At 26.7% G+C, this 72,089-nt stretch overlaps 3 protein-coding genes across 13 annotated transcripts in view; 2 read left to right on the top strand and 1 right to left on the bottom strand.

Moving 5' to 3' along the window:
• LOC126902972 (caspase-1-like) overlaps window positions 1-7,513 on the top strand; it is an 8,722-nt gene extending 1,209 nt beyond the window's left edge. For 3 of the 5 annotated variants that reach the window (XM_050680811.1, XM_050680809.1, XM_050680810.1), the window contains exons 2-6: window positions 5,785-6,287; window positions 6,361-6,632; window positions 6,802-6,980; window positions 7,038-7,170; window positions 7,238-7,513. In XM_050680811.1, the coding sequence (XP_050536768.1) occupies window positions 5,791-6,287; window positions 6,361-6,632; window positions 6,802-6,980; window positions 7,038-7,170; window positions 7,238-7,509 (1,353 nt within the window). In that variant the 5' untranslated portion in view covers window positions 5,785-5,790 and the 3' untranslated portion in view covers window positions 7,510-7,513. Of the gene's footprint in view, window positions 1-977; window positions 1,804-5,784; window positions 6,288-6,360; window positions 6,633-6,801; window positions 6,981-7,037; window positions 7,171-7,237 lie in introns of those variants that run through there. The other 2 variants (XM_050680812.1, XM_050680813.1) reach the window with 1 other exon arrangement.
• A 3,765-nt stretch (window positions 7,514-11,278) lies between these two features.
• LOC126902966 (bifunctional 3'-5' exonuclease/ATP-dependent helicase WRN-like) lies at window positions 11,279-16,666 on the top strand. Of its 4 annotated transcripts, none has more exons than XM_050680793.1 (14): window positions 11,280-11,620; window positions 11,684-11,827; window positions 11,907-12,142; window positions 12,255-12,362; window positions 13,349-13,542; window positions 13,605-13,742; window positions 14,284-14,611; window positions 14,778-14,998; window positions 15,064-15,187; window positions 15,260-15,334; window positions 15,393-15,519; window positions 15,605-15,746; window positions 16,046-16,125; window positions 16,323-16,478. In XM_050680793.1, the coding sequence occupies exons 1-14, from the start codon at window positions 11,513-11,515 to the stop codon at window positions 16,335-16,337; spliced, it is 2,040 nt and encodes a 679-aa protein (XP_050536750.1). In that variant the 5' UTR covers window positions 11,280-11,512; the 3' UTR covers window positions 16,338-16,478. The 4 variants fall into 4 exon arrangements, with proteins under 4 accessions (XP_050536751.1, XP_050536752.1, XP_050536750.1 ...); XM_050680792.1 differs by having other exon boundaries at window positions 11,281-11,620; window positions 16,046-16,166; window positions 16,323-16,666; XM_050680794.1 differs by lacking the exons at window positions 16,046-16,125; window positions 16,323-16,478 and adding an exon at window positions 15,841-16,039 and having other exon boundaries at window positions 11,279-11,620.
• A 1,793-nt stretch (window positions 16,667-18,459) lies between these two features.
• Window positions 18,460-67,809, bottom strand: LOC126902959 (spectrin beta chain, non-erythrocytic 5). 4 transcript variants are annotated; one of them, XM_050680769.1, is made up of 60 exons: window positions 67,224-67,809; window positions 44,434-44,591; window positions 44,202-44,369; window positions 43,974-44,090; window positions 43,805-43,913; window positions 43,565-43,729; window positions 43,376-43,488; window positions 43,114-43,301; window positions 42,818-43,043; window positions 42,396-42,740; window positions 42,097-42,314; window positions 41,856-42,033; window positions 41,469-41,660; window positions 41,189-41,401; window positions 39,586-39,789; window positions 39,300-39,525; window positions 38,968-39,218; window positions 38,719-38,909; window positions 38,417-38,637; window positions 38,135-38,358; window positions 37,804-38,079; window positions 37,603-37,742; window positions 37,259-37,529; window positions 36,803-37,197; window positions 36,452-36,737; window positions 35,822-36,040; window positions 35,560-35,753; window positions 35,392-35,494; window positions 34,950-35,327; window positions 34,691-34,864; window positions 34,425-34,625; window positions 34,187-34,364; window positions 33,687-34,115; window positions 33,422-33,609; window positions 33,168-33,364; window positions 32,044-32,803; window positions 31,699-31,962; window positions 31,352-31,636; window positions 31,032-31,288; window positions 30,782-30,968; window positions 30,204-30,404; window positions 29,904-30,134; window positions 29,634-29,828; window positions 29,385-29,564; window positions 29,137-29,319; window positions 28,880-29,070; window positions 28,635-28,803; window positions 28,447-28,566; window positions 28,185-28,367; window positions 27,998-28,120; window positions 27,848-27,936; window positions 27,498-27,605; window positions 27,203-27,279; window positions 26,916-27,140; window positions 26,479-26,617; window positions 20,289-20,427; window positions 19,964-20,162; window positions 19,775-19,894; window positions 19,615-19,704; window positions 18,460-18,818 (listed from the first exon to the last, which is right to left on the bottom strand). In XM_050680769.1, exons 2-60 carry the CDS (start codon window positions 44,551-44,553, stop codon window positions 18,622-18,624), a joined length of 12,210 nt encoding a protein of 4,069 aa, XP_050536726.1. In that variant the 5' UTR covers window positions 44,554-44,591; window positions 67,224-67,809; the 3' UTR covers window positions 18,460-18,621. The 4 variants fall into 4 exon arrangements, with proteins under 4 accessions (XP_050536726.1, XP_050536728.1, XP_050536727.1 ...); XM_050680771.1 differs by having other exon boundaries at window positions 44,434-44,560; XM_050680770.1 differs by lacking the exon at window positions 67,224-67,809 and adding an exon at window positions 54,956-55,053.
• Between the last annotated feature and the right edge of the window lie 4,280 nt (window positions 67,810-72,089).

Genomic DNA, 72,089 nt, shown 5'->3' with positions numbered 1-72,089 from the left:
ACTAGAGTGCCAGCAAGATTTTACTTGAGATTTTCACATTGGTCTCTGGTGCAAGCTGGCCATAATACTCGTTCTATTTATTTATATATATAAATTTAAAAAATTATATAATATTTATTAATAATATAAATATTTATATTTTTGGCCAAGCCAAGTAACCATCTTTGACTCTATAACATGTAAAAGAGAGCTACCACCCTTTGTAGCATTTTAAGTTCAGGAAATAGAAAGATGTAAAACTGATCATTATTACTTTATTTGAATAATACAAGTTAACTTAATATTCAATTTAAATTATATAAAAAAAAATTCATTAATTTGTGTAATTATATGTCAATAATAGTTAGCTTTGTTTAAATAAAATATTACAGTTTCAAAATTGTAACATTATTTTTATTGAAGTCATTAGTTACTTATATATATAAATTTAAATAACACTACTAATACTTCAATGATTTTTATTTTCCAAAAAAAATTCTTATTAGACATTTTTTGAAACTTGGAATTATATTATACTTTCTAAGTTAAAAATTCTACTCGTATGTATTTTTTTACATACATTATTATCCTTTTTTTTTTTTAGATATTAGATGGATTTACTGTAGGTTTATTAAATTGAATTATATAAATAATATTATAATTTTTGCTATTTAATCATTGACACTATGTAGTATGATCTACTATATGTGCTGTATTAAATTAATACTATCTTTTGAGTACTTGAAACTAAATTGCTCAGTTTCTGAGAATATTAATTAATTTTACTCCAAAAAATGTTTTGGACCTTATTTTTATGTTACCATTATTTTATAAAAAGTTTGTTTTGTAAATATTTATATTTTATGTTATCTTGTTTTGACTTAATTGATGTTAATACATTTATTAGTGAACTCTTTCAGTTAATATTTAATAAAGTGTCAGTAATCAAGTAGTAATCTATTCAACTAAGTAAAAGTGAATTTTTTTTTTTATTTCAGTGGTTTTGTACTGTGTTCTTATTATTAAAAATGAGTGATTTAGACTTAGATTCAGTGGTTGATGTAAAACCTGATCTAAAGAAACTATCGTTAGAGGAACTTCGTAAATTAAAAGAGACAATTGGAAATGAGATTTTTTTTAATACTTCTAATAAAGTACCGAAATTAAATTCTAAAACTCAATCTGTTAAGCGAAAAAATAAAAACAGACCATCTGAAATATCATCTAAGATAGAGCCATCCACAATTGTTGTTAAAAAAGTTAAACCTAAACAGAAAAAAGAATTTGTAAAACAGCCAATTGATCCTAGATTTGATTCTTTATATGGTGAATTTGATAGACGAATTTTTGATAAAAACTATAGTTTCCTCCAAAAAATACAATCTAAAGAAAAGAAAAAGCTTGAAAAAAAATTGAGATCTAAGAATTGTCCAGCAGAAAAGAAAGAAAGTGCTAAGTTCTTATTGCAAAGAATGGAAAATCAAGAAAGAGAAAAACATAAGCTAACAGCCAAGGACAATTTACAAATAGAACAGAAAAAGAAAAGATTACAAGATTTAAAAGAAGGAAAGAAACCACAATTCTTAAAGAAGAGTGAATCTAAAATATTACAGTTGGTCGGTCAATATGAAGAGCTAAAATCTAAAGGAAAATTGAATAAGCATATTAAGAAAAAAAGAATCAGAACATTGGGAAATGAAAAAAAAAATATGTTTGGAAATAATACAGAATAATGTATTACTTTATGACTAGTTTTGTGTTTAAATAACAGCTATTCTTTACAGCTAGATTACTTTTGAAAATAAATGTGCTTGATTTCTATAATATTTTTTTTATTTTTGTTAAAAAAATCCTAGATTGTAATATACTAATTAAATTTAGATAAATTCAATTTATATAATCCTTAGGGTGTTAGATTAAAACTTACTAGTTATTTCCCGAGAAAACAACTAATATATACACTACTCCATACCTCTCAATAGAATTTCTGAGAATGTTTGTCGATCAACAATGTTTATATGAACATTCTTGTCACATTTTAATATATAGAGTGAAATATTTGTTTATTTTTTTTTACTATTAATTAATATAAAAAATATATAGTAGTGTTATTAATTGCACAATTTAAGCCTATAAATATGAAAAAAATTGTTTACAATTAATCAATCATCTTGTATTTTGCATTTGAATGTGTTTGCAATATATTTTTTATATTGTACTTTTGTAATATTAAGAATATTATATTTTATCAATCATTTAAACAATGAATATCAAAATGTATGTTATTTACTTATGAGAAAATTGATACCTATTTTTCTAGAATTTAATTTTTAATTTTTTTTTATATAAAATTTTATTTTCAAGTAACTAATCATCACTTAATCAAAAATCTTGGTGAATTTAAAAAAAATTTCTTTTATTAAATCTATGTTGCCTTAGGACTAATATATTTTTATGATTATATGCACCTCGTCTATAGTAATTATTTTCAGATTAGATTAGAAATTGAGTATTTTTCCATTCTTTGGTGACAATAAATTAATGATTTTATTAGGTATTGTAGCTAAATTGTATTAGCGAGTTTTCTTTTTTGTGTTTAACTGTGACGTTTTACTTGTAGTCTTATAATATCACAACCATTTATATTGAATAGAAACAGGCATATGATAAAAATTTCACACGTTTCATGTGATGTGTTCGTACGAAAACAAAGGTTATTTTTATTTCACAATTTGACGTAGAATGTGGATGCATTGATTAAGTGTTGTAATTGTCGATAAAAAATAAAAACTGGACAGTATTAATTAACGATAATAGTTTAATAATTTAAAGGGAACGTTTACTATTTCGATGATGTCATCGAGTAGTGATCTAACTGTATTAACATCGTATCGCTGACGTCATTCATAAATTTTATAAAATGTTAAATCTATTCAAACCATGGCGTGACCATTGCTATTTATTTACCAGTTATTATTCTAAACGTCATATTACAGGATATAATATATCCTGGTGCCATATTATAGCCCCTGATTCATGCACTTTTTTAGCGAACGTCTTAAAGTAATAATCGTTTAACGACAACCGGCCTGTGATGTGTTGACCTGTGATGATAATGGGTGTATAAATGAGAACATTTGGAAATGTTAGAAACCTTGCACCAGTCGATGGAAAGAGCAGCCCTTTGTAATCTTGACAGATGTTGTTTAGTACTAAACATCGGTTGTAAGGCCGAAGGGACATGAAGCCGCTGATCGTGTGAGAAATCGACAAAATTCAAAAACTCTACTCCGATTAATATGCGAGCGGTTTCCTACAAAATCTTTCGATTCAGTCGGTCTGCGAAGAATTACGACGTATTAAATGCGATTGAACGCGCTAATACGCGTTGTATTGTTCAATCGTGTCTTAGTCGTTTTCCTTGGCGCCCTGCTGAACCGCTAGGTGGACGTTTGGTGAACGCGCGCTAATTTCTCGTGAGTTCGGTCCTCGTGTTTCGAGTCGACACCACGACCAACGTACACAATTTTTTTTAACTCAATTGCCTTCCATCGGCTTAGGTTTCGTCCAATGAAAATTTCTTTAGTAATCTGAGGTCAATCCCGTTTTTTACGCTTACAAGTTATCGTGTTATCTTATTTTGAGTTTTACTCGAATATAAACATTTATCGTTGTCATTTGTTGTTTATCTACACTTTTTCTATAATTTATGAAAATATAAATAAGTAACACGTTTAGAAACGAGATAACGTTTATTGTTGCTATATATATGTATATACATTTATGTGATCCTAATATAACTTGTGTTGGTTTTGTACACTCGATCTGTATATTATCGATAAATATTACAACACGTATTATATTATGCGTTTTAATTTAATAGGTTTTTATCTGTTGTACGCGCGCGCGCGCGTACACGCAGTGCACATACACAACAGCCTCAGGGTTCCCCACCCACCACAACACCGCCTACTCGTCAGCTACCGCTTGGCCGTGCACCTGCATCTGACGCTGTTGCTGCAGCGGTCCCCTACCCTCCCTCTCTAATTGGTCGGTCACACTTGTACGTATACTATAATACTATACTTCTATAGGCACGACACGGTCGTCGTCGTCGTCGTTGTCTTAAGTACGTATTCAGTTGGCGGCCCTCATTTTACACTATACACATATTACTGAGCAACTTAAAAGTATGGTAATAATGGTACTATATAGATGTAGTAGTAGATGGGGTATAGTTTCAGTTTCGTAAACCGTAGTTTGTAACTGTATTATAAAAAAAACCTTAGACGTGTTTCGTCATAGTTATTGCTGCCGTAGCACATGTGGTCGAGAGTCTATCGACGAAGAGGAGGAGAACACTAATCTTGACCGTTTTATACCGTAAATCAATTTTTATAAATGTTCCGATGCACACTGTCCTTGTACTTCTCCTGTTTATTGTGTCAACGGTTAAGGTTCTCGCGCGTTCAATTCTCATGTTAATATAAACGTTAACGCGATTAAATTAATGTTTCTTTCGCATTGCGCTGAATGCTTCCAAGTAAAGAGTTTATTCCCTTGGCTTATTAAACACAAGTGGACTGCGCTCCGTATAAAATTAGTATTGCCGACTGTATTTTATATGCGCGGGGACAGCGATTCGCAGTCCTTTTGTTAATACGTTTATTCTAATTTCATCTGAAAATGGAAACTCCTATCCGAGAAATAAAATCACAATTATGTTGTACACAATCTTGGTTGTTTCACCATCTTGGCGTGGCGATGTAAACCGAGAATACGTGTGTAGTAACGCACTGTGTGCACGGAGTACATTTTAAGGTACACAACGTTGCACTGCCACTTCTACTCCTCGACGTGTATCCATTGAAAAGCTAAACTCCCTATGATCGTTTACATTTCTGTTATTACTTTTCATCGTTCGGTTTTGTTTCCCTGGGCGGCTGGTTTGACTACTGGTTTTTACTACTCTGTGTATTCAACACCAACTAGTCTAGTAGGCAGGCATGTGTAGTAAACCCGTCTTTTGTGGCAGTGTGTTGTTATTAGCTGAAGTGAAGTATATTATTATTTTAACCGGATAGGTCATATCTGACGTTATTGCAGTAATGATGATCGTTAAGATTTATTTACAACGTATTAGTGACAAAACTCTAAAAGATATATTTAAACATTTTAAATTCTAAAATTTTAATGTAACTATTATTTTAAAATAATAAATAAAATATTTGTCAAAAGAAACTAGTTATTAAGATTAATTCAATATTTTATTTCATGATGGCTTACTAAAAAAATGTAATTTATCTTTGTTTATTTAGTACAAGAATTCATAATAGCCAAAGGAGTGTTAGTATTAGAGACATTTGTTATATTTAAACTATTTTCAATTTTGAATTATTAAAATGTTAATTTTGACGTCTTGAATGTAATGTAATTTGCCTTAAAATCCGATAACGTAATTAAATGCGCAATAAATTGTTGCGCTTTTATTATGACATAGTAAAATATATGAGTATTTACAAATCGTTTTTCATAATTATACCAGAGAGTTAAACAAAATTTGTTATGATAAATTTTGAAACTTGGCGCTTCTGTAATGCTTAAGAAATTTATCCAGATACTAAGATGATATATTAATCGAATTTTTATTAAATAAAGAGTTGTTGTATAACAATATACACGTGTAAAACAATGAATATTAATTTATTTTTTTATGAATACATTACTATAATATGTCTATGTGATATTGTGTGCATTATTTTTAAACACGTGTAATTTTTTTTTTTTTTTTTACATCTTTTATAGAACAATATGGAGTTTACTGGCGAAGGAGAAATATTGAACATTTGCTCATCTTCTAAAGAAGAAGAAAATCTATTGACTGTATCTACTGCATTTTATGAATACGAATTTGAAGACGACGAAGTTTTTTTAGACGATTCTCAGAGTGCTGAAATGGAAACATCAGAAATTACTACTGCGCGCGTTCGAAGAACATCTGATGTTATAGACTGTGTTGGTGGTTCAATGTCTCCCGCTCAAATAAAACGACATAGTTTTCCATCAACAACCAGTGAATCTGTGTATTCTGCAACTTCTAAAGCTACTAACATAAAGGAACTGAATAAATCTAGACATAGCGAGATCACAACAGAATCTCTTGATCTGGGTTATAGTAGCCCTGGTGCTCAGTCATTGGGTCGATCTTGGTTTAGATATAGTACAAGCAATGATGCAGATTCAATTGATGCTAAACCAACTAATGCCACTATTGAACAGCAAACACCAAATCCTTCATGTGCTGCTAAGTGAGTTTCACTGTTAGGTATTACATATTTAATGTACCATTTTTTAAATATTTTTATTTTGCTTAATTTTTAGTAAATTAAATTTTGGTTATAAAAAGCCCAATGATGTTACCAAAATGCCTGTAGCTAAAGATGCTACAAATTATAACATGGATCATGAATTTAGAGGAGTTGCAGTTATTATCAATAATGATATTTTTGAGGGCCCTGCCCAAAGTTTGCCAGAACGCAGTGGATCATGGAAAGATGTGGAGGAGCTTAAAATAATGTTTTATCGTTTATATTTTCGTGTTATAATTTGGAATAATTTAAGCCATGAGGATATTGAATACCGCATAAATAAATGTAACTATTATTTTTTTTATTTATTAATTTTTTAAAATTAAATTTGCCTTATTACAAACGTGGGATTTTTGTATATAGTATTGTAATGGTTAAGATTTTTGTTATATTGATATTTTAAATTTGATTATTATTACTTATTTTATTATGTGTATAATATTTATTTTTATAGTGTCCTCAGCTGACCATTCAGATAATGATTGTCTATGTGTGGTTGTGTTAACACATGGGATAAATTCTTCATTTATTTATGCTAAAGACAATCCATACCCAGTTGAGTCTTTGTGGAGCAGTTTTACTGCAGATAGATGCTCTACATTAGCTGGGAAACCAAAAATATTTTTTATTCAGGTGATTATATTAAAAATTTGATTTAAAATCTATTCTTAGTATCTGTTTATTTTTTAGGCATGCCGTGGAGAAAAACTTGATTCTGGTATAACCCTCAGAAGAGAGACAAAAACTGAAGTTGATTCATCAACTGCTGCCTACAAAATTCCAAAACATGCAGATTTTTTAATTGCATTCAGTACTTATGATGGTAAGTTGTTTATATCAATTTATGTAAACAATTTTTATGTAGTCTATTGAGAATTGTGTAATTTCAGGTTATTACTCGTTCAGGCATCCAGAGAATGGCACTTGGTTTATTCAAAGTCTTTGCACTGAACTCAATAAACATGAACCAGGCTCAATTGATTTGTTAGCAATAATGACTCGTGTATCTAGAAGAGTTGCTTTGGACCATGAGTCCTATAATCCAGAATATCCTTGGCTGCATAAGCAAAAACAAATACCTACTATACATTCCATGCTTATCAGAGACGTGTTTTTTAAACCCAAAAAAAAACCACCTCCTGAACCTGAAGTTGTTATGTAACAAAGTAAGAGTTTTCATAGAACAAATGACCCATATTTTTTTGCAAAATAAATTTGTGTACTATTAACAAACTGTTTTAAGTACAAGAAATTTTTGCTAAATAAACCTCTTCGATATCCAAAGACATTTCTATTGTATTTTCAGATTTTGTCTATTTCACCTTAGATACACATTGTTTATCCAAATACATTAAATATATATAATATGCAAAATACATTTGTGTACTATTAACAAACTGTTTTAAGTACAAGAAATTTTTGCTAAATAAACCTCTTCGATATCCAAAGACATTTCTATTATATTTTCAGATTTTGTCTATTTCACCTTAGATACACATTGTTTATCCAAATACATTAAATATATATAATATGCAAAATAAATTTGTGTACTATTAACAAACTGTTTTAAGTACAAGAAATTTTTGCTAAATAAACCTCTTCGATATCCAAAGACATTTCTATTGTATTTTCAGATTTTGTCTATTTCACCTTAGATACACATTGTTTATCCAAATACATTAAATATATATAATATGCAAAATACATTTGTGTACTATTAACAAACTGTTTTAAGTACAAGAAATTTTTGCTAAATAAACCTCTTCGATATCCAAAGACATTTCTATTATATTTTCAGATTTTGTCTATTTCACCTTAGATACACATTGTTTATCCAAATACATTAAATATATATAATATGCAAAATACATTTGTGTACTATTAACAAACTGTTTTAAGTACAAGAAATTTTTGCTAAATAAACCTCTTCGATATCCAAAGACATTTCTATTATATTTTCAGATTTTGTCTATTTCACCTTAGATACACATTGTTTATCCAAATACATTAAATATATATAATATGCAAAATAAATTTGTGTACTATTAACAAACTGTTTTAAGTACAAGAAATTTTTGCTAAATAAACCTCTTCGATATCCAAAGACATTTCTATTATATTTTCAGATTTTGTCTATTTCACCTTAGATACACATTGTTTATCCAAATACATTAAATATATATAATATGCAAAATACATTTGTGTACTATTAACAAACTGTTTTAAGTACAAGAAATTTTTGCTAAATAAACCTCTTCGATATCCAAAGACATTTCTATTATATTTTCAGATTTTGTCTATTTCACCTTAGATACACATTGTTTATTCAAATACATAAAAAAAATATTTTTGTGTTCTCTACCCAGTGTTATAGACACAAGAAATTTTTGCATAGTAAAATTTTGATTTCCTTTGGTCTATTTCAATTTAGATGCAAAATTTTCATTTGAGTATAGTTTTTTTGAATGAAATAATTCTGATAAATATTTGTGGAATTAATTTAAGTTATTATTGTTAGAGAGTCATTTTGATTGAATTTTATCTAAACACATCTTTAATAATTAAGAATGTTGAAATGGATTGTGTCTTAGTGTGCACAATTAATTGACTTAGAATTTGTTTAGGGGAATAGAAAATCTTTAACCCCCTAAAAGTAGCATTTATAGTAGTATGTGATTAATAAAGTATTTAGAGTAATTAGGATCATCGTGGTAAAAAGTTAATTATGTGATAGTTACATTCAGCTGTCTTTCTAGGTATTATTTAGTTTTAATTTTGTATCATTATTTTTAAAATTATACTTTAATTCTCATCCTAAAAGCCTCAAATGTTAACTTAAAATCTATATAAATAATTTATTTTCAGGATTAACAGAAACAAACATTTGAATTAAATTATACTTTGAATCCAAGATGCTGAAAACAAAAATTTATCACCAGTATTTTTTACAGAACTCTACTGCAACAGAAGTACAGCTGTTACATTAACATTTTTATTTAAGGCCTCACAGTGTTCATCAAGAAGATTTTTAATTAGTTTTATAAATTGTTATTGTGATCAAAATATTGTATTGGAATTATTTTTCAAGACTGATAAACTATTTTAACTTAACATTATAGTTAATTTTAAAATTGATTTATCTATTTTCTGATAAATACTTCAAAAACTTCAGTCAGTTGTATTTATCTCTTATAATCTATCTTTGTACTGCTATTAATTTTTATTTTTTATGTAGTTATGAACAAATATATAATTTTCTTAACTTAATATTTTTGCAATCTATTAAAAATATCAACATATTTCTATAGCTTTATTTTTCTTAAAATAAAATATAACTCTTGGTAAATATTTATGATATTTGCGGCATCGTCCGACATGTATATTTATTTTTTATACATATATTGCATATACATTGCATTATTCTGTCTTAATTTTAAAGTATATATTTTTCTTGTGTTTTAATATAACTGTTATAATTTAGGTATTTTAACGCTACTGCATATGTCTTTCATAATATTAATGTTATAAATATTTAATTTTAATGTGTATTAATAATAATAAGTTCAATTTATAAAAAAGTGATATGTTGCATTTATTACAATTATCAGTGATATTTAAAAATTGTTACTTCAAGATTTCCTTAATGAAGATTAATCTGCATTTTTCTCTTTGCCTTAAAAAGCTCATAGTATATATATATATTTTAAAATATAAACTAGTTTGTAAGATCATGTTATATTAAGTTAGGTATTTTTTTAAATTCTGTATTGTTATTTTAGTTTTTCTTACATTATCATTTTATTTTCTCTTTAATTTGTTGTTTGTCTCAACATATTGATATTTAATTGAAATTGTGAATCAATTATTTTTTTATAAATTTATTTATGAATTAATTTGGGAACTGAAAGTTGTATCTGCCTTCTTTTTTAGGCTAATACTTCTATGTTATTAATTGATCTCTCCCATCTAGTTCAAGAACCTATTTTACATAAATTATTTTTAATTATATTTTTACTGTGCTTGCACTAAAAGGAATTTTAATCAAATGATAAGTAAAAATTCATGAGTTCATAACATTTAATCATGTTGCTTTTATTTTTTATTTTATAAATTGTCATCCAAGATAAATTTATTATAGATACATCATGATATTTTATTCCACCAACACATTGATAAATAAGTATTATTACAAATCATAAATTTAAATTAGTTTATAGTAAATATAGTAAAATTTCATTATTTTTATATTAATTGTGTTGAATATATTTTATGATGCTGATGTAACTGTTTGAACGCAAAGGTATTAATTTCTTATTTTATATAAAGAATAATTTTTATTTAAAGCAAATATATTTTATACTAATAAGTTAAAAACAATTTTTTGACCTTTATCTTGATTATCACTTTGTGTAACACAACCCGAGAATGAACACTACTAATAATTGAGAAATATTTAGTTTTTTTAATTATAAAAAATATAGTAGTAGATGATAATTATTGGTGCTAATAGACGTGATTTAAAAAAGTGTATCGGAGTAAAACACATTTTCAGTTATAATTCTTGTGGGGAGAATAACACATTTAGCTTTTTAAATGTTCTTTAGTTTTACAATTCATTAGGATAGATATAAGAAACTACTTAATTAAATAACAATTAAGTAGAAATTATTTAATCGTAAAATATTTTCACGTCTACATTTTTAACTTTGGGGATGGCCTTGGTATTTTGTAGACAAAAAATATGCTTGTTTTTATTTTAAAAACAATTTGTTACATTTAATGTAAACATTAATTTTTAAAAAAAGGAGGTATTAATATTTTAATTAAATAGAGTAACGTCAATTTTTATAATATTCAAGACAATAATTTAAGTGTTCATTTATATAAAATTAAAAATTGTAAAATAACGTCCTTAATCTAAAGATGTTATGAAATCGCTTATAGATAAGTGCTGCTGATAACAGTAACAGTGGAAAAACGACGTTTGAATTTTGAAATTTTAACCATGTACACAATATGCTGTATGTTGATATTATTCTTCTTCTAAAGAATATTTCCTTTATAACTATTAATTTCCAATAATATTATATTGCATCATAAATTTTTTGAATAATTTTATCGCAAACTTAATTCAGTTAAGATTGATGCTTACATTCTACTAAAAAATGACTCATAAACTACCCAGTCCTCAACATTTATCTGTTTTACGGAAGTATTTTGGTCATTCAACATTCCGTTCTATGCAATGGGATATTATTTATTCAGTATTAGAGGTAAAATGTTAAAGACGTAAAAAATATTTGGACTCCTTTTTTAATTATCGTGATAAATTTTAGGAAAAAAGAGATTCTTGTGTTGTGATGTCTACTGGTTATGGTAAAAGTCTTTGTTATCAATATCCAGCGGTTTATTCAAACGGCTTAACTATAGTTGTTTCTCCATTAATTTCTTTGATGAAAGATCAAGTACTTTCACTAGAGGTTAGTAAAAATTTCAACATTTAATTTTTATTGTAATTATTGTTCATGTTATTGAATGCTATACTATTTAACTAAACAGATGGCTAATATTAAAGCATGTCTCCTGGGCTCTGCGCAGTCTTCTAAAACTACTGCTTTGAACGATTTATTTTCTGGTATTGTAAGAGTGTTATATGTCACACCAGAATGGACAGCTACAGAATCTGCGAAAGGCATAATAGAAGATTTAAAAAATAAGATTAAAATAATAACTGTAGCTATTGATGAAGCCCATTGTGTTAGTCAATGGGGTTTTGATTTTCGATCTTCTTATAGGTTAGTAAATTTGAGTTTAATTTACTTTAACGTAATTTACTTTTTTTTTTACTAAAATTTTTTAATTTTAGAAAATATAAAATATATATATTTACAATTTTTTTATTATTAGAAATCTAGGAAACTTACGTAAAATGTTACCAGATGTTCCTTTTTTAGCATTAACTGCAACTGCAACACCTATGGTTCGACAAGATATATGCAATTCATTGAACTTGAAGTATTTGTTTTTTTCTTAATTATACATATTTACTTTTAACCAAACTTGAAACAATGATATAGTGTTAAAAAGTTTGTTTTGAGTTTTTCATATTTTTTTTTAATCTATGAGCACATTTATCTTTGGTACAAAATACATTTTTGATTTCAAGTCTTGAACTGTAGATGAATTTATTTAAAGCAAAGCATTTTTGTTAATTGTACCACTCTATTACTTGCGAAATTAATACAATATTGAAAAAAAACATTTTATTTATTTTAGTTACATATATTTCTTGATTTATCACCTAATAATTACTTTTTAGAATTAACTCTTATAATTAACTTAATTTTTTTAAATGGCAACATATATTGATAAGCCAATTATACATGTTCGTTACTATTAAATAATCTCAGTTGATAAAATTTGAAAGGGGAAAAAGATGGGATATAGTTATTATTTATCTTGTTAATTAATGTATTTAGAATAATAATAACTTCTAAAAAGAAAAAATTATTTTTTTCTTACATTTTTTGAAGATTTTGCGTAAGATTTAGTTAACAAATCGCCTTGTCATTTTCTTCTAATTTTTTCTATGTTTTTTTCTTTCAGTTACTGTCAATATTTGTGGATTAGTTCTTCGGGAATATTAATCATATCTTTTTTCTTTCTATGATTATTTTTATACTTTATTATATTAGCAAAAATTATAGATATACGTTTGATAAAAATGGTCAGTAATATATTAATTTAAATTAATTCATTGACAGAAGTTAAACAAAAACGATAAGTGTAGTACTCCTACTCTTAAAAATGTTTTTATAACAAATTATTATTTATTAATTTTAATGGGACTTAAATCCATTATGCTCCTCACAAATTTCTGCATATGTTTATCTTTACTTTTATCAGTATATTTTTTGGGTTTTAAAATGTCCACGCTAATTTCTGCTAAAATTATAGTAATCATAAGTTTATAATATTATTCTTTATTTGTTAATTTATAGAAATCCTAAATATGTTTGCACTGGATTTGACCGTAAAAACTTATACTTTGAAGTTTTTTTAAAAACTAAAAGTATTTTTTCGGATCTTAGTAAACTTTTAAAAAAAGATGGATTAAAAATATACTTTGATGGTGCAACTATCATATATTGCCCTACAAAAAAACAAGCAGAAGCTGTTGCTACAGAATTAACTAGTATACTTAATCTTTTTTTCCTTAAATATGTATAAGTGATTATTTTGTATAACTTATTGCAGGCAACAGAATTCAATGTGATGTTTATCATGCTGATATTTCATTAAGCAAAAGAAATTTAGTACATGAAAATTTTGTTAAAGACAAGTTACAAGTAGTTGTCGCTACAATAGCATTTGGAATGGGAATTGATAAACCAGGTAATTAAAATTTATAGTTTTTCTTTTACATTGTTAATATACTATATGAATAAAAGAAGGATTTCATTCTGATGATTTGTCTTCTATGAATAATAAGCCTTTAAAATTAAAAATTATGTAATTTTTGAATGACATGTTTAATTATTTTTAAAAATTTGTTTCAATTACAAATCAAAGTGTTATACAATAGTGATTTTAATCACTTTCGGATATCAGTTAATATTAATTTTAAAAATTGCTTTAACTCCATTTCGCGGGATTTCCTATTGTACTATACTTTGTTTTTCCTAAAAGTATCACATAAAAAATGTTTGATGACTAAAAAAATAAAAGATTGTGTCAAAAGTGTGCTAAAAATGTGTATTTTATGTATTATGTTTTAAGTTTTTGAAAAAGTAATTGAAAACTTTCAAATGTGAATTTTTTATTTTAAATTTAAAAGTGTAGATTTAATAATAATCACAGTAAAATTATTTTAATAAATAATAAATATTATTTTTGTTTTAAGAGTTAAGAAAAATGATTTTTATTTTTATTTTAGATGTACGTCGAGTAATTCACTATGGAGCTCCTAAAGATATTGAATCTTACTATCAAGAAGTTGGGCGAGCTGGCCGTGATGGTCTACCAGCCTCTTGTCATATATTTTTTAATGAAGCAGATATTGTACTTAATAGACACATTATTCTTTCAAACTTAACAAACAATACTTATCGAAAACATAGAGAAAAAATGGCCAAAGTAATTGAACAATATATGGAAACAAGGCTTTGCAGAAGAAAATTGTTACTTTCCTATTTTGAAGATGCTTCCTCTTCATCAAATTATGAAGAATTTAGTGAAAATTGTTGTGATAACTGTACTCTCAGGTATGATTCATTTATATATTGAAAATACATAAATAGTATTAATTTATTATAATATTACAAATTTTTAAATATATATGTATATTACTTAAATTAATACATTTAAGAGTTATATTTATATTTTTAACATTTTTTATATTTATTTATATATATATATTTTTCTCTGTAGACAATTTAACTGTGATAAAAAACCCAAGAGCTCTTTTGATCTTACTGAAGATATTCAGTTAGTATTAAAATCTGTTAATGCTTTAGATGGCCGTTTAGGAATTATTGCTTCTGTCTGTTTTATTTGTGGTAAAAAAAGTGATAAATTATATCAACGACATACATCTCACTCTTTATATGGAAAAGGAAAATACAATACCGAGTCATATTGGAAAGCCTTAGGTATCTAAATTATTTTAATTGTATTGTTTTTATATTTATAATACTTTAAAAATCATTATTTCTAGCAAAATTATGTTTACGAGAAAGTTTACTTGTACAGAACCCTTGTAACTTTGGACAAGGAAGTAATTTTTCATTTCCTATTAATACTATTGCAGTTTCTAAAAAAGGAGAGGAATTTATAAAATTGTAAGTATTTATTTGTCAAACAACAAATTATGTTTTTAAAACATTTAACATTAAATTTTGTGTATTTCGAAGTGGCAAAAATACTAACATTGAAATAGATCCATCTGATGAGGTGATAAAGTTATACAAGTCAAAATATATGAACAAGTATAAAATAATAAATAATAATTTTATGTCAAAGTTTTCATTATATTTCATTTATTAGACCTAATAATTTAACAAAAAATCAATGGGTTGGAACTTTAGAAAAACGTTTGCAAGAGCCTGTTAGAAAATTTTCGCATGATAGTTTAACAAATAATAAAAATAAAGGAAAATACAGTGAATTAGAAGTAATTATTTGTTAAATTTTTTTATCAAAATTAGGAAATTCATTAAATTTAATATACTATTTTATATATTATTAATTTATTGTAGAACAGTTTATACTCTTCATTGGTCATGTTTAGAACAACATTAGCTCAACAATCAGATTGTATGCCATACATGATAGCTAGTAATACAATGCTTATAGATGTGGCCAAAATTAAGCCCAAAAATGTTGCTGAATTAAAAAAAAGTACAAAATAATTTTATTACTTAATTTTTGTTGTTTTTAATACTTTTACAGTCAATAAAGTATCATTGCAGTTTCTGAATCTTATATACTCTAGGAAGGATGGTTAGTCTGTTGCCAAAGAGACAAAAAAAAATGGGTTGGTGACCCCAATTACTAGAATGACTATTGCTGAGCAAACGGAGTCCCCCGATTGCCAACTGTGCATTAGACACTGTTGCATTAATCATTCAGCCATAGTGTCCCTCTTTTACAACTTATTACTAATTAATATTAAAGTAGTTTTTTATTTATTTTTCTAGTTGATGGATTTAATGAGGCTAAAATTGAACGATTTGGTCCTGCTATAATTAAAAAAGTTGTTGATATCTGCAGCAAACATGTAAATATATTATCTGATGAATCTAATCAATGTTCTACTAGGTAATTTTCTTATATCACTAAATAATAATAGACTTATTACTAATACTAAGTCTGTTTTTATAAATACATTGAATAATGTACCAATTAGTATATTATTGAAAATAACTGAAATATTGTAAAATTTCAAATATTAACACAAAATTTTTTTCTAAATAGTTCAAATTTGAGTGAAGATACCAATGTGTGTGACAGTCTATGGGATGATTGTAATGATGATTTTCTTAATGATATAACAGAATTAAATGAATCTATAGCAATAGATACAGATAATAAAATAGAAACTAGTGAAATTATAACTAATAATATAACAACTGAAACCATAAATACTCCAAAAAGAAAATATTGTTCAATAGAGCCAGAAAATTCTATGAAAAGTATTGATGAAATTGAGAAGAAGAAAAAAGATATGATAAAAAAACTAAAGAAAAATTCACTTTTTAAATAAAATAATTTATCTTCAAATTTTTTTAAATAAGGATCATTATTATGTAAATATTTAAGTACAAGTCAATTATAATTTTATCAGATAAATTTATTATTTTGTGATACTTATGTAGAAAAATGTTTTGTTGATTTATTGAAAATAATGTTTATAAATTTATTTATGTATATTTTTTTAGTGTAATTTATTATGAATAATAATTTTTTTTTCAATTCTGTTTTAAATATGTATTTTAGACTGTTATTCAATTTTTTTCATACTTCTAAGTTTTAAAATTTTATTTTCTAAATGATACATTTGAGATAAATAAAGAGGAATTTATTTGAATTGAATCATAACCAAAAAATATTTTTAGAAACTTAAATATTTTAACTTTTGTAAAGAGAAAATTTATTTAGATTAAAAAACTACTATTTGATGTAGACAAATCATTTTTTGTTCATTCCTTTAAGGATAAAAAATTTAAATTTTGATTTCCCTAGAATGGGAACTACTGTTAATAACTTGATATGATAAAAAAAAAAATACTAACAATTTTGTTTTTATATTTTTTTTTATTGAATCAACAGTTTGCATTATAAAATTGTTTTAAAAATTAGGATTTAGAGTAAAAAATTATTATTAATTTTGTTTTCTTAATACTGGAGTCAATAATCTATTTCGATCCATCATAAATTATTTTTTATGATTTATAAATTTTCCACACCGATGACTAATTATGTGCTATAGTATAAAAAACTTTTGTTATTCTTAACAATAAAATATTAAAAAATTGACCTCAAGTTACTAAACTTAAACATGCTATATCAGATGAACAATTTATTGGATAAATTTAACTATAAAAATAAAATGAAAAAATAATTTGACTATATAATACTTTAGTTTTTTTTAAACCAAATAATTTTTCTCTTAAAAAAATTACATAATTCCTTAGTTTTTAGAAAATAAGACTTATTTTAGACATTTAGTGTCTTACTTAAATTCGATCAATTTGTATTGTCATTTTATTTAATTTATACACAATATTCAACATTTTTCTTTTATATTATTATATTCTAATTAAAATTAACAACCAAAAATAAACCAATGATTTAAATAAAATATTTTCTAAATTAAAAATATTTATAAAATAAACATTAATATAAGTTATATTTATGGACAATACATTCATAGAGTATAATATAGAACATATAACATATAAACTAAAATTTGTTTTATTGTTATCAGTAACAAAAAAGTTTTTAACATTCTTATATACTAATATAATATTTTACAAATGGAAATTAGGAAAAACATAATGTATGTATATGAAATAAATAATCGTTCAATTTCATTTAAATAATTTTATAATACTTCAATACATAGTAATAATGTTTTGAAATATAGGTCATATTTATTACCAGAGTGAATATATTACAAAAAAAAAAAAAATGATAATAATAATAAAATAAAATCAATTTTAAAAATTAGGAGTTTTTGATAAATAATTTTACACTAAATTATTATTTTTATAACATAAATCAAACATAACGCAAACTTTAAATAAATATTAATTAAGACATTAGTTAATAAACATTTCAATACTCTATTCTTATTATAAAACACACTATTAACATTTTTGTACGCATTTTTAATAAAATAAATAATATTTTTAACAAATGAACAGTAGATTTATAATACTGAGTACATTATACAAATAGTTTTACATTAACAATTTTACTTTTTATGTCCTATTAACATTAAAATAAAAAAATTATCATAATTTTTTGATAAAAATAAGTCAGTAGTTATTAATTGACTTATATAAATTAACACAATGAATGTAAATTAATGAAATAAAAAATTTAAAAATATGTTATCTAAAATAAAATTTGTTCTTGACCAGACTTTAATAGGTTTTATTTTTATGATATGATAAATTATTACAAAATTAAATTTGTTTACTAATATAGCTAATGGCACACTACACAAAATAAAAATCTAATAAAAACAAATACGAGTTAAAATATTAATTTACAAGTGGGTAGCTTTTTTTTTACGGAAAAGACTTGATAAAACACTTGATCTTTTATCTTTACGACCAATTGGTGATTGATGTTCGCTTTCACTTGAACTTTCACTGGCTCTATGTTGATTTAAGCTGGGTAAGGTTGCAGACCGATTGGGTATTATAGGTGGCTGTTGTTTAAGTACATCAACATTAGCATACACTGAAAAAAAATTTGAGTATAAAAAGGTTTGTAGTTTAAAAAAATGTATGAGAAAATAGTGCAAAAAAAATTGTAACTTATCTGATAATATTTATCTTAAATATTTTATAACATATTATTCAGAGCAAGTATTTTTTAATAATTTATCATTTGAATAAATGATATACAGAGCGACTTTCATAAGCTACTCCATTACTAACAGAATAAAAATTATTTTGAAATATATATATATTTTTTTTGATTACCTTTAATTATATATTATTCTTGAATTATTAGTTATGTAATACTTTTTAAGTTTATGCCTTGTAAGGGTGTTATTATTGTTTTTCAAATGGGAACACTTACATTAAATTTAATAAATGTTTAAGGTTTTATTTTAATAGTAAATAAAATTAAAATTTTTTAACATAACTTAATTGGTTGTTAAATATAAAAAGTTTCAAATTTATAAGTTAATATACATGTATAATGTATGTGGGATTACAAATATAGGTAGCTAATTGCTTTTTTATGACGTCACTATTCACAGATACACAGTGTTTAATGTCAATTATGACTTTATCAATAAATATTTATTATATATCCTGTAAGTAATAGAGTGGTTTATGTTAAAAAAATCATCTATATATTACAAAGTGCTTAAATTTTATTTTTTGATAATTATTAAAATTAAAAACTTTCTTTCCACTTATCTATAACAAAAATTTAGTAATGTAAGATTACAATACTGTATTTATCATAATTAAAACATGTCTTAATAATATGTTAAAAGAAAATATTAGTTTAAATTACCTACCCGCACTATGTCTATAGTCTGAAGTCCATGTGTCTCTATTACCAGCTTTTATTGGTGGAGCAGTCAACGGTAAAGGTGGAGGTGTAGCATCTAAAATATATATATGCGTTAATATATTTAAATACTATAATAATGTTTATATTTTTATAGAAACACTTACCTGGTGATTTAAGATTTTGACCATCTTTATTCCAATCATTATTGCCGTTTGTATAGTAAGAATGAGGTCTAGTAGAATTATTCCCAGGTGGTAGTATTTTGGAAGCATAATCTGTGGTATCTTGTGTTAAAATATTTCGAGTTAAACAATAAATATAAACTAAAATGAAAGTAAATTTAAATATTTTACCAGTTGAATGATTATTTTGAAAGGGTATATTATCAATAGATGGTGGACGAACTGGTATAGGTCGACGAATTTGATTATCCTTTCTAGTAGTAATCGTAGTTGGTAAAGGTTTTCGTTCAACTTCAGGTGTTGTGGCTGCACTTGAGCTTGTACTTATTACTGCGGATGGAACTGGAATTTTTTCAGGTTGAGGTGAACTCTGATACAATTATTTTTATTTAATAATTTTTAATTTTAAATTATATTTAATTTATGTTTGTACTAAACAATTAATCAACAATAAGTTACTATTTTTATAAACGAATAAAACTTTTTGAAAACTAACCTTTTGATTTTCGTCATAGCTTAGTAGTTGTAAACTGGGTGGTAATTGTGCATGGAAAGTTATTTTGTTCACCCATTCCTCCATTTCATTAGCTGTATCGGCCAAGAACAAAAATTCAGAGCCATCAGTGCAACACAATCTAAATTTAGAAATCATATATTTAATTAATCGTGAGCAAAAATATCAGAAGTGTTTCTATAATTTTACCGATCATTTAAATTTTATTTTTAATCGAAAGATCTTTTTTTTCTTATTTGGTTAGCACTTTATTTTTATTATTTATAAAGTCCCAGTTTAAAATTGATTTAAAATACATTGTTTTTTTTTAATTATACATTTTTATAGCTTATTTTCAAGTTGAGAATATAATTTTTAATTTCTAGGACTAAAATTCTAGTTGGTAAATAGGTAAATATTCCCTCAATAATTTATTATGTTACTACTAAATTAAGGATTTAGGATTAAGAAGCATATACAGTTCAGGCACGTAGCCAGAAAATATTTTTTGGAGGGGCCAACTATTTTGGGCCCTTGTATCATTTTCCATAATTTGTTTCCCATGAAAAGCTTTTCGGGGAGCTCCCTCCATTCCTCCTTAGACAGTATCCCATTCTATGAATCTTACAAGTTCAAAATTTTACCATTGGTTGGTTAAAAACAAACTGTTTTTGTATAAAGTATACTAATTATTACACTATTATAAAAAACTCAGCACAGGGGGGTCGGGGCACAGTGGTGACGTGGCATAGTTGGATCAAGTATAATAATATCTGACAGTGATTAAAATCACCATAAAAAAAAAACGCTTCGATGCAAATCTTTAGATAGTGTTCAATTTTAAAAAATTGGTGGATTATTCCAAAAGCTACATGATCTGTTATTTTCTTATTATTATCCTGAATGAAAAAGGAATTATTAAAAAATATTATTTTTCATACAAAAATTATGTTAATCCATACACTTTTCATTAAGTTATAGCATTATAAAGTTAAAAATATAAAAAATAAAATCGAGAATTTCACACAATAATAGCATTTGGTAGCCATTTTCACCGTGAAGACAAAATAAAGTCCGAAATTTTTTTTTACATAATAAAGTACATTACATTAGCTTTAATTTAAGATATATATAAAAGCGTCAGACTTTCCGGAACACTTTCAAAATTTAAGTTGAAAAAGTAAATTTTTTGTGAAAAAGTTGTCATTTTGAATCCTCCCCTGTAGACAAGTAAAAAGTCAGATTTATAAAAAAAAATATACCAAATGATAGGTAAAGACATCATGCATCTATAAAAAAATTTATATAGATTCGGGCATTTTTAATGCAGTTTTAAGTNTAACTACTATCATAACATGTAACTAAAAAGTGAAAAATAAATATAGTTTAAAAAAACTAAAAAACACGCTTTTAAAGAACATCGAACTAAAAAGATCAAAATAATTTTTAAAATAAGCGTAAAACAATAATGAACGAAAAGTACTAGTATTATTGTGATAAAAGCGTCAGGCGTTCAATATACGAATAATATAGCACAGAGCACCCACCCTTTTATCACAATAATTCTAGTACTTTTCGTTCATTATTGTTTTACGCTTATTTTAAAAATTATTTTGATCTTTTTAGTTCGATGTTCTTTAAAAGCGTGTTTTTTAGTTTTTTTAAACTATATTTATTTTTCACTTTTTAGTTACATCTTATGATAGTAGTTACTATCAATATCATGGTTGTAACGGGTAAAGGGGAATCAGGGTTCGATTCCGGAGTGGGAGTCTGAGAAACGGTTACCACATCCAAGGAAAGCAGCAAGCGCGCAACGTGGAGGTAGTGACGAAAAATGACAATACGGCAATCATTCCCCGTAATCGGAATAAATACCCTATATATCTCTTAATTAGAATAAAGCGTATTAATATATAAGTTGTTAATAGTAATTAGAATATATATATATACATGTAAAGCGACTTAAGTACGTAAACGTATCATGCACGAGGTATAGCTGTGTTTTGTTGGCGGGCGGAGCGCGAGGCATATATGGCGGCAGCGGCGTCGGCTGTAGGGATATATAAATGAATATTAACATATACGTATATATAAATATTAATATATATATTAATATTAGCTGCGATGGTAAGAATATATAATTTTCGCATAATATCGCGGCACTTTCGCTGGCGTAGACGACGCGATGACCGGCGTGATCCTCGGGCGTCAAAAGGTTAGCAGCGTAGATGACGACGGTGCGCGAGTGCGGATCCATTTGTTGACGTTATCACTTTGACAACGGGAAGAAAACTACAGTATCATTAGTGGCGGGACGTCGTTGGCCGTGCGGCACTTGTTGGACTTTGCACCGCGGCGTAAAACGACGCGGGGCTGTGTCAATTACAATAAAAATTTGTTATATATATATATAATTGATGACATGCACGCGTATACGGGTACGAAAACCAAAAATAAATAAAAATTTGTTATATATATATACATAATTGATGACACGCGCGCGTCTACGGGTTAGAAAATATTGTTGTCTACGAGAGGTGAGCGGGGTGGGGCGAATGCGTTACGACAGTCTAGTCTCAAGGTCATACGCGACATAATAACACGTGCCGCGTGGAGTTACAAACTTACAAACAACAAACGAGAAACACGTGAAACTAATATAAGCGTGTTAAAAAAAATTTAAAAATGTCAAAAACTAGCGATTTTTACATTTGTAATTTTTTGGAGGATTGTACCCTGTAAATGGGGGAAATTTACAGGTACGAGAGAAACGTTTTCAATTTTTGACGGTAATGTCTTACTAGATGCGATTTGTGATCTTTTGATGTTATGTTCATCAAAATCGGTCCAGCGAGAGCTGAGATTTAGCGTTCACAGATACAAAAAAATATAGTCATAGAACACTATATATTTTATTAATTAAAAATTACAGAATCTACAAATTAATAATAATACCCCCTTAATTGCATATTTCCTCCTAACTACACTTTTAGTATACCCCCTTAATTAATAACTCCTCCTAACTACACTTTTAGTATACCCCCTTAATTAATAACTCCTCCTAACTACACTTTTAGTATACCCCCTTAATTAATAACTCCCCCTAACTACTCTTTTAGTATAACTCCTTATTCCTCTTTATTATTCACCCTTAAATATTAATTACCCTTAGATACTATTTTTCTCTCCCTTAATTACTATATTTCACATCCTGAATTACTAATTATTACCCTTAAATTACTGCATCTCTCAACCTTAATTACTAATTATTCCTATTTTCTCTCCTTTTATTACCAATTATTATTATTCTGCTTCCTAAATACATATTACTACTAATTTATTACACCTTTAATACTAAGTACTACTGGTTTATACTAATTACCATTATTCTGCAAAGAATTATAAAACAAAAATATACTTTTCTTTTTAAACTTTTCGCGCTCTTTTTAAATCTCTAATTAGACTTTTTCTATCACTTCTAAGTTTTGATAGAATTACTTATATATTAAAAAATAAGTATTGACATAAAAAAAAATTGTTTTAAATTAATACTGATTTTAATTATTAATATGTTAAAAATATGAAAAATGACATATTTAACCTATTTTGTTAATAGATGATTTTTTCAGACAGTCATTGAGTATGACTGATGGTAATGAACAGATAAATATAAAAAAAACCCAGCACAGTGAGGTCGTGGCACAGTGGGGACGTGGCATAGTTGGGTCCAGTATAGATTTAATCTGACAGTGATTAAAATCACTATCATAAGAAACGCTTCGATGCAAATCTGTAGATAGTGTTTAATTCTAAAAAATTGGTGGATAATTACAAAAGCAACAACAACTTCTACTTCCTTAATTATATCCAAATTAGTAATTCTTTTTTACTTATATATTATATATTTTTTATAATTAATTATTTTCAAGTTATTATTGATTTTTAATATGTTAAAAGTAATAATTTTTAACCTACTTTTTTTTGTCCTTTAAAGTGAAAGTTTATAATAAAAAAAAAAAAATAATAAATTTATTACCAAAACTTTTAGCTCAATTCGCAAGTCCGCAATTTTTTTTTCCATAATAAAGTACATTACATTAGTTTTAATTTAATATATATATAAAAGTGTCAGACTTTCCGGAACATTTTCAAAAGTCAAGTTGAAAAAATTAATTTTTTGTGAAAAAGTTGTAATTTTAAATCCCCCCCTGTGGGCAGGTAAAGGGTCAGAAAAAAAAATATACCAAATGAAAGATAATGATATCATGTATCTATATAAAAAAAAGTTATATTAATTTGGTTATTTTTAAAAAAGTTATAGCAATTTTAAGTAAAAAAAATTGAAAATTTTCGAAAATTAGCGATTTTTAAATTTGTAATTTTTTTGGAGGTTTCCCCCATTTACGGGGAACGAGGGAATTTTTTTCTATTTTTGAGGGTAATGTCTTCGACTTGATACGATTTGTGATCTTTTGACGTATCATTGAAAGACATCGGTTTGGTGAGAGCTGAGAAAAAGTGGTAACAGACACAAAAAAAAACACATCATAGTAAAACCAATACCTTCTCAACTTTTGCATCGAAGCTAATAAAATAATGATGTGAACATAAGCTGATTTAATTTTTCAACTTTTAAGCTATTAAGAAAAAATAATTTATACCTAAATACTAATAACAATAAAGTTATAAATAATTTTGAAAATAAATATAAATTATAAACAATGTAAAATTTATTTTATTTAAAATTAAAGACAATTCCTGCCTTTTTTTAGTCATATTTTCATTACTATTATTTAGTGCACGCAAATAACAAATTAACAAAAACAAATAAATTACCTATTATAACTACTAAAATATAAAAAAAAAAACAGATTAAAGATAAGATTTATCAAAAAATTTTTCATAGAGTATTACTCTATCGAATTTTGTAATCAACTAGATTCTAATCAATGCATATTTCAATAAGTATCAATGATACTTGATAGTTTGTTATCATTTGTTGGACCAGAGTTAAAAAAAATTTATCTACAACCACGTTTGGAGTAACTTCTATTCCATTTATTATTACGTCTAGAACGTTATCTTTTTCAAATAACGTTTTCTATGAATATAAAAATGAAAATACAGCCATAATAATAATTGTATTACTCAATAGTAATCACAAATTAATAATAATTTCAATGTATATTAGGCCTAGTACGTTATTGATAATTCGTGAAAATAATTGAATTTTAAATTTGGGGGGCCGGCCCTGGGCCACATTAAATCTAAGGGGGGGCAGGCCCACCCATGTCTACGTGCCTGATACAGTTTAGCTCCTACGCGAGTTTTTTTAATCGAGTTGTTTTTTTATACTGATTAAGAATATGTGAAAATAAAACGTTGGTCGAAAATAGTTAAAAAGTTATAGAATTTTAAAGTTTTTATATAACGTTTTTACCAAGTCTCACGCACTGCATTCATATTGTTGTTGATGTAGTTTTTTTTTCAAAAATTTATTAAGGGAAGTGCTTAAAATGAGAGTATCTATAACCAAGATTGTAATCTTGAAAATTTGAAAACTTTTATCTTTCTGCTTTTGTCAATAAGATTAAATATTCAGTATTTTACAAAGTAATGTTCAGTTTTCAAACAAATATGTTAAATTAAAATCAAGTTTTGGGTAACCTACAAATGTTTTCGTCTACGGTAACCGACTCGAGCCCGTCGGTACCCTCGTGGGATGAGCGCTAACGCTTCAAACTCCCAATGAAGAGTACTCTAGTCTAATTATAACTTATTTAAATCCATCAGACTGAAATTTACAATGATCCAACAAGTCCGAAACATCACATGAAACGGCATCATTATTTATTAGAACTCCGTATCAATGATCATTATAGTGACGTACGCGCGGCTTATGCAGAGTTATATGAAAACTTTAAAGATCTATAACATTTTAACTATTTTGATTGATATTTTAATTTTGAATATCCATAATCAGTTAAAAAAAAAAAATATCACATGGGAGTTAAACGGCATTTATGAGAAAATTAATTTTGGACAATTTCATGGAATATGCCGAATTTCAATAATTGATCATTTATTTATACATTTTTTTATGTATAATATTTCGTCTTAAATTTATTTAATTAAAATAATTAAGTTTAAATTGCAATCACAAACATTTAACTTTATGTAGAGAAATTACCTGAAAACATGTTTTCGTTTTGTATAATCAAACGCTTTTTCACACTTAGCCTTAAACACAATTATTGGTGATGTAGCAGCTTTACTGGCAACAAAATCTTCTTGGTCTTTAAAAAAACACAAAAGTTGGCCGCAAAGAACTATAAAAACAGAAATGAATTAAATATAAGTCTTTCCTCTTACTGTAAACTCTAATAATATTACACCGATGTCGCATTTAATAATTAAACATAATATGTATTAATTTTAAAAAATTCACTTTAAATATTAGTCAAATAAATAATATTGAATTAAAATTTCCTCAAACATAGAGATGAGACTTTAGTGACCAAAGTTCCTATTTAGGATCCTGATAATATGTTACCATTGCCCAAATATACTTATGTAAATTAGGATATACAATGTATATTTTAAAGTTAATAAAACAATTTTTATTACCAGTATAAAATGTTTTCCAGGATCTAACTGCTGCTTTTTTACCACTACTTTGTAACTCATGCTTTCTGTCTAGGAATCCTTGGATTTCCACTGGAGGTAGCTGATCTAAGTTTTCTAGTTTTTGCAATTTTCGGAAACTTTGTGTTCTTCTACGAGTAGTAAAACTAGGTGTCCGCTTAGGTTTTTTAAATGAGTCTGCTTTCATACTTTCTGCTCTTTTGACATCTATAATTATTTATATAACATTAATATACTTATTTATAACTTATTAGAAATAATGATGATACCTTTTTTTAAACGATTTCCAAATATAGATGAAAAAGTACTGCTAGTACTCATTGCAGGCGATCCAGGTGTCATAAGCCTTTATACAAAAAATAGTTTAATTATAGTAAAATAAAAATATATCTGAATTGTATAACTTCGTGCTATAATATAAAAACAAGTAACTAATAAGATTTTTTTACTAAAAATTAAAAAACAAAACAGATATAAGCAGATATTTAGTTTTCTTTTTTATATATGAATAAATTACCTTAAATAATGTACGTGTTACTTAATAGCTTTACAAAGGTAACTTACACTGTTGAGTTTTCCTCATAAGGCCAGACAGATCTAGCCGATAACTCCTTAGGTAGTTCCGTAGATTCTATTATTTCAACGTCATGCGATTTATTTGTATCATGCGTTCTTAAAGGGGCAAAAAGACAGAAAAACAGAAGAAAATTCATACACCATTTTTATATACTTTTTAAAATATATTTTAATATGCATTAAAGCTAATTAACAAAATCATTATATTATATTATATTAAACACATGCTAATGAAAATAATTTAAACATGCAAAAACCAAGAAAATTACTTCAAGATTAAATAAAACTACAAAGCCATTTTATTTTCAATACTTCTTCACGAAAACAAAACTTCTTACCTCATGTTTGGGTCGAATTGGTCATCATCTCCATTAATTGTTTCACCTCCAGAATTTACTTTCCATCTATCACCTTCTCTTTTTCTTTCCTGTAGAATGAAATTGATTAATAAGTCTATTTTTTAGTTATATGTATTTTATAAAACTTACATCCGTGATACGCTGAACTTCACGTTGTTTCCGCGCTTCTAATTTTTCCCGCTCAATACGTTCTTTCTCGGCTAGACGAGCTTTTTCTTCAAGTTCTAATTGTTTTTTAAATGCTGATTCCAACTAGTAAATAATTAATAATAATAATTAGTATTTTTAGCGATATTTTTTACTAAAAATATAGTACCATAGTTATCCTGTTCAAAGTATTAAACTTGTCTTCTTGAGCTTCGATAGTTTTTTCAAAATCTTCATGTTTTCTTATGAGTTCTTCCACTTGCCATATAGAGTCTCCTATTTTTTCATCGTTAAGTACTGATTCTCTAGACTGAATCCATGTTTCTAATAAATCCGCGTCTCGTTTGAATAACTAACAAGTAAGTTATCGATCATATAAAAATGATATATTTTTTTAATAAAATTAAACATCTGGTGTGATTATGTAATACCTGCGTGTCTAAATTTTGGTCATATAAGATTTTTCGTTTTTTCCAAGTGTCAGTTAGTAAATAATGCCTTTGTTCGAGAATATTTATTTTTTCTTTAATTTCATCTGACATAAAATGACCCTAAAATTATAAATTTCATAAAAAAAATCAATAAGATGAGTTTGTTGATTTAAAGTTAAAAAATGTACTTGTTGAATGAGTAGTTTTCCAGTATTATAAAATTCTGCTATTGCTTCTGATCTACTAGTTATTTCTGCATTATATTCTTGATGGCGAAGTATTAGCATTTCAGCTCCATTGACATCTTGACTCAAGGTCGGCGAAGTTACTTTAGCAATAGTTTCGTTAATCCACGCTCTAAATATTACCGCTTAAGCTAATTATCGTTGGTCTTTTTGTACAAAAATAATATATCAATGCTAATATTACTCACATTAAATGTCTGTATTGATCAAAGTATGACTGCAAGTGTTCAGCTTGATTTAATTTATTCTTTCTTTGACTTGCGTCTTCTAAAAGTGTAGCCCAAGCATCCACTGCTTCTTCTTGTTTCACTTCAATATGATCTTTAGCATCGGGGAACATTGCTGATAGTCGTCCGGCTTCTTGTACAACACATTCTACCTATTTATAAAAAAAATGATTTAATTAAAACAACTAATTATTTTGGTTTTTAAATATACAAATTACTTGTTCTTTAACTGCTGCAAGATCAGCTTCAAAACCTTGATGTTTTTGTATAAGTGTTTGTATTGTATCTAAATCATGCCCATAGTCTTCTGCTGCTAATAAAGCATCTTTCTCTTGAATCCAACTTATAGTTTCATCAGCAGTACGATCAAAAACGTGTACTTGTTTAGCACCCATTAATGCCTTAAAATAATCGTAACATTACAAATATTTTTTGAATAATTATCTAAGTAATGAAAATATTTTACTTCTTGTCGAGCATTTGCTAGTTCTTTCAAATCATCCCACAGCTGTTGTGTATCATCTAGTCTAATTCGAATTTGATCTCGTTCAGGATTATTTTCTTCAAGTAATTTTCGACCAACTTCAATACAGCTTGATATACGTCCTTCACTACCATTCAACCCACTCAAGAAACTATCAAATGCCTTAAAAACCAAAACATTAGTTTTATCTAACAAATGTAATATTAAAATTTGTACTCAATTAATAATTACTTGGATAAGAAGCTCTACATGTTCAACATCTCGACCATAATCTTCTGAAGCAGCCACAGTTGTTTGATCACCTATCCATTCAGCAACATCTTCAGCTTCACGAATAAATTTATAGAATTTGCGACTCTCAACTAATCTAGTTGCTCTTTTTTTATTCAAAGTACACAACTCTGTATACACTTCTTCAATGTCCGTCTTAAATTAATTTGATTATAATTATTATATTTTTAATTAAAAATAAATACGATTAACATGCTAATTAATATTTACCTGCTTTTGAAGTATGTTTTCTGAATCAAAATGTGAACGACTTACAAGGTCTCGGCCTAATTTAGCCAGTCGTTCAAGAGTATGTTGAAATGTTGTAAGTTCTCTTTCAATTCCTTCTAATTTTTTCATTAACAATAATACTGAATCTTCATCTCTTCCATAATCATTAGATGCTAATAACGGATATTTTTCTTTGAGCCATACTTCAGTTTCATTAGCTTCAGCATAAAACTAAGTACATAAAAGAATTTATATAAAAAATTATAACAATTACGTTTGCAAAATCATTTTTTTTTTTACCATTTGAGATTCATAAGCATCAAACAGTTTTTGTTTTCTAATTTTAGAGTCTTCTTTTAGTTTAGCCATTTTTTCTTGTAAAATAGTGTAATTAGCTTCAATTTGCTGCGCTGCAAAATGGCCGCTACGAACCATTTGTTGTCCTCTATCTACCAAAGAAGTAACTACTGGCTCATGAGATATTAATTCGGCTTCTAATGCCTAAAAAATAAAAAAATAAATATATAGTTGTTTTATTGCTACAAATTTATCCATGTGGATAGGAGATAAGAATACTTTCACGGCCTCTTTATCAGTCGTAAGAAATGACTAATGAGGTTGAATCAGGTCGACAGCCACTGTAACATTTTGTAAAAAAGTATGAGAAGCCCTAGTCAGAACTTAGGTGGATTATCCCATCTCGGATTAATACTGGGGCAATAGATGAAAAGAATTAAAGTAGTTAGAGTCGGAGAAGGATTAAAAAAATCGTGTCAAGTGGGAATTTAGAATAAGAATAACCGACCCTAAGTAGTTGGAATAAAGCCAAGGAAGAAGAGTTGCTAAAAATTTCAATTAACATAAATTTGTAAAAATACCTGATGTTTATTTTGTAATGCCTGAACAGAATGTAAACTAGTACCAAAGTCATTTGAACCAATTAATAGTTCCTTATCACCAATCCAAGCCATTTCTTCTTCAATATCTCGTAATAGTCTGTAGTGTATTAAAGCATCCTCTAAATTATCTCTTCGTATTTGCATTGGTTCTTGGAGTGAGTAATATCTGTAAATATTGAATGTTGTTAGATGACAATACCATTTTTTAATTCTTATTAATAAAGTAAACCTTTTTAAAACTATTGCAGCTTTTTCTTGGATTTCCTCTTTCATAAAATGATTAGAATTTTGGAAGGTCATAGCAGTATCTTTTAATGATTGGCAAGCTTCGCCGTGGCTATGAACATCATTCTCCAACAATGAATGTCTTTTAAGCAAATTAACTACACTTTGTAAATCCTTCCCATGATCTTCAGATTGTAGTTGCATTTCAACTTCCTCTGTCCATGCCTCAAGTTCTTCAAGAGTACGATTAAATAATAATGCCTAAATTCACAATGATTAATAAAATTTGCATTATTCATTAAAAAATTACCTATGGATACTGACTTGATAGGCGTCTTGCAATCGTTGTTTTTTTAGAACACTTGTGTCTTGTAGGTTTCTCCATTTAGTTTCGAGTTCATCTAACCTTGCTCGTATTTCCATACTAGCAAAGTGGCCACTACTAATTAAATTTTCACCTTCAGTGCAAATTGTATTAACTCTAGCGCGGTTAGCAGATAATTCTGAATCAAAAGTGGCATGTTTTTGTATTTTCCTTTGTAGGTTAGTAGAATCACGATAGTTTTCATCACCAGCTACTTGTTGTTTTTGAATAATCCAACCTTCCACCTAAATAATTTTATAGAAGTATTTATATGACTTAAAACTGAAGAGTTTTAATTTTTTCTTACCTCATACATATTTCTCAAAAATTGTTGTAATAACCTTGAATCATTTAGTCGTTTCTTGCGTGAAGCTGTGGCTTCTTTTAATCTTTCTCGACGGCTACAAATACCCTTAAGCCGATTTTGTATACCTTGGCTGTCATAATGTTGACCCGTAACAAGTTCCAATGCATACTTTTCTAACTCTTCTACTTTTACTAATTGAGCTGAAAGTGTCTTTTCGAATGCTTCATGTTTCCTTATTAATTCTTCAACACTCGATAATGATTCCTAAAATAAAGTAATACAACACACATTATTACAGAGCGTTAAATCAACTTTATCAAGAATTAATTATTTTGTATTATTTACCCCCAAGTCATCATTTCTTAAAAATGCATCTTTTGAAGCTAACCAGTTGTCAACTTGATCAGCTTGATTTCTGAATATTTGGAGTTCTAATGCCTGGCTTAAAATCATTCTCCTTTCTTCCCAAGCAGCACTTAGAGTTCGACGTAATTCATCTAGATGAGCTAGTTCTTTTTCAGGAATTGGATTGATTTTTAGTCCAGAATCTTTTAATGTTTTAAAATGTTCCTGTCGTCCATTAATTTCTGCTTTTCTTTCTTGATTTAATTCAAGTAGAGCTTTAGCTTCGGCTATAGTTGCTGGCATATCATGTGCTTTTATTTTTTTAATAGAATCTAATACCCAAAGTTCAGCCTCTTTTAATTCTGATAAGAACTTTTCTCTTATGTAAGCTTCATTTAAGTTATCTCTTCGTTTTTTTGAAAGCATATGTAAATTTCTCCAATTGTTTTGAATTTCTGACAATTTAGCTTTAATTGGTGTTGACATGTCTGGATATTTTTGAATAAGTCGTCTACATTCTAATTCGTGTTCTTTTGTTTTTCCTTCGATAGCTGTCATATCCCTTTCTAATGCATCTTGTTTCCTTTGAAGCTGTTGAACACTTCCAAGATTTTTACCTGTTTCATTACTGGACATTGCTAGTGCTTTTTCACTAACACGTTGTAGAGTATCGTCGACATCTCTGTTAAATGAGTGTATTTCCAAAGCTCCATTTAAGTGTTCTCTATATTCACTTAGTGCTCCTTGTAAAGCCTTCCATCTATTTAATTAATTTAAACATAAGAACTAATACATTTAATATAAAAACTTGACTTTTCTATACTATTTTAATGACTAAATACATTTTTTTAAATAAAAATAGTTTTAAGATATGATGTATAATTTACTCTTAGGAATATAATTAAAACACCAGTATAATTATTATATTAATCTTGATATTTATTTTGTCTCAAAAAAAAATAATCAAATTTTAATCTATATATTTTTATGAATAAATCATTATTTAACGAAAAAGGAGGAGTAGTGTACTTAATAAATAACACTGTATAGTAAATAATGCGAGTATTAAAATTTAACTAAAATGAAATTTTCTTATATTAAGTATAAGTAATAATAATAATTACTTATTGTTTAAGTTTTGTCGGCGTTGTTGGATAGATTGAGTGTCACTACGACCCTGTCTAATCAGCTTATCAGTTAAATTATTTATGCTTTGTATTTTGCTTTCATCTACACGATTATCAATATCTTCAAGTTTTTTTTGTAACGCCAAGCAATGTTCATAATCTAGACCCATTTCCCCAGCCTGAACCATCATCTCCTAAACATATCATAAGTGGTAACCACTTATTTAAAATTAAAATTTTTTAAAACATACTTTGTCTCTTATCCAAGTTTCGACTTTATCCACCTGATTATTAAATTCTAAAATATCTTGAGCTTCTTCTAAACCTCTACCTTTTTCATTAGTTTCTTGTAGAAGATTTCTCCATAGGACTAGTAATTTACTCAATGAGTCTTGAATGTCTTTAGAATTTTTATGTTTCTTTTCAATAAGCATATCAGCTGTTATGAATGTAAATCAAATTTTTAATTATTTGAGTTAATTGAAAATACTAAAAATTTATATTAATTAAACCTACCGTTTTGCTTAATAGTATTTATTCGCCCCTGATTGGCCGAAAGTTCAGCTTGGAATGCTTGATGTTTTTGAAGTTTTTTGATTTTGTCTTCCAAATTATTGACATCTCCTTTGCTAATTTCAACATCAAGTTTTTTACGTTTTTCATTTATCCATGATTCAGCTTCATCTACATCTCGTAAAAACTGCGTATGCAATAAAGCATCGTCTAGCTTTTGTTTTCTTAAAACACTGAGTTTTCGAATATGAGCACGTCTTGCTAAAACTTCATTAAGCCTTCTAGAAATTAAATCACTTTCAAAATGATTTTGATTGAGTAGTTTATCACAATGTTCTTTTAGCAGAGCAATTTTTTCTTCTTGAGTTTCAAATAATTTCTCAAATCCTTCATGTTTTTTAACTAAAGACGCAACTTGATCCACTGTATTCCCTTTATTAAAATAAATAATAATAATATTTATAAATGTTATTTATTTTTAATCATTTAATATTTTTCCAAACCGTAATCTAAGTTTGCTAATGCAACTTCCTGTGTGTTGCAAATTGTATCTATTTGTTTCGCATCACGGAGGAAAAATTGTAAATCGATGAGTTGATCCAAATGAACTTTTTTATGATGCCACGAAGTATGTAATTGATGGCGTTCCTCTAATAGATGATTTAGTTTTTCTTGAATCTCCTTTAAATTAAAAAATAATTAATTATTTCAAATAATTTTAGAAAAGTATAGGTATCTCACATTTGCTCTAAAGTGACCACCTTGCACAAGAGCCTCTCCAAGTTCTGCAACTGTTTGAAAAGTTTCTTCTCTTGCTTCTATTTCAGCTTTTACAGCTTCATGTTCTCCTTTAAGTAGCTGAGCACTTGCTGCATCTCTTACTTTTTCTTCTGTTCTTGTAGTTGCTCTAAGGCTGCTAGACCAATTCACTAAATCTCTTACCTATAACGTGATTTATGAGAGGATAAAATAAAAAAAAATAAGATTTTTTTTATTTAAGTCATTACTTGAGCTAAAAACCGTTGTAAATCACAACTAGCTTGTAATGCTTCTCGCCTGTGTGCTGATCGATTTTGTAATGAAGTCCAGCTTCTAATAACTGTTTCTTGTTGTTTAGCAATATGAGCTGCGTTAGATCCAGGATACAATGTTTGTAATTTTACTGCATCCTCAACTAAAATCTGTAAGAAGTTCAAAAAAAAAAAGTTTTGTGTAATAATATTATTGTTATATAAATAATATTAAAAAATAATCTCTTGATTTTACTTGTAATTGTGCTTCCAATGCTACAAGATCATTTTCAAATCCTTCATGTTTTCGTATCAATGTCAAAACAGAATTTAAGTCTCTTCCTAAATCATCTGAAATTGTTGCATCTTTATCACTTATTCGTGACAACGCATCAGCGACGTCTCTGTGAAATCTATGGATTTCGCCTGCAGCTTTTAAACGTTTATCTCGATTTTCTAGTGTAATAATTAATTGCTGCCACAATTCTCGAACTTCCTCTTGTCTTTTTTCTATTTCTGGCGTATACTCTGAATCGTTGGCAATCAATTTGTTGGCAAGATCTTCACATTGATTAAACCTACTCAAACCAGTTTCAACTCGATGTTTTAAATCATCAAATTTATTTTGTAAAACCTAAAATAATATCAGAATATCGAAAAAAAAAACAAACTTAATATCAATGTGTTATTAAATATACCAAGAGGTGTTCAAAATCTTGACCATAGTCTTCAGAAGAAGCGGCTTGAATATAATCTTTTATCCATAATTCTAACTCGTAGCTCTCTATCAAAAACTCGTGTCTAAAATAAAATTGAACAGTTGTTAAAAAAAAAAAATTACACTTATTATTAATTCTTGTTCTTACCTGCACATGCTTTCAACTAAATTATGCTGCCTAGCTGTAGAAAATTTTTGTAATTGCTTAAATTGTTCACAAATATACTGCTGTTTAGCTGTAATTGCTTTAATATCCGGATGTTTAAGATTAACCATAGTATTTCCAGTATGACACATTTCTTTTACTATTCCTTCATATGTATCAAGTTCTAACTCAAGTGCCTGTATTTTTAATGAATAGAAATATTTTATTTACATAATATTACTGAAATAGATAATTATGTTCATACTTTATGTTTAGTTAATAGTTTAGATGCTGCGTCTCTATCACGACCACAATCTGTGGAACTTAATATATTATTTTTTTCAATAAGCCAGCTTTCAATTTCACTAGCTTCAAAGAAAAACTGTTGAGCTTTTAAGTTAAGTTCTAATTTACGATTTCTGTCTTCACTTTTTGTCAATAAATCTTGCCACGCATCTTCAAGACCAGTGCATAATGATGATACCTGAAATTGTATCATTTAAAAATAAATTATCATAAAAATGTTTACATTAAAATTTAATTTATTTTTATAGATTTAAAAACTTATTGTAAAAAAAATTATTTCTAAGGGTAGATAGATTTTAAGGTTAACTTTTAAAAGTTAAATAAGAATCTATTAATATTGTTTTATTATTGAGTGGATAATGATTTAGATAAAATTTTGACTATTCGATAATGAGTGTTGTATTATTAATTTTTGAATTATTATTTTTAGTGATAGTCATCGCAGGGGTACGCAACATAAAAGGATTCGTATCTATTCGTTATGTTAAAAATAGAGCATTGCTACTATATACTACCCCATCTTTTCTAAATCTTCAAAGGCTAATATCTCAATATATATACATATATTAAAAAGTGGTGTTAAAATTACTTGTTTGGTTTCCGGGTGTTTTTGATGTATGAGTGCTTGTCCTGTCTCTATTGTTTTGTTGATCAATGATTGATGTCCTTGTATTTCAGCTTCAAGTTTTTTGTGCTTTTTATGTAATGTTTGAGCTTGATGAAGATTAGTACCCAATTCAACTGATTCAACTAGTGGTAAGTGTTCTCGTATCCAGCCTAATTCTGCTTCTAATTCAAAACCAAATTTATGAAAACGCAATGATTCATCTAAAGCTTCTTTCCTTAATTTTAGTGGTTCACTCAATCCATCAAACCTAATTTATGTCAAATAAATTTTAGAAATTCTTATAATGATAATATTATAATTTGTATAACTTACATTTGCTGACAGTTTTTACTGGATTGCAAAATATTTTCAGCATCAAAATGACCATCTTGGGCCATTTCATCACCAGCTTGTACTAAATCGTTAATTTTATGCTTCCAATGATGAATTTCAGACTCAGAAACTTGGTGATTTTTAAGAAGTTGTTTACAATGTCTTAGATCTTTACCCACTTCTTGAGATTTTAAATTAGATTTAAGCTCCTCATATTTGAAGTGTGCATCATCCAATGTTCTATTATAAGTATGCTGAGCAGCTGCTTGTCTTAAACATCTACCTTTAGCTACACTAACATCAACTAATTTCTTCCAATCATTATTTAGATCACGCAACATTTTTTGAACTTCTTTTTTGCGGTAGTTTTCTTCGTTAATTAAACTATGACCACACTGCAAATAATAACATATAATCACAGTCATACTATTAAAAATTAAGCTAAATAATCATTACTTTATTAATATTTCTTAGTTGTCCTTCATTTGCTCTTAACTCACACTCAAATGCCTCATGTTTTTGTAATTTTCGTTCGATATTTGTCAGGTCCCTATATGATTCATCACTCGCTGTTTTTAATTTATCATTAAGCCACGTTTTTAGATCATCTACGTCAGCACAAAAAGCTTGGTAATTTCTACTAGCAATTAAAGCATTTCTTCTAGCTGCTGCCTGGTCTTTCACTAAATTTCGACGATTTAGCACTGCATCTTTACGTTTTTCAATACTAAATTATGAAATTGTTAACTATTAGAATAAGAATATTTTTAAGTAATGGTGAGAAATTAAAGAAATATTACTGATTTTTGTCATAATGATCAGTTGAAACGAGTTTGTTTGCCATTTCGCAAAATGTTTTTAAACGATCATCTTGTGCATATAAAGAGTTTTCAAAGTCTTCATGTCGTTTAAGAAGAGCTTCCACATCGTCAATAGATCCCTATGAAATCAAACAGGGTTTAATATTTATGTCTAGTTTTCGTTTTTACAATTTAACTCACTCCTAAGTCTGTGTAATCCAAAAACATTTCACTGCCTGATGTAGCAGCGTCAATATGGTCAGCTTCTTTATTAAATACTTGTAAAGCTAAACATTGTTTATTCCATTCTTTTTTTTGTGACCATTCATCCATCACATTTTTTACTTCAGCTTTGAGTTTATCGTTACGTTCTTTAACTTCATTGCTACTGCAATTTCCACTAGATAAAAGTTGTTTTCCAAGTAAAGTAACTTCTTTTATTTCGTCTTGATGTGCTTTAATGTCATCACCTAATTCCTAAAAGTAAAAAAAATTAGTCTATGATAATATTATTTATCAAAATAATACAAACATTATGATTTTTTAAAAGGTTTTCTGCTGTGACAACATCACGTGCAGGGCTATCAGCATTAATTATTTCTTTAACTGAAGATAACCAATTAAGTAAATTTTTCGAGCTGTTCATAAATATTTGTTGGCCAACAGCGTTTTCCAAACGGGATCTTCGAGCTAATGCTTTATTTTTGACATTTTGCCACAAAATTTGCACGTCATTTTGTCTTTGATTTACATTTTCTATAATTAAAAGTATAATAAAAATTCAGTTTTCATTGCATTATAATTAATTGCAAACCTTTTTCATCAGGATAGGAAGATTTTACCGAATTGGCTAATAAATGTACTCTATTGACTTTTTCTTCTACAGGTGCTAGTTCTCTTTCTAGGTTTAAATGTCGCCTTTGTAACGCTTGTATAGTTTTTAAGTCTAATCCCACTTCAGCGCTGTCAAGTTTGTCCATTTTCTCTGTCATCCAATCTTTTGCTTCATTGCATGTTTTCTCAAATAGTTCAACACTAAATTAATTAAATTAAAGTTTAGCATACACTATAAACGATACTATATTTATAATTACATTAGTAGAATATTAATTATACCTTAAAGCTCCTTCTAAGCTTTTTTCTTTTTGTGATTTTAACCAATTTAAATTATCCCACAATTTCTTAATTTGATTTTGTCGTTTAGTTATCATATTAAGTTGACTATGGCCAAGTTTAGCAAAATCTTGAACTGCTTTGTCAATATCCTCTACACGTTTATGGCTAGCGGATAAGTCGGTCAAAAATTTCTATAATATATTAGGTAAATGAGTAAAATTTGTAATTATAAATGTCTCATATACATACTTCGTATTTTCTTTTTGCAGATTCCACTGTGTCTAGTTTATCATCAGTTTTTAGTAGTTTTTCTTTATCCTTAATCCATTTCTCAAAGTCATCACATTCTCTATAAAATCCATAAAGACATATTGAGTCCTCTAAAAGTGCATGTCGTTTTTTTGCTAAATCTTGTGATTTTTTATAAGTTTCATTAATTTTTTTTATTCGTTTATCAATTGTGTCTTCATTATTAGGATTTATATTGTTTTTCTTAGGTTCTAAAAACATTATAAAAAATTTAATTCATGTAAATCAAAGTTTTTAAAATAAAAGTTACAAAAAATTCAACTATTGTTTACCATATTTTTCAGGTGTTCTAGTTTTCTTTACGCGTACTTTTTGTTTAACCATTTTAACTTTAGGAATTTTTTTGGTAGTTTTTACTACATGTGGTCTTCTAACTGATACTTGCATGATCTTTGGTTCAATTTCACAAACATAATTAGCTGGTACAAAACCATCTGTTCCATTAAGTTTTCTCACACTCCACCAATCTGGATTTGTTTTGTTCAATAAAAACATAACCTACAATATTTAAATTACTATTAAAAATAGTTCTTTTTAAGTGATTTAGTTGAAATATACCTCTCCTTTTGTCATAGTCATCCCTTGTCCACTGAAAGGATAGAGACTTTTTACTTGAGGCACTTGCCGTTCTTCTACAACAGTTCTATGTTCAATATGTTCAATGATTTCCTCTTCCAAAACTTCTTGAGGTAAAAGTCGAGTTTCAAAAACCCATTCTTCTATTGGCTCTATTAATGGTTTTGTAGGGGTTTCATTTGGTAACTAAAATAAAGATTTAGTATAAGTAGTAGAAAAGATAAAATAAAATTATTAGACAAATATTCATTATATAATTTTTAGATTTGATGCAAATCTAAGAAAGTATAAATTTAACTATGTGATGTGTTAATAGTTATTTTTTTTGTATTTGTTACCATTTTTTCTCAGATTTCACCAGATAGATTTTATTCCACAATACGTCAAAAGATCAAAAATTGTACTAAGTTAAATTGGGAGAAGTACGACTTTTAAAATCAGTAAATTTGGACATTTTATAAAATTTTTTTCTTAAATTGTTATAACTTAAAAAAAAATTAAAATACACTTTTTTCGTAGATATCATAGGTGTTTTCCTTTCATTAAGTGTATATTTTTTAATTTGACTTTTTACTTAACTACAGAAGGTGATTCAATATTGCAACTTTTGTATTGAAAGTTAACCTTTTCAACTTAACTTTTGAAAATGTTGCGAAAATACTGCGTTCTTTAAACATATGTTAGATTAAAGCTTATTTTATGACCTATAAGTTAAAAACCAAATTGTCTTAAACCTTTATCTCCTGTGAAACTGACGTCGTAATTAAAAAGTATACAACTTTTATATTGAAATTCCCAATTTTATGTATTATAGTTTTAACTTTATATTATTATAACTTATTTTTCAATTATTAATATTTATTCTTTAAGATAAACATTATAGTAATATAGCAGGGGTAGATACGTACCCCCCCATTTAATCTCTCTCTACAAAGAAAAATAATAAATAAAATTTATGTGCTGATTATAAAAATTTTCGGGTAGGATTTTGATACTTTTTAATGTCTATCCCGTATTTTTCTATTTTTTTTAATAGAATAAGGACAGCTTTACAAAAAAAAAAAAAAATTGACTCATGAGACATGGCGAATATTTTTAAAAGCTTTAATTAGAACATAAATAGAGATATTTCTGACAAATATAGTAATACTTGGTTCGAGCTCCCCTCTTTTATGGAGGTCTTTTAATTTTTAATGTTTCAATTTTAATACACGCTTCCCATAGAGTTAATGAAATATACAACTACTTTATATTTTTTTATCATTTTCCTTGAAAGTTACAGTATAAAATATTGAATATCAATTTCATACTAAATTTAATTACTACAATAAGTATTCATTAATTTGTGTTATAATATAAAACTTGTAATCAGTGCATAATTAATGGAATAGAAGTTCATATTGCTATTGGTATAATTTAACAATTCCATATAAAATTTAAACACTATCTATATATTTGCATCGAAGGTTTTTTTATGATAGTGATTTGAATCACTATTAGATATCTAAACTTGTTCCAATTATGCCACGTTTCACTATGTTGAGTTTTTGTATTTTAATAATATTTTATTTATGTGATTAGTTACCAAAATATTTGATATTCCAGCTTTAATAAGATTTTCGCCTTGTGTGTTTAAAGACTGTATATCCCCTTGATATGCATCTAATTCTTCTTCTAATATTTTATTTCGAGCTAATAAAGCTTGGGCACTTGGTTCATCTACTCCATGATCAGTCGAACTTAGTACAGTTAATCTTTCATGCAACCAAGATTCAGCTTCGTTTGCATCAGCATAAAACTAAATAATTTATTTAAAAAATATTTAAAAACAGTTATTGTTAAATAAAAAATAATTGTATATTCACTTGGTATGCTTCAGCTGCATCTTGAAGCTGTTTAGTTCTTAATTGCGATAGTGTACTAAGAGTACTCCAGTGACTTTGTAAAGAATCAACTCTTGATTGTATTTCTTTTAGTTCTTTAGAATTAATGGTTAAACCAGTTTTACATATTTGGTTTGATTTTTGTCGATGTACTTTCATTTCATCTAGTAAAGCCTAATCAAATTTAAATATTATAAGTATAAACTATATTAACGATATACCCTTTATTAATTTTACTTAACACTTTTTGTGAAATGTTTGTTATATTAAAATGTATTTTAATGTGAGAATTCATGAAAAATAAACTTTCTCTTTGGAAGAAGCTCTGATTAAACTGATAACTTAAAAATAGATAAAATATTTAACTACCTTATGTTTTTGTTGTAAACTCATTACTCCTATTAGGTCCTTAGCTGATATGTCAGCTTTGCAAATACGTTGTTTCTCAATAAGCCACGCTTCTTCATCTTCGTGGTCTTCAATAAATTGAAAAAAATTTCTAGCTTCTTCCAGTCTTAGTCTTCTCTCTTTACTTAACTCAGTTAGTCTAGAATATAGTTAAGCTTATGTATTAACTTAAATAATTTAATTAAACGTTATTTTTACTTACCTATCATATGTACTATTTAATTGATTAAGGTTCTCTTTTAATAATGCAGCATCTTTTTGCTTTGATTGTATGTGTTGCTGACCTTGTCTGGTTAATCTTCGGACAGTTTCACCAATAGCTGTAGTTTGCATTTCAGTCAAATTTTGCTTTTGCAATAAATCTTCTACAACTAATAAGTGTGGGCCGACATCTTCTGATTTGTAATTAGCTTCGATTTCCTGTTAAAGGAATATATTATATTATTGTCCTATTATCATAAATAAATAAATTAAGATGTTATAATTTCCAAACAAATTTACCTTTATAGTTGTCATAACAGTTTCTATTTCTCTAAGCATAGCAAAAATAGTACTGATATTGTTTAAATTTATTTTACGATTTTCCAAAAGTTTTAAAAGATCTTTCCATCTTTGCAATACTTCTTCTTCTCTTTTTTTTACTCTTTGAGTTCCATGATAATTTTCTTTAATGAGTTCTTCACTCATGGCATTTAAATCATGAAACCTTTCTTCACGAGCCATTATATCAGCACTTATAGCTTCGTGTTTTTTTACAGTTGCGTCTACTTGTGTCAGACTATTCCCAAATCGTGGATCATTTAATACTTGAATCATTTCTCTTAAATAACCATCTCGGAGTACACTCTAAATAATTAATAAAATATAATTAAAATATTAATGGTTGTAGAAAAGATAAAGAAATAGATAAATAAATGGCGAACTTTTTTTTCAAATTTGTAGTTTAATTGTTCTAAACGTTCTTGTCTTAAAAGTTCTTCTCTTAAAGCTACTTCCCTCTGATGTTCAGCCCTTTCTAAGGATTCCCAGTTACGTTCAAGGTCATGTATGAGCTGACCTTCTTGTGGTATAAAAACTCCTTGGTTAAGTGATTTGAGTAAAGTATTTATGTGGAAGTAAAGAGCTTCAATTTCACTTCGTTCTATGTACCTATAAAATAAATAAAATGTATATGGGTAATAAATAATATTTTGTTTCTTTAAACTTAAGTGCGTCGTACTTGGGAGGTTTTTCTACAGTACGATATTTTTTAAATGCCAACAATTCTCTTTGAATACCCTCAAGAGAATTAGGAAATTCATGATTTTCAAGTTCTTTTATTTTCATTTGTATCCACTCAAGCAAATCAGAAGTCAGTTGCTCATAAAGTATCTTTTTTTTATCAGTGTCCATTAATTGACCAAGGATCTAAATATAAGTAAAATATTATAATATAATTTTAATATAACATTAAAATGAATTAAGTTTAATTTAAAATTTACATTTGCTATTCTCCGTCCACTCTTCATTTCATTTTTCATTCTTGCAAATGTGTGATAATAAGAAGCAACATACGTAATAACTGATTTTTCATCCGGTCTATTTGTATCAACGTCTAGTTTTGAAGGCGAACATTTTCAAGTTAAAAATAATCATAAAAATTATATATATATATATTTAAGAAATATTACCTTCAGCATCTAATAATCGAGGGATACCCAATTCATTGTTTGCGACATCGAACGCTATATTCAAGTTATCGATGTTAGAATTTTTTTCTAATGATGTATAGTCGAGCAAGTCTGGTCTATGTGCATGGATCAACGCATTAAATGCTAAACCATTCCTCCAGGAACCTACAAACAGTTAACAAAAACGATAGAATAATAACAATTAAATGTATCAATTACTATAATATAAAAATCAATTACCAGTGAAATCTTGTATGTTAACACCTTTATAACCATTAGTCCTACGTTGACACCACAGAAGTAAAGCATCTTTAGCGGATTTTTTTTCACTACTTTCGTTTTCTTCATCCTGTAACATTTATTATTAGAAATTTTAGAGTTGTATTTTAATTTTATTTAAATTACATACCACATCAATCTCAATTTCTTGAATTTGAAATCTCAAAATAATCGTCCAAATAAGTCCCAGAATTAATCTGGGATTACCATCGACAATATCTTCAGCGCCTATGCTTTCTAACCTGACCTGTGTAAAATTAAATTTATATTGTACAATGGCGCGTAATAAAACTTCACTCTCATAAAATGTATAAATTTAATATAAGCTTTAAAATATTCTTATTACAAAAAACAGTACCTTTGTATGGAGAAACGCTAAGCTTTTATTGACATTCTCAACTTTATGTACTCTCATACGACCGTTATTAGGTTTTCCCAATTTTTCACCGGATATTATTTCCAGTAGTTTGAGGAGTTTTCTTCCATCCGCTAGGTCCATAAACAAATCGTCCACCTCCATTCTTACCTACGTCAGATTTAAATCAATATTACTCATCTATTTAAGGGAGCTCATAATATTGTTACAAAACCTTTTGCAAGAATGAATTCATCCATTTGGTAAAAGTCTTTTTCTGTATGTGTAGTCGTTCCTCCTGGAGAGCTTTAATTCGCCCCTGTTCAAACTTAAGTACATCTTCCCTCTGCGTCATCTCGTTTCTGTTAAAAATTGAATGTGCATTTTACAATACTGAAAAAATTCATAGTAAAATGAAAATTATAGTGTTAAGATAATTTTAGTAGTAAATTGAAAATATAAATCAAATTCGACAATATTCATTTAAAATAATTCCTGTGATCAAAAATTCAATTCAAATATGATGCTGAAACATTTCTGTTTAGACAATAATGTAACTATTATCAAATTATTTTATACGTATAAAGTTATTGTATAATATATTTTTATTGGAAGTTTAAAAATATAAAGAAAAATACTGATATATTACATGTTTTTATAATTTGCTTCTAAATCATAAAATTATTCAAATGATGCAAATACATTATTAATACTACGCGTTCTTAATTAAATGTCATGTTTCAAATTCTATGTTTCCTATTAAAGTTATGTGGTTTCTTTTAATTACGAAGCCGAGTAAGTGTAGTTGACTGCCCAAAGATAAATGCAATTCAATTCTATATGTATTTATAATGATAAGATACATTTACATATGATAACAGTAATTTTGTTAGTCTTAAAGTTTTACAAAATCTGTAAAGAATTAGTTTAACAATACATTGCTTCGATAACAAAGCTCGAAAAAATTTGATTCATGAAATGATTATTAGATTCTTTTTATTGTTTCTAATAGATTCTGTGGCACTAATTCTGAATATAGATTTAGTTTTTTCTATATTCAATATTTTAGTTACAATTTGAATATTCGTATTATTATTTTTTTTTCACATAAAATGTTAACCAACTTTTTTTTTATTTATTATATGTAATTATCCTGTATTATATCGATAGAAAATATTGAGGATTTAAAAAATAATATATTATTTATTGTATCACTTTTAGTTGGCATAATCCGAATAAATGTGAAAAGAAACTTCATTAGTCGAAAAATCGTAATTACAGCTATTTTTTTAATTTAAAGTCTCTAAACATAGTTAAATTTGATAAACTACAGACCTATTTATTTTTTATAGAAAAACACTATGGAAAATCAAATTGTGAAAATTTAAAATTGTGCTATAAAATATTAAAGGTTGAAAAAAACTTAAGGCTTATTAATAATTAGAATCAAAAAATCTAACAGAAAAAATAAAAAATTCTTGATCCAAATTTTTTAAGCTGTAATATTTTGAATGAATCATTTGGTGGCATAACATCAGACAGTTCTAATTAAATTAACATAAGTTAATTTAATGAATTTAGTTATTTAATAACTTGTAAAATCTATTTTAGCACTTAAAATGTTTAAAGAACACTAAATTTGAATTTTAATTCTTATTATAAAAAATTAATATTTTATTAATTTTGAAGTTAATAAAAAACATAATTAATCTATGAATGAGTTATATTGTTTTTAATTATATTTTATTGGATGATGATGCCATTTATTTTTTCTAATCTACTAAAACAATGACTATCCAACCACAAAATATTTACGTGTTAATTTGCTACTGTTTTTTTGAATTATTTTACTTGTAATATACAGTTGTAAGATAACAGAGTAATTAAAAATGATAGAACATTAAATATATAGAGTGTTCAGTAAGTAAGGTAACGGGTTTCTATTGTTCTTATTGTTTGTAACAATTGACCTGTTTCCTTACTTACTGAACACTCTGTATGGTATTTATCAATATAAATTAAAGAAGTGTATTTACTTTTAATAAATATCTAGTAATAATAGATGTGTAAATATACAGTCAAGTCTCAGAAAACGCTTATTACTTGTGATACATCATTAAACTATTAAATTTTTTTTAGTTTCGATGCAAGATGGGAAGTTATTAATTTATGATGTGTGTTTTTTTTTTATGTCTGTCGCCAGTTTTTCTTAGTTCTCGCCGAACCGATTTCTTTCAAAGATCTGTCAAAATATCACAAATCGTATCTAGTTGAAGACATAATTCTTAAAAATTGAAGAAATTTTTCTTGTTCCCTGTAAATGTAAGAAATCCCCCAAAAAATCACAATCTTTAAAATTGGTAAATTTTGACATTTTTTTCTCTTAAAACTGCCATAATTGTTTGAAAAAATTTTGTATCAAAATATTTTTTTTTTAAATAAAATCCTTAGGTATTTTCCTTTTATTTGACAAAAATTTTTTGAAAATCTGACCCTTTACTTGCACACAGAAAGAGTATTAAAAATAGAAACTTTTTCACAAAATTCAATGTTTTCTACTTAATTTTTGAAAATGTTCCAGGAATAATGCATTCTTTAAACATATATTAAATTAAACCTTATGTTAAGTACTACAAAAAAAAAAAAAAATTTGTCCCGACAACTTATCTTTTACATATAAAAGTTACATGCTGCAGTTAAAAACATGTTTTTTTGTGTTAAAATTTTCGAATTTATATTTTAAATTGCTGTAACTTTTTAAAAAATGTATAGATCAACACAAACTTTTGTTTCTAAATACTTTATATTTCCTTTTTCATCCGACATACAAACCCAACCTTTTAATCGGGAAATTTCTTCTTATACAGAAAGCGTTTAATTTTTGAATCATACGTATAAAAAGTAGAACTTTATCAACTTAACTTTTGAAAATTAAATTTTCTTAAAATTAAACATTATTTACAAATTTGCATTGAAGCCTATCTTATGATAGTGATTTTAATCACTGTCAAATACCATCTATATTTGTTCCAACTATGCCACGCTGCACTGTGCTACTTTTTTTTTTAATAATTATTACAGAACATACAGAATAGACACTGATAAATATTTACACAGCCAATATAAAGAAATAACACTTAGACTGCGATCCATATCCTCTTTATGCATCACAATGATTGTAACTCAATAGCTCATTTTTTTATGAAAAAGGCTATTTTAAAATTTCAAAAAAAAAATTTTTTTTTTCATTAGTAATAAATAATAAGAAAGCAATAATTGTTTAAAAAGAAAATTCAATAAAATAATAATTGAACCAAAAGTTATAAGATTTGTCAGGTATGAAATACTATGTAAATATATATATAGTATGTATCAGATTAAAATGATAACTCTTGTATATATTAAATAACTAAATTTAATTATTAATAAATAAATAATTTCTAAATAACTTTTGATATAAGTAACGTTTTGCTGCAATTTTTTTTTAATGCATTCTTAAACTGTGATAAAATCATATATTTTATATACTGTTTTAACAATAATAAATTTTATTTTTTATTTTTCAAAATTTAAAAATAACCGTTTTTGGAGCTTTTCTTACAAAAATTTGAATGGACTAATATCAATTTTAAAACGAATACTTATTGAGTTACAATCTATACACCAAGTAGCTATGTAGGGAGGGTGTCTATTACTCGTATTGCTGTATGTGCAAGCTGTCTGTTATACGTATTAAAATGCATGTAACTTAATTAGTACCTATCGTAAAGTTGATATTGCCCCATCAAAAGTTTTTGTAAAATAAATGGCTATTTTAAGATTTAAGAAAACAAAAAAAGTACTATAACTTATTTTTTTCTTTTTAGAGACAAATAATAAAACAGGCATTTAACGTAGTTCTAAATTGTACAAATAATTTAAAAAATTTTTGTTGGATTGAAATTATTAAAGATGTCAAAATATGATGGGACACCCTTTTGTATAAAACTTATATAATTTCTATTGATTTTGATTTATTTTTTCAGATAACAATGCGTAGAAATATTGTAAATATTTGTTAATGCTCATAGTACTCTTCAGGTATTGAAGAGATATTTGAAAAACTATCAAACTAACAATAGCCTAATTATTAAAGATTATTTGTTTTAAAGTTATTTATATACAGCAGAATCCATATTGGATTAATGCAAATTTAAAAGTAATTTTTCCTAACTTATTAAATTAGAAAGAATTAGTTTTTGAGTACCAGTGTAATGCACGAATGCATGTTTTCTACAATGATTTGACGACATCGGTCGTGGAAGTAATTCATCTATATACCTATATATCATCTATCTACCTAAGCAGGTACTGTTGGTCATGTCAACCGGCTCACGGAGTAGTAATTATTATTACAGTTATTACGTTGAAGTCTGCGTTCATTATTATCTGCTATAATCATTATAGCAGCACAGAAGTGTCTTGTTCTGAGGTATATCTGGAGGTTTTTGGGGACACTCGGCGTTTGCCGAGTAACATTATGCAGAGGTCCTCGACCACAACAATAACATGTAACCAAAATGTATCAGCACCATGCCTTTCTTCTAGCAACACCTCGTTAGCAAGCCTAAGCTGTCGCATAAGTAATTTACGCGTAAAAACGCGCCTAAGCACACACTGATATACACGTGCACGAAGTATATGCATGTCATTCTGTTGTGTACGTATGGTTAATATTGATTAGACCTATGGCCGTTGCATGTGTATGTATACCAAGCGAAAATAATGTCAGTGACCCGGTACAATATTTACAGGTATTGGTAGGGATACGAGAAATTGCAATCGTAGCAGTCGTTGTCAACGTCATGTTTATATTGTTATTCCGATATGTTTTATTCTTTTTTTATCCGTAAACTTACTGATATAAAAACCACTGAGTCGTCTTATTTGCAACTTGAAGGAGCAACAAGGATTGCTCCATCGAAAACGTATTTTTATTTTTAGATTAACGATGTGATATAACCACACGTGTTTGAAAATTGCGAGTGTGATTTATTATTTCTTGAAATAAAAAAAAACAATATTATTTGTCAGTAAAATATCATTTCAGATGAATGATGATTGTTTTATACTTCTCGATTGTAATCAGATATTTCGAAATCTAAAAATCTGAGAACGAACCATAGAAATGAATTTAAATTGTCAACTAGATCAATTGAATATTTCCAGCCATCGAGGACACGTTAAAAAAATTAACGAGGTTTAAATTATCGAAGGACTTTTGATGTTTTATAATGTTCCTATTGTATTTTTTAATGAGGATCAATGATTATGGCACAATTATTTTTCAAATAAAATTCTCGTATGCAATGGAAATCCGTCACGTTAGTGTGGTCACGACAATTTACATTTACTATAGAATAGAAACGTATTTGTGTCAAACTCGTTACAAACAGATAATTGTGATTAATTATAATGAATTTAAATGTATTATCGCTATTTATTCATCAAATAGATGTATATAATCCACACGAGTACAGATGTACGTAAATTTTGGAATTACTTAAAGATACGTGTGTAAATTACACTTAACAGTATCGATAACTTTGAAGTATTCTTTCATAACATCCGTTTTTAATTATTTTTCGATTAATTATTTATTGTTTTAGTAATTAAAAGTTTTTAATCATTATAAAAGTTATAATAAAGTTTAAACTGATATTTTTTTCTTATGTAATAATCAAATGTTGTAATATAATGATTTTCAAAAGTAGACAACGAAAAACTTATATTTAATGCTCAAGAGTTTAGATTGCGAAAAAAATTAAAAGACTCCAAATTTTGTTAGCTTTTCAATGTTCAAAAAAAAAGTACGATAATTCCAACAATTATGTTGTCAAATATGATAAATCAAAATTTATAACCAATTATTTATCGTACCATTAATATAAATGTTACCGTTGTAATGAAACAATATGTTTAATTATTTTGTAAGTGCTGATCAAATAAAAAATATATTACCTTGTATTTTTATAATGAGACGAGAAAGCAAAACTACTATAATGTCATAGAATTAGATATTTTTAACGTTTTAGTAATTTTACCCATGTAGGACATTGCATTGTTCATCATTTAATGTCATATAGAATTCATTATTTTAGAATCTTTTCGTGTATTACACGAGAAACCTAATAACACTATTGTTTTTGTGATATATCAAATGAATAATTAAATTCAAGACGATACCAAAAATAAGTATTAATACTTTCGGTTGAATTTCATCAATTAAAATTCATGTTGACTTTATCAACGCAAACATCTTTAGATGAAATTGTATCTATCATAGAGTTTTTGTTGCTGTACGGTTAAAACAAAAGAAGCCGGAAATTTCGGTTTTATATAAGATATTTTATTGTGCATAAAGTAATAACAGTTCCTAACTAATGTGTGATAGAAAAAAACGATTTTTTTGTAAAAAACCATTCAGCTAGAACGGTTGTTTGCAGCATGTTTTACAACATCGATTTACTATGTAACATACAAACGTTTTTAAATTAGAAAAACATTATTAAAGAGCCACACACCTTATTTATTTTTACTAAAATAGCTATTTGAGAAATTAAATACCGTATGTAAGAATTTATTAAGTATATTAACTAAGTAAATTGCTACTCAGCACATTGTTTGAAGGTTTGGCATAGAATAGCAAAATCGATATTCTTTTTTACTACTTTTCAAAACTACAATTAATTGATACGGCAGTAGTTTCACTTACACTTGTTAATGATTTGCAGTCTGAAGTAAATAACAGTTATCAATAGCTAATTAATTCGTATAATTGAACGTTTTTGTTAAGTGTAAATACAACAAAGCATACAAAGACTTAAAGTATTATGTACTCCAGAGTGCCGTTGAGAGTGTTTGAGTTATGAATCGTTTGGAGGTTTAAGGTATTACAATACTGTTGTTTACCGGATTTTTGTCATAATAGAAGTAAATACTAAGCATATAGTGTTGTAGCAGGTTGTGACCACACGTGTAATAAATTATATGCACATATATCAACGTCCTACACATTGCAAAAAACTAGAATTTACTTAAATATTGTGCCGTTTGTTTGACCAGCGACAACAACAACAGTCAATTATTTTCCGAGATGTATTATTCGTTTCTCGGGATTTATCTCTGGTAAAAAATCACACTCGTCGACGTACTCGGCAGTCGTAATTCGTATACAACAATCACGGTGTTCAACACGTTAATCCTATGCGTAACACAGTCGCAATGTAAAAAAACCAATACCTCAAAATGTTCAACATTTCGTTGGGAAATATCCTAGTTATCGTCATTGGATGAAAATACTATTTTTATAAAAAAATTGTAAAAAAAAAATAATAATAATAATACTCGTGTTGTTCTAATGAAAATTGAGAAAAGATAAAAATACACTTTTTTGCAATACAATTTTGTTTTATCACCAAAAATAAGAAGTTGTGAAATCGTCGTAAACACATAATAATACCAACAATCATAAGCTTGTATAGAGGGAATATATACTAAGACTATTGTTCTTCCAGTACCGTATGCAATATTTACTTCCTACACAATAACATTTGCGGCGTATCACGTACGGTCTTTTGTACATTTTGTACGTGTAATAATTCTATGCCCGTCCGAAATGTACCGTGTACTCGAACGCATACACGTTACCACACCGAAACAGTCAGTAGATCATAAAAATTATTTAAAAACATTTCTTGTGTCCGAAAAACCGACACCGCATCTGGTGTACACATGGCCTGTGTCGAGGAACAAGGACACGCACATTGTTGCCCGTCGCTTTTTAGCAAACTGAACGAAATTACACGTGTTTGGGTAGGACACTAGTATTATTTTAGTGTATTGTTTTCTCTTTCATACACGAGGCAAAAATCACGTTGCTTGGACAATATTTTTTCGTTAACAGCTAAAATAATAAAAACTACAATTGGCATGTATTATTTTAGAATAAATAACCTTTGATCACTTATTGTTCGTCACCGAATATTTCAAAATTGATTTTATGGCACGTTTTAAAATGTTTAATCATTTTTTTAAACGGGTTTGTTTTATTTTTACATATTTTCTAACAACCCTGCTTATTCAAACGAAAACCAAATAAATAATTTAAGTAGAATTTGTATAGTCTTATTTTTACGATTTAAAAAAAGTAACAACATACTCAAATAGTACAGGTTTTTTTTTTTGTTATTATTATTTTCGTACTCCAATTAAATTTATTAAACGAAATTTTGTGTTAGCTGAAACTAATTTTAATATATATGTTATACCAAACGCAATAGTACTTTATTATTGAATTCGTATATTACTAACCCAGCCAGTAGGAAATATTATTTTATATTAATTAGCTGATTAAAAACGTATTTATCATTAAAGAATTATAAAGGTATTCATTATAGACGTGTAATTATATTAAATAACTATTAAGAACGCCTTATTTTGTTGTATAGTAAGTGTTTTGTCGTTAACGGTTAATTTACTACTTAATATTTGTTAGATGTCCTGAATAAACTTTTGCTTATCATACGTTTAGGCGAACAAATAATGGAGAGATAAAATAAGATTACTAGCATTATTGTTATTTTAGTTTGAGTGGGTTTAAAGAAACTTTCTAACGAAAACTGCACTGACAATCGCATTTAACTATTATAAATGAAATAATTTTGAAGCAATTTGCAATAATCAAGTTAATATTCATGTACAAACAGCTAGTTGAACAACATTTTCAATTTAGTTATGTACTCATACGAAATAATTTCACACGCAGTTTTTTTTTTTATTCATTTACTATCATAAGTGTAACAAATGTTAAACATTTATTACGAGTATTCAAAAAAATTATATAAAAAAACAATTTTTGTATTCAATAAAAATAGGATTTCATTTTTACTTTTGAAAGCGATTACACTTAAAAACAAGTTTAAGTATTACCTTTAACTTAGTTATCTTAATAAATCCTGAAAGACAGTTCACTCAAAAAATCTGTGTAACAATAAACCTCAACATATTTTGTTTTTGTGAAAGAAATTCCAAAGTAAAACGATTTTAATAATCGTACTTGTTTCATTTGTATATTCTTATTGTTTAAATGATATTTTACAACATGTTATAGAAATGAAATCGATGGAGCGTCCGAATAACAATACGAACAGTAAACTGTACTAGTTGAATAAATAATTTTCGTGATTTCATTTTGCCGGTATACACACTGGAATTTAATTTTGAGGTGTATACTCGATGAGTTTTCAGTAGAAGTGAAGTGAAATTTCACATTTCTCTGCGAAACTAATGATAAAGCTCAATAAAACATAAATCATAAAAAACACTCTAATAGTACAATATTAGCAGCTTGTTGTTTGAAGTATTATAATATACTAGATGAGTCACCTATCTGACAGACTAAATAACTTAAGCTCAACTTAATATTTGTCAAAAAGTATTACTATTTATTTTGTACTATATTCAGAGATATTTATAAAAAATGAGTTATTTCTTCAAATTATGTTTATAGAAGATTTTCAAAAAAATATAATGACGCGATTACAAGATTTGGATAAGTATTGTGTCCGCTACGAACATTAGAATGATTTGAATAAATATGAATTCAAAATTTTGAATTGTATAATGAATTATATGCAACGAGGACAAAAGTATCTCTTGAAACTGGAATTTTTTTAAATTTTACGAAGACATTATTTATTAGTACATTATAGTACATATTTTATAAAGTAAATGAACTATAATTTGATTTTTGGAAAAGTCAGCGAAAATTTTGATTGTACTTAAACTTAATTTGTTTTATTATGACTATAGGCTTATGATAAATCTGAAGCCAAGAAAATGTATTTAAAACGCAGCATAAATCATTGTTTAAACGCAGACATTTATTTTACAAATTGTGAAATATGTTGTGATTTATATGTCGTTTCAGTCTATGAGGTTATTCGAATAATACCTTTTCTTTAACTATAGACCATAATAAAATCTATACACAATAACTCGGGCACGACTTGAAATGGAAATTTAAGTATTCCTTATGACTAATGACTGCCACAAATCGCCAATAATTATGTTTAATATTTACAACAAACTGAAGGGTAAAATATAATGTTTATGCGTTTAAAATTATGTACTTAAAAAATTCTGCAATAACATGATGAAATTATTAAGAAAACGACAAGAATTATTAGTAAGAGTACAATCTAATATTTTTATATTTATGTTTTTTTTATGAAAATCTAATTAATATTATACAAACATCGATTTCATGTTTACATTTTCCAATAAAGTAAATAACTTTATTGAATTGATTAATTCGTCGAAATACAACCAATAAGCGAATCTAATGCGTTTTAAATTTATTTTTAAATGTGAACATTTAAAATATTAAGATTTATAAAATATTTTTCACCGACTTCATATTACACAGTACAAACATGTAAAAGAAATAAAAAAATGCAATTTGCGCACATTGTATTACTGTTTTTTACATGCTAATTTTAAAACTGTATAAGTAAACATAATGTAACATGAATGTATATTTAATGAATTATACGAAAAACATGTTTCTTTTTTTTAATTCTTTAGTAGCTTATGGTGTGAAACTAACGTTAACTCAATTGATTCGTCGTCGGTCGAATTTTTAAGCCATCATAATTTATTGATTTATTTTATATTGTTAATTTACTAGATTAATGCCTTTTAAAGGTTTTACATACCTGCATTGAAATTGTCAATACTGTCATTTGATACAACCAGTTTATTAAAATTCTAATTGAAACTAATCCAAATTCTCTTTTGCAGTGCAATTTAAAAAAAAAAGTGCCATAAATAGTAATGTGTTGTGTTTAATTTATTTAAATGACGAGTATAAATGTATTTAGTTTTCGCCAATCATTTAAGTATTTGGTGCACGAATGTTGAAACACTTATTATTATTCAGTCGCCTACTGTGCACACAAACACAATAGTTTTAATTTCGACTATAATACAGTTCTTTTTTTAAAAATTACCCATTCGCAGTTGTTGTTCTATAAATTCATAATATCCTCTTTTGGTTTTTAACATTTTCTTTGTTCGTAACGTCGAAACGAAACGTTAAAAAAATTGTATTCCGACTCAAATTATGCGTAACAAAAGTATGGAGATACTTTACGGACTTTGTATTTTCTATGAGTTATCCAAAAGCAAACAAAAACGTTAGATGAAATTGTTGCGAAATTGAAAATTAAATAAACGGTCATTAACTATTAATAATAATTTCCGGGTTAGGATCATTTTCGTCACACATAAGTACTAGAAGTGCTATTTAACCGTAGTTCAGTGGCAGTCTAAGAGGGGTGGAAGTATAAGGGAGATAAATAGCCTTATATATGTAACGTAATGTTATATATCGTAAACGTAGTTATCATAGTTTGAGTGCAATGGCAAATTATAAAATCTTTCGTTTGTGATGTAAATATTATGTTAGTAGAATGTTTTTTTAATGTTCGAGTGCTTATGCTATTTTCATAACGAACAGTATTTATTTTAACTTAAAATATCAAATATTTCAAAACCATTCGACGTGTGAGATAGATATTTGAGACCAAGGTTCGTTAGGGTAGCAAAAGTCTATTATTATTTATTTTTTTATCAAGGTCGGGGTCGCTCGAATGGTATAGCGGCAACGTCGGGGCAATGTGCGCTGTATATAATATAACTTGTAAGCCGCACTACTATAGACGTCATAATTATATCAAAACTCAACGTCCTTGATATTTTTATACCGCGGGCATGTTTGCCCGAGCTCGTGAATAACCCATTGTACGATTAGCGACCGATGAGGCGACAACTATGGGTGTCGAAAAGATTGAATAGCCTAAGAGACAAAAGCGTCCGAGCTTTGTAGTTAAAAATGTTTGAAGAATTTTTCATTTTTCTAAATGTTTATAAGTAAAAAAGTGTCCATGTGAAAAGTAAAATGTATCAACGGCTACCTTGGTAAGATAGTGTTGTTCAAGGTCAGACATCTAACCGACTAATTAGATACTTTGCGCGCGCTCCAGAGATTTCTTTGCTACAGGAGCTGGCCAAGTACACACATCTGCATTCCACCGAAGACTATCGTTCGATACACTCACATGGTCGGACCGTCCGGAAATTAAATTCATACGTGTATGTATTTTATTCTATCACGATATTGTTGTTGCGCTAAGACGGCACGATTCCTAAGTGTTATTATTGGTTCTCAAAATACGTTGCCAAACATCCAATACAATAGTGACGCGAATGAATCTCACCGGGGGCCGAATAACGTTACGGTAAACGCGTGTAGGTTTATGATGATGTGCACGTCCTTTTGGATCGCCTTCTCCTCCTCCGCTTCCGATCAGAATGCTCATCCGTGACCTGAGGGTTCCGCAAATAGTATATTATTTGCTCGTCTAGTCTGGGCAACGGGCAATCGCAAAACTGCACTGCCCATTGACGTCAACCCGCAAGTGTGTATATAATACACGGCTAAGGTAACCGAATGGATAATGAGGAGGTATCTATTTTATTTCGGGTCGGGATCGAAAATAAAAATTTAAAGCTTTTTCCGACGTGGCCTGACTTTCACTCACAACATTTACTATGTAACTATTATTTTCATGCTTACAACTCGGGCCCACCGTTCGCGTAAAATAATTGCCACGTGACTATGTTAATACATATGCAATGAATGTCTCAAAACGAATTAATAAGACGAGTATTTTTCTAATTATTAAGCATATAATCTGTTAGAAATGAATTCCAAATCTATACCATTATACTAATTATACAAAATATAATTCATTCTTAATGAACAACATTATATGATTAACGTTTTTATTTTTTACTGACAATTAAAATTTATTCCTTCAGTTTTTCTATACATTGATCGAAAAAATATAAAAAAACTTCAATTATTATTCTCTAATTTAAATGGACCCAAGATTTTAAAACGCTTAGGTTAAGTTAGTGCTTTCCACGAAATGATGTTTAATTAACAAAATAGATTGTTGCATAGTACTGACGTCGTAATCAAATAGATGGACAACAAACAAAACTATCAACTAATCCATTTAATCTGTTTTCTTCATTGCGTTACGTAAAACTTTTCAATGATAAAATGTTGTTGTTTGAGTAAATTACTAATTACTCAATGTTAAGAATTTGTTTTATACGGCAAATGTATATAAAAGGATTATTCAGACGAATATAGTTACTTTTAAATCAATTAATAAAGAATTAAAATCTACATCATTGAAATCTTCAAATTTTTGTAAATAATTTTTACAATTGTTAATCATAACTTAAATTAATTGATTAATAAGTTGTTTTTCTAGAATCTGTAAATGTCTTGTATATATAAATGTCGATTTATATATACAAGACACTTTCAAGTTCATTCCACTGAAAATATAACATGTCAATATTGTATTAATATCAAAGTTTCATTTTATGGTAAATTATTATTCATAAGAGGTTGCAAAATGTTTAAACGTATTAAGTCTGTTAAATATTTTAAAAGAATTCATCTTAGACTTGTGGTCTGAAGAGTTTTAAACATATATTGTACTATTTATGGTTTTCCCTGTATAAAACCATTACTATGACAGATTTCTAATGTAAAATTTAAAGTAAAACACACACAATATTATTATTTTCGAGTACCTGTCATTTTAGTTAAGCTAATTTTTAAAGGTCATTTTTGTAGCATCTCTGTTGTTTTCAGATAACAATGATTTACCTAATTTTTTCAAAGGGAGAATTTTGTCTAATTTATACAAATATAATCTTAATAGTAAGACATGATTTTATTTTTTAATTATTATTCAGATATAAAATTAAATTAAGAGTTGTAAAAATATTAATAAATGAAATAAAATAAGTTATGAGTAATGTTGTTTTGAAAACTATAAAGCGAATGATTTATTTTTGAAGTAAATTTATTAATTTTTACAAATGACACTTACAATATTTTATGTATATAATTTTCATACTTTCTATCTTGTTCAACACTATTAGGCATTTAGTAAGGCAGACATGAATAATTAGAGTTGAAGTATACTTCTAAAAAGAAAATATTAAGTACAAAAACTATTTTTTTCTATATATATATATGTATAGATTTCAGTAGACTGAAAGAAAACCTGTTTGAGTCAAATGAAATCTTGGCCAAGTGGCCTTTATTGAATGTCTAGGTATGATAGTTTTCAATTATATAGGAACCGGGTCAAATACAAATTTATGAAGTTATATTATTTCATGGTTTTCATTAAGAAATTGTAAATATTAATGTTGCCTTAGAGAATATTAAAAAGTATTCCATTCAAACACCCGCGTAATGAAACTCGCTAAGTAAAGAGTAGAATAATAATTTGCAGTAATGAATATAAATTACTAAGAACAATAAACAAATATATTTTTCAATTTACTGATAATTATAAATGATAATATAATTAACATTTCGAGATAGGGTTGGGTTGGAGATAGAGTCACTCTCTAAGGCTCATAAAAAATTTTTTTTTACATGTTTTATTTTGTATTAATTTACCTATGAATAGCTAATTTTTAAATTAAGTTTATAGAAAGTAAATTACATTTTTATAAACATATAAGTATTTTAACTCTTTATTTTTTATTTTAATTAAGAAAATACATTTAAAAGAAAATATTTATGATTTTCTCTTACTCAATTCAGAAAATACCATTTACGGTCATATAATTATTTATTTATGTTCGTAAATAAAAAATGCATAAAATTGAGCAGATTTTTCACATAATATTTTCTTTAATTTTAATTATAAATTAATTTATTATAACAATAATCAGTAATTTATCATTTTAAAAAGATAAAAAATAGTATCATGTGTTTAAAGTTTAACTATAAGATGTCTAATCTAAGTTGAAAATTTTAATCGACTCATTTAACAAATAAATATATTCACCCAACATGCCACGTATCTTACCAAAACATTCCTTATTCTTTTTGTAATCAAACCTCTTGTACAATTTACATATTTCACATGTTTATAAGATCTTATAGTTTTGAAAGGCGTTTTAATTATAAGTTAATTTACAAAGTTTTTTTTATGGATGTAATTAACCCATTATGATTGATAATTAAGCTCATTTTGAGAAAGACAAAGCCATTCATCAAGCAATTATTATTTTTTACCATTCAACGCTCATTTGTACAACTAAGTTCAGAAAATTTACCATATACTGTAATTCGTCGAATTTTAAAAATATTTTTAGCTTTTGATTTGTTAACACTTATTATCAAAAACATGTATAATAGTGCATGGGTATTCATTTAACTTATACTTGTTTAGTAATTTCACTTTTAAATATTAAAATTGTAATCATGGGATATAGGTTCCATAATAAACTAAGCAATAAAAAGTTTTTTTGATAGATATAACTAATAAATAAATAATATGATCATTAGAAAAAAACTTTTTTTTATGGTCAATGGTTGGCCATAAATGGATTTATATCTAAATAAAGTTTTCTTAATGTAATTCTATAATGCAGAAGTAATTCATTAAAAAAATGTGTTAATTTTAATCCATATATGTTAAAATAATTATAATAAACTAAGTAACCTGAAGATTTTATTATCGCTATTGAATTATTTAAAAAAAGATAACAAAAATAAAATTAATTTTCAATATGGTTAGCTATCTTATAAGGAAATTGGTTAAAATTTATAGTTCACGTGTTTCAATTACAATAAATGATTTTATTTTTAAAACGTTGACAAAACACTGATAGTATTATAATCTATTTAGGAAGCTTAACATTATATATCAATATTTTAAGTACTTTGTGCATCTATGGCGCTATTATTTAATAATATTTAAAAAATAAAGTAGAAATAGCTGGGGGTGCTGTTCATAGGTGGTGACTATACTCTATGAAATAATTTTTGTTTTACTAATTAATTAATTTATAATATTGAAGTATTTAATGAATAAAACTTATCAGATGAAAAAACAATTAATTGTATTTAATATTACTAGGGTTTAAATAAAATATTTCAATGACTTAATTCAAGTGTTATAATAAAAACAAGTTTAATAAACAAAATATTAATTTAAAAAATGTCCACTATAAAATAACTAATATATTTTTAAAGACTATTATAAAATATTTTCAGACTATTTTTAGGCATTAATTACGCAGTTTGTACAATTTACTTATGTTTCAATTTAACATAATAATTTTCATGATTTTTATAGTTGTAGTAGTTTGTTAGCGACTTATAATTTATTGCAGTGTAATATTTAAATATATATGCTCGATTGAAAGCATTATTTTACAAAAGGAAACCTTATACGATTAACGCCGGTTCTAAATGAAGTGTACCGAATTGATGATTTAAAATCAACACACCATAACGGCATACGTATATATAAAATATTTTCTATTTTACAATAACTACAGTTCAGTATTGTGGATTAAATATGTATGAAAAATCCAAAAAATGATACGATATTTATAAATTCTACTTAGTGTATATTAAAGAATTCAAACATAAAATTTAATAGAGTTGTTTTATAATATAAAAATATTACAGCCACAGTATATAACATTGACTGATACATTGTGAAAAGATTATTTTAAATATTGTGATTTTTATTTTATGTTGTCATTTGAGCCGAAATAGACTTTACTTTATACATTGACAAATTAAGTCGTTGTTTAAAAATGACTCTTAATAATATCGCCATTTATAAGAAAAATAAACGTTTAGAGTTTTAGTTGAATAACATTTGAGTTTAATTGAGATGTCAAATAAATAATAATCCTTTTAATTTAATACTACCTTATCACTTATATTAAAAACTATTACCTTAAGATGTTTTTACTGAATTATTTAGATAAGTTATCTCTAGTTTTAATTATACAGCTATCATATAAAGCCATCTCAAGTAGGTCTTTATAAAGTATAATGCTTCACTAACGATTCCAATTACATAGATATACTGGGTTATTTCTTTATAATTGACCAGTTAATTAGTCCAAAAATAAAAATATATTCAATATTTTTGGGGGGGTTTCTTTTAGTTACATGCTTTTCTTAAATCATTAGTCATGAAGTATTTTTCTTGTTCATACCTTATAAATTATATGTGTGTAAACTTTAATTTTTCAAATGAAAACACACATATTTTACTATCTTATTTATCAGATAATAATTTAATTAAGAAAATATAGGTTTTTTTTTTGAACTAGTATTTCAAAAAAAAATATAATTTAAAAAAATATTCAATATAGATTTTATTTTTTTAATAATTAAGTGGTGATTGATAAAAGAATTCCTCCGTATATACATGTAACTGTGAGAATTTATTAGGTAAATTAATTTCACAATGACAAATCACTTTAATAATTATTTGTGTTCAATGTCATTGTTTTTTCGTGTAGATTTTATAATGACACGGAGAAAATATATAAGAGAAGGTAGGTAATTAAATTTTTAAAACTTGAATAGAATATTATTGAATAAATTTCTTTTTTTTTTTTTACTTTTTAAAAATTTTAACTGATGGACTAAGGAGAGTAAAATAAAGAACTATCATTTTTCATGACTATACACACGTTTATAATAAATATAATCTTACATGTACTGGTAAAAGATAAATTGAAAATATTTTTAAATCAGAGGCGACACAAAACAATTCATTGGTAAAAAGACACTCGTTAAACATACTGTATCGTTCACTGATAAAAATAGTATTATTGTTGTAGAAGACTTGACATCTTCATATCAGATTATAATTTAATATGCGAAATGAAATACTACACTAATAGGAGTTATTCAAATCTAGTTATTGATCCTGCAATTATTAGTTATACCTCAATTTTATTAAATATATTATTTGAAAAAAAATTTAAGTAAAAGAAGAGGTTTAATTTTGAATGTTTTTTGAAATGTTTTTTTATAATTTACTATAAAATTAATTAAGCTAAATTATTTTATACCTGATTTAATAGTAAGAATTAAGTAACTCAAAAGTTTTTAATTTTAAAATTATTAAGTTAAGTGTTATTGCTATTGTATTTTTTTCAAAAAAGTCAAGTTTTTGTCGTAATCAAATCAGGGTGACAATATTTTTAATAGTTTAACCAAGAAGAACCAGTAAAACTTGATAATTAGTAAAATTTAGATATTTAAATGTATGTAAATACTAAATTGATAGTTATGTAGTTTTGATAATTGTGCATAGTTGCCAATTAAAGGACCTAATGATATCTATTTTGCGTTAAATTTAACAGAACGCTAGTTATTTATGTGCATAATTTTATTATAATGTCCTTAAATTGATACCCATTTCATAATATACAGACAATATATTCAAGTATGTCAATTCAATTTCTTTATAAAACGAAAAAATGTATCCGTTACATTGAACATATATTAAATTAAATTTGTCCATTATAATCTATTGGAATGAAATTAATGTAATTTTATAAAACCATAATTTAAATTATTAAAAAAATGTGTCCTTTAATCATTTACAACAATGTGGTAATAACAGAGTTTATCAATCCCTGAAACATTTTGAAATACACCTAAGTATTGTATAATCATTTAGTTAAACAGTTCATATAAAGATTAACCTAGACTTGGAAAGCAATAATAATTAATATGTAAAAGCTTTAGGGAAAAATTTTTTTATATTTTTATCTTTTCACGTCCACGTGTCACTTATTAATATTCATAAACGATGACTTTGTGCATTCCCGCGATATGGAAATATTCATTTTTTTGCCACAGAAAATAAACTGTTTACTTAATAATAAACAAGAGTATAAAATATTATGAGTTTATTTATAAAAAATATGTAATTAAAATATAGATGAGATTTTTTTCGTTTATTATTCAGTATTTTATAAACACCTAAATAAACAAACCTTTTTGCAGACTGTGAAATCCTTTATTCCGCTAAAGATGGTAATTTAAATCTGAAAGTGGAGACAGTTGAAGCGCGGTTCAATATAGTCAATCGTGTGCCGGCGCTTTTCTAGTATATGAGGTTGAACGAAGAATCTAGAAATGAACTTTCTCTGATTTAAAAAAAAAAACATAACGTGATATTTATAAAGTACATTACATATTTGAAAACAAAAATTTTTAATTCGAGTAATGACTTAAACAAATCAAGTGTTGGTAATGGATTGAGTCAGAGATTCATCGAAAATATTTTGATTTAATGTGGAATAATTAAAACCAATTGTTTCGTGTGTTGAATTGCGTGGATTAATTTACGCTGTGATTTTTTACATTCGAAATGAATAATGCCCGCTGTCTAGAATATAATGAAGATTATTTTGGTTTATTGTAATATTTGAATATCACTTTGAAATTCCATTAAAAAAAAATGGCATCACACAGCTTGAAATCTGCTAGATTGTCAAAAGAGGTTTTTAACGTTTTTAATATTGATACGCAATTAGACAATAAAAACAATAAGCAAAATAAATTGTTGATTAAATTTTCAAACAATATATTTAATATTTTTTTTAAAACATGAATTTGAAGAAGACAATTAGTATAGTCGATTTATATTTATATCCGTTGAGAAGGTATAGTTCTGACAATTAAACTGCAAAATTGAATCTTCCATTTATTTTTTGTAAGAAAATCAAATATAAATCATGTGTTGAGTGATAGTTTTCGATTTATTGAAATTGATCGTTGTTTTTAATACCACAGTAACTTTTTTAAATAGATTAATATAAATATGGTATGAGTTGTAACATATAAATTTCAACAATAAAAATGTCAATAATGTATTGTAGTTGTATTTAAAATTTACAATTAAAAGATTTTATATTAGAATCGTAAAACTTATATAAAGTATAATTCTAAAAAAAACATTTGTTAAACTTTTAGACATTAACTGACTTTAATCAATAAACAAATTTGATAGAATGAACAAATTTAAATTAAAAAGATATCAATTATGAGAACTAATTATTTACAATGATATACGTTTTAATTTTACAAAAAAGCAAAATTAAAAAATTAATGAAACGACTTATATTAATGTGCTGTTGCACATTTTTATAAATTATGTACAAGATAATAAAAGTATATTTAGATTAGATGCTTGAGAGAACATATTATCACTTTTTTAAGTAGTAAAAAGTATAACTTTGTGCTATGATAATAAATACAAGACTACTTTGCTAGAAATGTAATTTGTCTAAATCAAGAATAAATACTTATTATGTATTCTCAGTTTAATACAAAGTCTGATAGTTTTTATTAGAGTTATAAAGTCAGTTTATAACTGTCTAATACAATCCTATTCTCAGGGCCGGAATTCCGTTAATGAGACATTCAAAATGCCTTTACAAATGTAACTTTATTTAACTCAAGTATTAAGTACGATTACACTTTTGAAAGTTGTTATTCTCCAACATCTGTACTATTAAAGTAACCAAAGACAAATGCTTTCCTTCATTTTTCAAGACTTCCGTTTATAAAAATTAACAATTAAACCACAGTAATTACAAGGATATTTCTTAGTCAGAAATTTTAATCACCAAATTCAAAATAGAAAAATGATGCTTTTCAATTTAATCTAATTTGATTTAAGAAATGGTAAATTATACTTACCACTAAAACATTTAATGTTTATCATAAAAGAGACTGGTCAAATATCCAACACCAATATGTTATTCATAACACAAAAGAGTAAGTACATTTGGCATTACAAATGTTAGTCACCAAATATGTTTTACTGTCTAGGCCTATTAGTCATTTAGCATCTTATTTAAAGATTGTAATGACATAAGAGTTTAAATAATATTTCTTAATATGACAAAAACAACAACGTTTTAAGTGTCTTTAACGGACGCGGTTAATAACCGGCATTGGTAGCATTTTGCACTGTAATCAAATTACATGTTTAATATATATAAGTCTTCTTTAGTGATGCATTACTTGAGCTTCGTTATGGCTATTACGTTTAATTCATTAGAAGACTACAAACTATATCGTACAAGTATTTCTAAATATTAATAATACCCGCATGTAAATAATAAATTACTGTTCCAAAAAAATTATTTGATTAGTATTTATTGTTTAATGACCATGTATAAGTGTATATATTGTTTACCCTTGATATTATTGTACCCTTGATTATGAATATTGCAGTTTCTAAAACATAAATGTACCACAATATGATTATGGCTTATTGCAAAATTTACCAAAGGGTTTTGCGTCTAAAATTTGTGTGAAATGTTTAACAAAATTATAATTGTTTATGATTTAGAAACGTTTAATTCCTAAGATTAGATTCAAAATAATTTCAATGTTATTATTATTTATTTGTATATACAATTATATAAAATTATATATACTCAAGAAATATGATTTTTTGAATAAAGATGTTGGTATTATTATGAATTTTACTTATCATAGTTTAGAAGTAAAATACATATTTTTTTAATATTTTACATTTTAACATTTTTATCTGACGATCTTATTTAGTTTATCTACGTATTGTTATAGCTAAATACGTCAATTGGTTTGTTTTAGTGTGTATATATAAAATTAAACAATACACTTAATTCACTTAGCTTAAAAACCGTTGTTATTACAATATTAAAGGTTACATTTCATAATAGATTTTATTATTAGTTGTATCATATATTAGCAAAAATGTTATTATTTTTATCAATTTAGTATTTCACAATGATGAAAAATTATATGACTTCTTCTTCTTCCTTGCCTTAATGCCAACTACTTGGTGTCGGCCGTGAAAAATTATACGATATTAATGAAAATAATTATGACATAGATAGTATTTTATTTTAGGAACAATAGTTAACAAAATGGCATTGTTATTAATGAACACACCGTTTGCAAACAATGGAATTAAAAAAATATTATGCTGTTTGTAAACATTACCTAACCTTATTATTTCATAAAAATTGGAATTCCTTCGTGTTAGGAATTCTACCCCTTCTGTCCAACCCATTATGGGTTAGAGTTCAATAAAGCAATAATATAACAGTGTCAAAAAAAGTGAAAATAACTAATGGTACTAACCAATGACATCGCCATTCAATTTTACAGAGAAACACACTGAGGTTTCTTTATATAATTTTATACTAAAGTTGATTTTTTTAGTCAATGGTAAAAATTTGTATTATATTTGTAGCTAATATATGAAATTTCTATGCAATTTTACACGGTTAAAATTTTTTAGCCTGAGATGTCAATATAATAATACATACAGTATCTACTTATGGTTTCTGAATATGTAAATTTGATTGTAATTACCGGCGTCTACATGATGGGAATATCAAAACATTCGAACCATATTTCCTGTTAATTGTTTGTTTGACATTGAAAAGGTTTACTGTTTTTACAAAAATTATCACCGGTAAGTTAACAGTGTACCGTAACTCTACTAACATCCCTAAGTAAACATCTGATTCAGTATAAAAACTGTCATATGATGTTTTGCAATATATACGACCGAAAATTATCTTGTTTAAGGGCATTACAATGGTACTCTATGTCATTCATTGTAACAGTGTACGGTGAGAGTTTTTGAATATGGTCCATCAAAGATAATTGGATGTGCTAGGTTTATTTTTTGCATACAAATGTTTTCGTTTTTCTTATATTTGACGACGCCCAAACATTCATATTGGCGTTCCCATTAACTTTCAAACTAACTGGTGTTACGAAAAAAAAAATTGAAAAGCTCTAGATAAGCCGAATTCTTTACGTCAAATCTCACAAAACATTATCACTTAAAGTTATCTTATGGCTTATTTATGTCACTTTTGACGACAATTACTTTGACCAGTTTACTCAAAGATAAAGATGAAATCGTATCAAATCCCTTTCACTCAAAAAAAAAAAAAAAGATGAAAAAATTCTAGCTAACGTTTACCTTTCTGGTTAACGTCATCTGTTTTATGTGTACTTAAAAATACTTTACGTACCAATAACAAAAGTAAGGAGCACTTTCGTCTCTTCGAATCACGGCCATTAAGTGTCTATCATTGGCTGACGTTCGTTTTAGTTCGAGTAATCCAAAATAGCATGTGCAGATAAATCGCTGTTGACGGAGATCATCCACTTCAAAGAAAACTCCCTGAGGAGGAGGCACATCACAAATGATCGGCACACACGCGCAATCACTGAAGTCGATCACTTCGGTTCATATAAAAATTACAAACTGGCGAACAGGTTCAACTAAGAACTGTAAGGGTAACACTGAACTGAATAAACGCTCGAGCAACCTCCAAAACACTAACGTGAAATAGTACCCGATAATCGATTTTTTTCCCTCAAAATTCGTACTTTAGTTGAGTGTCGTTAAAATATTTAAATAGTGACGATTACGTGACGGTACGCGCCAACAGCAGCGGAGTACAACGAGAACGAACTGCCGCAGCGGTGGCGGCCACGAAATACGATTTACGACGATAGACATACGCACGCGCATTCACCTGTTGATCTTCTTGAATCGGTTGCATTCTTAACACACCGCATTCCTCGCTCGACACCGCCGGTTATCAGTCCCTACGCTCACACGCGTAGTCGCTTTGCTCATGGAACAAACGAACCGGCTGTGGGCAATGCAAATAAGAACTCGCAACTGCGCTGTGAATGCCATGCCGTGCAGAGCGCCACCGTCGCAGACAACAAGCGGCCGCCTCGTACCGGTTTTGATTATTCTCAGCGCACACTTTAGTTTACTCAAAGTGGTCCTTCTAATCGGATTTTGAGAGTTCTTGAATGTCTAGGTATATATATATATAACGAACATTTATTTACGTTTAATAATTTATTTACTTAAGTACGTTTCAGCTTCAATAGTTCAGTATATTGTTTTTTTAATTAAATAATAATAAAATTTTAAAAATATTTCGTAAGAAATTAATTGTTTGAAAATTAGTCTGTTGATTAAAATTCCTTCTGGAAAATTAAAACAGATAACATTTGAACAAGTAAGACTAAAATACTTAAAACATAGTAAATACGAGGTTAGATAAAATAAGTTTTAATAACATAATTTTAATTAAATATTTTCATATTAAATATAGCCTATTAAACTTATTAAAAGTTAATATATTATTTGCACATTCTAGTCGAAGTGTGTAATAATAATTAGCATTATTTTAAATGTTAGATTATATGTTTTAATTTTTTAATTATTTAAAAATAATTATTGATAAATACATTCTTTTTAAATTTAATGAAATCGAGATCTTAAAATTAATACCTAAATTAGGTTGGGTTATTATATCCTAAATTAAATTTTTAGTTTCGACGCAAAGCTTGAGTTGGTATTAATTTCACTATGATAAGTTTTTATAAATTCTTAAAGAAATTTTTTTCAGTTTTACACCACTCTTATTTCTGTTAGACAATTTTTGTTCATTGCTACAACTAAACATACATAAATTGTAATTAGTTGCAAACACTTTCCTCAAAATTTAACACTCTAGCACAAGCATTAAAAAAAAAATCATTCCTAAGAGTGATTCTTTCTATATACATTTATTTTCCTAAATTTAACACTTACCTACTCACAAAGAAGACAATAATAACGTTTGTTACGCTCTATTTTGCCAAAGCACAGAGATAAAAAACACTTAAACTACACATCCCTTTTGCCTATATCTATAATATGTTAATTCAAAAAGTTTTATTTCAAATTGAATACCGAACCGTTAAAATATGTAAAAAAAACCCAACTCAGTGGTGACGTGGCAAAATTAGGTCAAATATAATGATATATGACAGTGATTAAAATTACTATAAAAAAAAACGCTTCAATGCAAATCTTTAAATTTTTTTGTGAAAAAGATGTCATTTTGAATCATCCTCTGTGGGCAGGTAAAGGGTCAGATTTATCAAAAAATATATCAAATGAATGATCATCATGCAAAAAAACATATGCATTTATAAATAAAAAGTCATATTAATTTGGTCATTTTTGAAACGGTTATGACAGTTTTAAGTAAAAAATTATGAAAATTAGCGATTTTTAAATTTGTAATTTACGAGGAACGAGGGAAATTTTTTCAATTTTTGAGGGTTATGTCTTCGACTAGATACGATTTGTGATCTTTTGACGTATCATTGAAAGAAAATGGTTTGGTGATTTCTGGGAAAAAGTGGTAAGACAAAAAAAAAAAAAAAAAATAACACATCGTAGTAAAACCAATACTTATTTTTGACATAGTTTAAAACAACAACAATAATAATATAAATAATACTTTAGTATTACAATTGCAGTACACTATAATTTACTTTCTTTTATTAATAATAAGCTATTGATTTGATCGTTCTCATTTTTTTATACTTTTATTCAGGTAGTTTAATAAATAAACAAACCATTTAATAATTATTAGTGATGAAAACACATCCATCTCATACTCAAAGAATATTCTAAATAAAACTATATTATAGAAAAAAAGGAGTTGTATCTTTTAAAAAAGTGATATTTTTTATTTGAAATTTTTGATACTAAGTTAAAAATTCTAACTATAATAAAAAAAACTTTTTAGGGTTTTTAGTTCTACAGCACAATAATGAGATAAAATCGCGAAAAGACTAAAAAAATTTGAAGAGTTTTTTATTGTCCCTGACTTGACTATCTTAATTGAATTAGGTTAATTAAAATTGATATTAATTAAACTGTTATTTATTTATTAAGTATTTAGGAATAAATATATATAATACATAAGTATTATACAACTAAATACTATTAAGGTTTGTAACTAATGGGAAGCAAAAGGATGGCTTGCCTCTCTTAAGTTGGCCAATAATACATTTAAATATTATATTAAAAATATATTGCATAAATATTTTGAGTTAAATATTCTATATTTATTCTCATTAATATATTGCCATAACATTTATAAGTAAATATTTAAAAAATATTTTTTAAGTATATTGTAGAAATATTTTTAGTGTAACATTTTATATCTGTTCTCTTTAATATATTCTCAAAAATAAATATATAAATATATAGCTTTTTTAATTTCATGATGAGTTTTATTTTTATTATTGTATATGTTTATTCAATTTAATCGTTTTTGTTTTTATTAAATCCACTTATTGTTCTTGTGTATTTATTTTTAATCAAGAAACATTTATAATTGGTTGGAGTCCGACATTTCTTACCCCTAGGTGACAAGAAATAGCGGTAACACAGTTAGGTCTTGGTATAATTGGTACAAGCGTAAAGGACATCTGACAGTGATTAAAAGCAATATCATAATAATTGGTTGGGTTCAAAAAAAAAAACTTTAACAATACTTTTAAACATTATTAAGAACAGATTGAATGAGAACATAGTTTAAAATATTTCGGAAGATCAGTTTGGATTTAGGAAATGGCGAAGAACAAGAGAAGCGATGTTAGCACTGAGACAGATCCTCGAGAGAAGAATTACACTGAATAGAAATACTATAGCAAAATTCATAGATCTAGAGAAAGTTTTCGATAAATTGAATTGGAAAATTTTTTTCAAGATATCAAGAGAAAAAGAAATTTATTGGAAAGGTAGACTGCTCATCTATAATTTATATAAAGATCAACAACAGAATTAAATGTAAATGGATCGGTAAAAGAAGCAAGAATAAGTAGAGGATGAAAAGGATGCCCCTTGTCGCTCTATCTATTTAATATTTTTATTGAAATGAGCATAGATATAATGAAAACCAAGATCAATGGAGTAAAAATAAATGGTGAACATATACGGTGTATTTGCTTTGCGGATGATATTGTTATCTTAGCAGAGTCTGAACACTACATTAATAATATCCCAAAAATTCTATCAAATGCACTTGATAAATTTAAAATGAAAATAAATTCATGAAAACCAAAACAATGCTTATAAGTAAAATGCACTTGGATCTAAACCTTAATATACAAATAATTAATACATGATTACAACAAGTCCGATAATTCTGCAGCCTTGGAAGTATCATAGCTTCATATAACAAATCGACTCCAGACATCAGAAGAAGAATAGTATTGGCAAAGTAAGTATTCCAAAACAAGAATCAGCTTCTCACCAATAAAAATCTGATCATTGGAAGGCGTAAAAGATTTGTTAAAACATTTGTCTGGAGTGTGCTTACATATGATAGTGAAACATGGATAATTGACAAGACAGACAGAAGCACAACTAGAAGCATTAGAGTTATGGATATGGAGAAAAATAACAAAGACAAAATGGATAGACAAGAAAAGAAATAAGCAATTGTTAGAAGAATTACAAGATGACAGACAGCTGATGAAGGTGATTGAATCAAGAAAAATAAAGTTAATTGGAAACATCATCCGGAAAAATGACATTATAATCAACATCTCTGAAAGAAAAATAATTGAGAAAAAACCCAAAGGACGCTCAAGAAAACAATATTTTGAAAATATCCAGGAACTCATGAACTGTGCGCTTTTTGTTTAACTGATTTGGCGTCAAACAAATAAGAGTGGCTTCAACGACAAGGCATTGCTTTTAAAAGATGATGATTATCATCATAAGAATCGCTTTCATACAAATCGGTAGATAAGTGTTCAATTTTAAGAAATTAATGAATTATACTAAAAGAAAAGTGAATTCCTATTTCTTTCATTATTCCTAATTAATGGATCTTTAATTTAGAAGTATTAAATATGTAGTATTAATATTTCTTTTGAAATGATTACTATTAAATTATAAATTATTACTATATAATTAAATAAAATACAATAAGTGATTTTAACAAAATTTTCGGCTTTTTCATAAATTTACTGTTAATAGTAATTAAATAAGTTTCTGACCATATACCAATTTAAACAAAACC

Source organism: Daktulosphaira vitifoliae, unplaced genomic scaffold (genome assembly GCF_025091365.1).
Source record: "Daktulosphaira vitifoliae isolate Bord-2020 unplaced genomic scaffold, ASM2509136v1 Scaffold_3, whole genome shotgun sequence".
Taxonomy (NCBI): Eukaryota; Metazoa; Arthropoda; class Insecta; order Hemiptera; family Phylloxeridae; genus Daktulosphaira; species Daktulosphaira vitifoliae.
The sequence above is the reverse complement of the archived record's forward strand: the minus strand, read 5'-3'. Positions and strand labels throughout refer to the sequence as shown.

Bases quoted from the DNA above. Each gene is read 5' to 3' on its own strand.
- LOC126902966 (XM_050680792.1), top strand. From the start codon at position 11,513: ATGACTCATAAACTACCCAGTCCTCAACATTTATCTGTTTTACGGAAG. The intron at 13,543-13,604 runs GTATACTTAATC...AACTTATTGCAG, and splicing joins TGTTGCTACAGAATTAACTA to GCAACAGAATTCAATGTGAT. The intron at 14,999-15,063 runs GTATCTAAATTA...CATTATTTCTAG, and splicing joins GTCATATTGGAAAGCCTTAG to CAAAATTATGTTTACGAGAA.
- LOC126902959 (XM_050680769.1), bottom strand. From the start codon at position 44,553: ATGACGCAGAGGGAAGATGTACTTAAGTTTGAACAGGGGCGAATTAAA. The intron at 38,910-38,967 runs GTATGTATATGA...AATATATTATAG, and splicing joins CTGCAAAAAGAAAATACGAA to AAATTTTTGACCGACTTATC. The intron at 37,743-37,803 runs GTGAGTTAAATT...TTGATTTCATAG, and splicing joins TGGATTACACAGACTTAGGA to GGATCTATTGACGATGTGGA.